The sequence below is a fragment of the Corvus hawaiiensis genome, chromosome 26 (genome assembly GCF_020740725.1).
Source record: "Corvus hawaiiensis isolate bCorHaw1 chromosome 26, bCorHaw1.pri.cur, whole genome shotgun sequence".
In the NCBI taxonomy this organism is placed as follows: Eukaryota; Metazoa; Chordata; class Aves; order Passeriformes; family Corvidae; genus Corvus; species Corvus hawaiiensis.
Window position 1 is genome coordinate 464,941 of NC_063238.1, and position 72,089 is coordinate 537,029.

Below are 72,089 nucleotides of genomic sequence, written 5' to 3' on the forward strand. Positions count from 1 at the left end.
TCTAATAAGAGAAATTCCCTTTTATTTAGGAAAAAATTCTTGTTATTAAAATGCAATGGAGAAACTGGTTCAATGTCCTTTTTCTACTTAGAAAGTTAATGTTTTATTATTTTGAAATAAAAAAAGATTTTATTTTTCTTTCCCCTCATCTTTCATTCTAAATTTTTCACTGACCCTGTGTGTCTAGTCCTACTTGTTTCACTGTACAGACAGTCTTTCCAGGACAAGCGAATGATTTCAGAAACCTGGCAGCTTTTAAACTTCAGGAAACTGTTTTTAAGTTAAGGGGACTTCAGTGGATTTTGTATTAATTGGTATCAAGCCAGGCTGTGTGACAAAGACCAGTTATCTTCAAACTTCCAAACCTGGAGCTGTAACCAGCTCCTGCAGAGAGCAGAGGTTTTCATGCATGCTGAGTATCAGGAGAATATTACCTGTCTTAAACCATGGTATGGATGGATTTCTTATATAATTTGAACTTTTAAACTTACACTTTTCTAGTAAGACAGCAATAATTAATTAAAATTACACCAACCACAAGAGTAAGTAAATGGCCACTTTGTTCACAAGTTAAGCAATTAACACTTTTTGCTACAAACTTTTAGGTATTTATTGCTAGTTAAGTCATTATTCCATTACTCAGTATTTAGACAGGATTTTAATAACGTTGTTTCAGATAGAGACAAAGTGAGTTTCTGTCATAAGTAATTTAAGTATTAAAGTTATGATAGTTTTTCCTGTTCTGAAGTACAGAAAAGTTCAGGTTACAAGATGAGGCAACAAGTTCAGAAAACTCCACAGCTTTATCAGCATAACCAATCCTTTTAGAATAAAGTACTGTCTTAGTTTCAGCCAGGACAAGTACACAATACTAAAAATCTAAGAGGAATACTCCATTTAGAACGATTTCTACTATTTTTGAGGAAGAAGATGAGGATTGCTGCCTGAGACAATAAAAGCACAAGAACTTGCTATGTTATCATAGTCATCTCCTACAGGATTCACAATGACTGACTTTGTAAAGCCTTTTATCACTCCAGATTTGCATTGCACAAAATAGCAATCTGTCAATGCAGCATTTCAGCAATTTTTGGCAAACCAGCCTACAACCACCTGAATTCCCCTAGCAAAGGATGCCATGAAGTATGGAAGGGATGGCAGAATTCACCTAATCTCAGGTTTTCCATCATCACTGGGAGTCCACAGAGTGGACACAGAGTTTCCCATGTGAGAATCCACTAAAGAGGCAGGCTTAGCTCTACCACCATGCTAGCTCCTCTCCTAAGCAATCATATAGTAAAATTTGGTTTTTTAGAACTCCCAAAGACACACTTAGAATTTCTCATGACACACCAGGAGAGACAAGAGCTTGTCTCCAGCTAACCACTGCTACTGCAATTCCAAGAAAGGAAAAGGTCCACTGTTATATTTGAAATCCACAAATGCAGGTTGCCAAGGACCCTCCTCCCCCTAACACCCACAGCTCTTGCTGGGTCTCAGACTGATGAATCACAGACTGCTCAGAGATGTGCAGGTGAGCGTCAGAGCTCACACATTTGGTCTGGAGTCCAGGAGCTGCTTTGCCCTGCATCATCTCATCTCACTGCTCCGTCACTCAGAGACTCTCAAATCTTCACCTGCCTTTTACCTGCCAGCCACTGCTCCATGGCCAGATCTCACTGTGAATCGCCATTTGTACCATCTCCAGCCTCCATCAGACACGCCCAGTTCCTTCTACAGGGTCTCTCTTCTTTTCATTCACCATGTCTGTTCTTGATAACCTGCTTTGGACAGGCTGTCTTAAAATAGACACCAACTGTGACTGAGAACATTGTGGCCTACTGTGCACAGCTGAATGGCACCAAATATGCCTTCTCTTTCCCTAAATGGGTGTGAGACAGAAAAAGCCATGATGACACAGCTTAAGGCTACAATGCTGAGAATCTTTTAGATTATTCTTTTGAGTTATACAACCTCAGAAAAGAACTCAAGCCCTGAAGCAACACATTCATTTTAGAGAATATTTCAGTAGTCTACTGATTTATCAACATGATCCACAGTCCTATTAAGTTTGACTGTGAAAGGTCATGTGCTGTGAATGGGTTCCAAGACTTTCAGGAAGTCTAAAGTCCTGGAGACAGTCATACACAGTAGTACCAAACACAAGTAAAATCGGAAATCTTACCTAGAAAGAATAAAATGCATCAGAAGGTAGATGCACTGTTTCATACACCAGTGGTGTCCTATGATAGCAGCAGCATCTGTGGATTGCTACAGCTGTAGACAAAAGGAAGCAAAAAGGCCACCAGTCCATACAGTGAATATGGTGTATGCTTTATTCTATTTACAGTACATTTGTTATAAATATAATACATTTCTTGAAAATCTTGAGTAGACTTTTTTTAAACAGATCAGTTGTTATAGTTACATAATAAAGTAAGTGACAATTTAAATGACAATCTCATGGTTGTGAAATAGTGCATTCTGTTCTGAGATGAATGAGAAAATACTCAAACTGGTTCAAGAAATTATTTTTTTAAACACCCTAGGTGGACTTCTATGTAAACCTTGAAAAGTCACCAGTTTCCATAAATATGAGAACAAAATTTTAAACCAAAGAACTGAGAATCAGAAATGGATTTGAGAGACCTTATTGAACTTCACAGTAAGGTTGGGATTTACCATGACTAATGGCTTCAGACAGGAAAAAGCCAATGAGGTTTTCTTCCTGAACCATATCCTAATACAGCCACAAATATTAACACACCATGCTGGAAGTTGTAACAGCAGTCAAGCTGCACTTTTGACAGGGCATTGGACATACAAGTATGTTCAGATCTGGAGTTAGAGTGTTTAATGTTATGAGTATCTTAATTACCAGAGAAGAAATACATTATAAAAGGATGAACGTATTTTCAGTCCAGCGTGCATTGCATCGAGAAACAAACTGACAAGTCATCTGAATATTTTGCTATTTTCTTTTCTACACGATCTTTAGTAACAAGTTAGATGTCTGAGGTGCTATTTCAAAAAAACTGCAGCAAAATGTCAACCAGCAATGTAAGAAAAGAATCCCATTTATTTTGTCTTTTAGTGCCTTTTTTTTTTTTTTTCCAGGAAGTGGTCAGATATTATTGATAATAATCAGTGCAGGCATGGAGTTCTGCTGACTTGTTTCAAACAAAGTAACTTGGTCCACGAGCTTGGCAAATACTCTGGGGGTTCCAAGGTTATAGACACCTGTATGAACGAAGCAAGCCTTGAGCTGCAAGCTATAGACCTCCTGGCCTTTAAGCTGAAGCTTGTACTGTGTTTGCCCAAGCCACGTAAAAGATCCATGTATTTCTAGTGCTTCAGAGCTGCAAAAAAAAAAAAAAGATAAAAATGTTAATTCTCTGCACTTGAAGCATGTATTACCGATTTACAAGACTCCCTCTAACTTCAAGTTCTCTCGAGATTTCAGAATGCACTGTGTATCCCTCACCAGACGCTCACAAAGATTTGTACTTTCTAAAAACTTCTTTTCAGAAGTCAGGAGCTGGGAACTTAGGTTACTTTTCTTGCTCTCTTTGGATGAGTGCCCACTGCAATTTGTCTTTGATGTCTTGGAAGCTGCTGAGTCTTTTTGACTGCTTGCCTACAATCACTGCCCTTAAATCACTGCCTTCCTCAGATGCATACTGCTGTCTTTGTTCTGCACACCCTCCTTATCTTTAAGAGTTTTAGGTTTATCTAGCAAGACAAAGCTAGACTTTGCAAGGATTAACAGTTGCCAACGTAGCTACAGACAGAACTCCACTTAACATTTTATCAAGATACTAAATGCAACTTCAAAAAAAAAAAAGGGGGGGGGGGGGAAATCACGTGTCTGTCTTCTTTCCTACTACATCCATATCCACACACACCTGTTCCCACAAATATTTGCAGATTCAGGATACATAGGATACCCTTGGGTAAGTTTAGGGATGCTTATGTCCATCCATCAGCTCAATTTAACTCTGGGTCTTACCAAATATTTTTTAATGTTCTCTGACTCACTTAAAACTCCTTAGAGTGGCTCTCCCTTAGCTCAGATGAATCATTACAAATCTTTAAAGCATTTCTTTGGTTCCTAATGTACTGTACACTACACACAGGACATTAATTACACATATATGCATAATGAAGAATTCAGTGTTTTCTCAGCTTTCTACATAAGTGGCATGTAACACTAACGCTAGATGTAGTAACAAGATCTGAACTGTCAGAATTTAAGGAATTCCTATTTAAGGCATTCTTAAGCTTATCCCATGAACTAAATTAGACTGCATGTCACACAGGAATAGACAACATGGACATACACTGCTTTAGAGACATTGCACTAATACATTAGGAGAGGGTGTGTAGGGGTTTTCTTTATTTTTAACTAGTTTCAAGGTCCATGAGTACACCATCCCTCCAAAGACACATCTCACAATGTAACAAAACATGACCATCTTGTGAAAAAAAAAAACAATCAGTGAATGGCTTCCTAATTGTACCTGAAAAGTAAACCACACTTAAATTTTCTGTCTTCCATTTCTGAGCCTGTTTATTAGGCTCTGGGCTTTTAATATCTTACTTGCCCTCCATGGACTGTTGACAAGAAGCCCATGTTCCCCCATGACTAAGCCCTCCTCAATGTATTCACAATCTCTCTCCCCTCCCTGGTGGCAAACAGACCAGGTAGTATTATATCTAAGAGGGCAGAAGGGAGGAAGGGGAGCTGTCACCTGCTTTACCCATGAGTTAAAGTTGCCTTGTTTTAACTGAAGTGGCAGAATTACAATGGTATAGATATCATGGTACTGAATTCTCTATCCCATAAAAAATCTTCAGTAAAATTTTTAGAAGCAATTCATAAACACTTCCTCAATGCTACATTTTCACACATACTACCACAGTTCTAAGCAAAAAGGCAGTCATAAGAATCAGCTGCTAAACTTAGAGGAAGTCTTAAAAATATCCAAGGTTCTACGAAATTTTACAATTAGCCAAACTGCAGGAGGAAGTTGTTGTCTACAAATTACTCTGTTTTAAAAATGAAAACCCAACAACTTATGTTTAATAAAGGTTGATGAAGCTCCTATTTCAGTAGTTGAAAAGCACTTCCCTTTTTCTAGAAAAGATCTGCAGAGTTTTAACTATTCAAGAGTCACAATTAAAGGCCCTGTCTTAGCAAAGTTGAGACTGAAGACTCGCAGTTAACTATATGAACCCCTTTATCAACTTCCATTCTTTCAAAGAAGCCACTGTTGAAAAAAATCCTATTCTAGATATTCAATATAGTTAAAACATTACAAGACTCCCCAAGCTAGGAAGGGTTCTTAAATATTGCTTGATTAACATTTGCACACTACCTTGTTGGTTTATGCCGCAAATCGATCATCACATCTACAACAGCCTGGGAACAATTGGAAAGTAGGAGAGTGACAGGTACCAGACAGAGGCTGCGAAGAGAAACAGTTCCGTATTAAAGGAAAAATAATCTTATTTTGGATAGTCTTAATTATACCCTTAAATAGTTAAAATGAATTCCAGTAACATGGAATTTTTATGTAGTTGTCAATTATGCCAGAGTCAAGACAGCGTAGGCAGCAATATAATCACTTACGCTGGCTAGAGCTATTTGTAATAAAAGTTGGCAATTAAGGCAAACAGCAGTGGCTCATTTGGGCCAAGTGAAGTTACCATCTCCTTTCATAGAGCTGAGAAAGGACAGTGAAAGCGTAAATACTACCTCAGTTTACAGGAACTCTGCTTGTGTGACAAGAGACATTTCAGAATGGGAAAACATGGTCCAGTATGCTATTTTCTGAATTTCTGGTTGGCACATTTTGACGGGATACTTTTCTTCTGCACTGCCTCCTGTAGAGGAGTTGCTGGCATTGGGCCTTAACTTACAGCCTGAGCAGTGCCCAAACAGAATAGACAGCATATGCACATCTGGATTTAATGTAGGCCTTTATCCTCAATAAAACTAATACAGTTAATTGATACTTTTTGTTCACAATTACTATTATTGTTTCTATAAATAATGCTGCAGCAAGAAAGACCCCAAGATATTGACAGGCAGGAACACAAACTACTGCAGCTGAAACAGCTGTGTGTATTCAGTAAGTGATTTGTGTCACTGGAATTCCTTGCCATTGCTTAACAGTTTAAATATCCTAAACTTGAATTGTAAAAGAAGAACAATTAGCAACTATACCCAATAAGAGGTGAATGTCTTACAGGGATAATGCATGCTTTATCACTGTCATTAATATATAGCACCTTATAAAACATTTAGATGTTAGATTTTAGCAACAAATCCCTTTCTTTGACAACTTACATTAACCTGCTATAAAAAACTGTAACACAGTAGAGTTTTCAGATAAAACAACTCAAGCCTAAATAGGTATCTTCATGTTTCAAGTACAACTCATTTAATGTTCAGAACTTAAGCCAGGGGGCTTTGTTCATATCATTCCAATTTTGAAAAACTGGTGGATTTTACAGGCTCCAACTAATTCACTCTAGCAGCGGGCTTTTTAACAGAGGTTAATTCTGATATTCTTCCAGGAGACAAGCCCCAGTGATCTGAACTGTTACCATCTTTCCTTCTGACGTAAGTCAGAACCACATGCAGCTAATCTTGGCAAGTGAGATGCTGTAGACATAACAGTTCCTTTGGCCTAAAAGTACATCTATCTTTCTGTATGGCTTCTCAAAGAAATCACAGTGTATATTCTGACAACAAAAATAAACACAAAGGGTGCAGACTATTTTTCTTTCAGTAAGTTTGATAAAGTTACTTGTTAATGTTACAACTGTGAGCTATGTTATTACAGCCTGGTTTTTCTTTTACATGAAACTTTCATTTCACCTGTAAAATTCTGAAGCAATGAGTTTAAAAATTGAACAAGATTTCACACTTGCATACCAGACTTTTATATCATAAGCCACATAGCATCTCTCAAAAGGATTTATGCCCAATTAACAATATTTCTAAAGTTTCTAAAGGTAATGTTCCACTAACCTTTTTTGATGAAAAGAATGATTGAAAGACTCTGGATAATGAAGACTTGTCTTAATAAGATTAGAAAGCTGCTCTGGTGTTGGTCTTGCAGGTACTGGTGTGTTTTCTGGTCGAAAAAACTTTAAGAGAACCGTTTCTGGTAGCTCCTGAAAGAAATTCAGAATAACATTCAAAACATAACATAAGGTACAAGAAATCCAGTTACAATTTTCCGTTATGAACTATAGCTCATAAGGGAAACAAGTCTGCAGCATCATGAAGCTCACATTTTTTTCCAATGTGGTTTGTATTTAAGCATGCTGGATGAGGAACTGACACAATTTATCTACCACCTTCTTTTGAGACAGATTTCACAGTTGCTTGTGAAAACATTATCTGTGCAAGCTTCACAAAAGCACACTATTGTTGCAGTGGTTTGCTAGTGCTTGGGCTTGGCTTCTAGGGAAAAGGGACAGCATTTACACTGTTCCCTGTTCAGCAGCTGTACCTAACAACAAAAAAACTCATCACCTGCCCCAGGAAGTTCAAAACAGGAAAGTCAATGCACAAGTTTCCCAGAACAGATCCAAAATAAAGCAAACAGAAATTTATAGGAACATGTTAACACTGACAGAAGGATTTAATAACAGAGTATCTTTGAAATTGCTTAACAAGCACTTGCAGATATGAAAGTTACCTTTGCCCCCAGCTGAAAGCCCAAGACAAGCACTGACACACTACTTGGGATTCCCCCTAACCCTTTGGATAGAATGAGTTTCTGAAGCAGAAGAAATTAAGTGATACAGGAAGCTGCAACCAGCCTGCATTTGGTGCAACATTTCTGTCCAACATCATCTAATCTGGTTTGTGAACAGGATTTTTTTAGGCAGGGGCTATTCTTTAGTATTTACTTATGAACCTATTCTGCAGAAAATCTATCTTTAAAAGAAAAAAAGAAATTGCAGCAGTAAATGTGACTGCCTACTAAAAACATGAAAAAATATTTTTAAAAAGCCACCAGTAAGTTGGTACAGTGTAATAAAGTTAATACGTTTCATTAAAAGAAGATAGATTGTACCTTCTAAGTTGAAAAGAAACACTACAGGCAATGAAACCTGACTTAAAAACCAAACACACTGGGCATTCAGAAACATGTATGAACACCTTAGTCACTGGGCTGATAATACCAGGAAGACACCAAATGTTTTAACAGGCTTGCAAGTCTTTCCTTCAAAAGGAAATGTAGTTTCCTCAAAAAGTAATTTGAGAGGAAAAAGAGATATTCCACAGTAACAATAAAATATATTTTAAGTGTTGAATGAATTTGGTGTTTCTATCCTACCCTATCTAACAATGCAAACTGACAGCATGAAACACAGCAGAGATTATTACAGGTTTTCATTTAAATTATTCTCTCCCCTCAAATAATAGTCCAACCAATTTTCAAGGCTGCCTTCAACCACACAGCAATATCCTACACACTGTAGTTTGCCCTAGAGTCAATTACCTGTTCCAAGTCCTCCCAATCAGAATTCACGAGTATTTTTTTAAAACCCTACAAAAGACAAATACGAATATTTACCTCTACAAGTAGACAAGAACATCATGAAATGCAGCAGGAACATTTACTGGTGAAAGTGCAGACTGCTGTTAATATTTCAAACCTTTAGTTCTAATATTACACCTCAGTTGAAGGACTGGAAAGCAGAAAAATTAATCATTTACCAGCAGAGCTAAATCTTAATTCCAGCCAGCCTCTGGGTGTCAGAGTCAGAAAAGATGTCTGTCTCTCCAAGTTCAGCTGCTCAAACTCTAGGCTTTATGTGACTGTGTACCTAGAACAAAGGCTAAGATATGACATTTAGCCCATGATTCTCTTACCTAATGAATGGTTCAGGAAAGAATTAAACACTTCAAAATGGTAGCCAAGATGTGCACACAGAACAGAAAGCTACCTAGAGACAGCTAATAAATGCTTAGTTTAAGGATGCATTAAACTTCTGCCCTACTCTGGAGCTTGTGAAATTGGATCAAGGCTTAAAAAAGCCCAAACCAAAAGCCCGTATCTACTTGGCACCTGTAGCCTCCCTTCAAGAATATACACCAAGCAGTAACAGCCTTATACTTAGAAACAAAGCAAAAGACAAATCAAGAACGAAACAGGTGATATTTTGTTGCTGAACTCCTAGATTATCAGCCCAAGTGGAGTATTGCCTTTTAAAAGGAAAACAGAAATTCTGACGCCTAAAATCTGCTTGCTGACCCAGAGTGGTTCTTTGCAAAGCCGCCAGAAGCATCACAAGCTCCAGTATCCAGCAAAAACTGTATACAAGAAAGCCACATCAATGGTTAGGATTGTTCCTTTAAAAAACAGTTATGGTGTAATTTGAGTGTCTCATCCATACAAACTGGTAGAGGTAGAGAGGCTTGACTGGAAGAGACTTTGTAAGGGATTGGAAGGGGGGGGGGGGTGTTTTTGTTACTGTTTTACATTTTATACCTGCATTTTAAAGCTTTTTGGGTTTTGACTAAAAATACACAACAGGCAGTAGCACCAGAATGACAATGCTCCCTCAGTTAGGTTCCAAGAGCTACAAACTGCACAACTGGTGCTTGGAAAGTTGTTTTCCATTTTTAGAAAGCTTCTTGTTGCCCAAAGCCATTTACAAAGGCCAGCTTCAAACAAATACACTCAAACACAAGATTGCTGTTTCCTGTAGAATAATCTCAACATCTTCACTTATTTGTGTTACAAAAAAGTCCCAACCTTTAGAGTCTGATATTTTGCTATTTTGAAATAGCTACAGATCATCCCTATATACACTTCTGAAATGGTTACACAGGTTTCAAATCTCTCCTGCAATTATACTTAGCTATAAGTTGAAAAGGCAACATTTAAACCACTCAAAGCATCTTTTAATAGACGTAATAGACAGATCTACCCATAATACATTCTTTAATATCTCTGAATGCATTTCCAAACTGAAAAGTTCTTCCTTTCCATCAGATGGACAGAAGTGATAGTATCTTCACATACAGTCACTTTAAAAGATTTTTATACCTAATATTACACAACTTAAAGTTTTCAGTTTCATAAACAATAATCTTAAAGGCTGGGTCAATGTGCTCTTAAGCACACCAGAAGAAGGTAAGCACCACAATTTGATTTCCAAGTGGTATGGAAAATCAGGATATTTGCACCATAAACCACAAGTCACACATAGCCAAAAGAATTACTGACATGCTCAGGCAAATAGGGGGGACCAATATGCACAGCATGGAAGAAAACCTAAACAGCAAACTCCTGAATGAAGCTAAGCAGAAGTAAAAGCAGAATATATGAAAGCAGTAGAATAAGAGTGAGACATCTAAGTGATGTGCTTTTCTCCCTTTCCCATTTTAGACCTGAGAACTTCCATTTTAAAACCTCAGTTTTAAGTTGCTTCCTTCAACATGTGACTCATCGATACTCATTCTAGCTCTCAACTACAGAAATGACAACTCCAGGAATAGTACTTTACTGACACCAAGAATAATACATTTGAAAACAGATACCATCAGCTCTGAAGTCCATAATGAGTAAAGCAGCAGATCAAAAGTTGCAACTATTTGGAATATTTAATTCATGACAACAATATAAGCCAGTCCTCCCAAACTGGTACTGTATCTGCTACCTTAACTGATACAACAGAGTGAAAAATGTTTATTTCAGCTCTTTATGTTGATTTACCCTTAAGAACTTTGCTTTTTCCCTACTGAGGTGGTTTAAGGAAAGTCTTAAATCCATTCCAACAATCTCTGTTTTATTCAAGCATCTCCCCCATGTATTCTGTAAAAAAAATCCTGAACTAGCAAAAGATGTCACTTCCAGTAATAGTTAGGAAAAGCAGTTACTTAAACCCTACCCTCTTCTACATTTCAAGAATTCCTGCTTCCAACCAAACTGTTGCTGACTCACTAGCTCCATGTATTTTAAGAAGCAGAGTTACCAAAAATTATCCTCTCTGAAGTGAAATACTGCCAGAAAGCCTGCATCCATCCTTTTCACATTTTATGGATTTTACTTTATGCTAGTGCTGGTCTAATTCACAGGACAAAGTGTGCAGCCCAGAAGAACACCAAGTGCAGTCCTGAAGCACACCTGAAAAGGATGGAAGCTACTCCCAACACGCCAACATTCAAATGACAAACCTCTAGGCTGCTTCTCACCTTCCATTGGTGTGAAATCTTGGCAAACCAGAAGTGTGGCAAATGCCCTAGGTACCACACTATTACTTCCATCCCACCATATTACACTGCACTTTTCCTTTGGAATCTTCTGGATTGAATTCACCAGATTAGAAAAACAGGGGAGAGAGCAATAAGAAATAATATTAATCAACAGCCCTGACTGTGACTGGATGTTTAATGCATTTCAAGTTTTTGTCCTTTCACTAATTTAAGGTAGAGAGGTCAAGAAGAAGAGACAGAATAGCTGTATTTCAGATGCAATCTTAAATTGACCTTCAGTTAAAACTACCTGGTTCCAGAAAGCACATTTCAGAACAGAAACAGAACCTACAGCACTATCATTGTCCAAAAAACCAGCCATGATTTACAAATACTCAGCTGATTTTTTAAGTGAGGTTTTTATTACTTGGCCTGAAATAGATCTATTCAAAGCGATTCACTTTACTAACACCTTATGTGATTTTTCTCTTCATATGGTATTGCCTGTGACTATTAACACAACTATTAACTTGTGGCACCTTCTGATTCAAGGCAACAAACTACATTTAGCATTTTTCCCCTACATTTAGCCAAAGGACTTTTTTTTCAAAAATACAAATGAAAGGAAGGATAAGATGACAAATGTTTTCCGTAATATCCAGAGAGATTCCTATATGAAACAAATAAATGCTTTGACGAAGTCAATATTTTGTAAGTGTTCCTTCAGCATACTACATGTTATGACTCCAAACCTCTAGAACATAAAGGTGTAAGTAGTTCATCACCTCTCCGGGTAGGCCTACTGTGTTTAGTAGCCTATGCTCAAAAGTAGTGCTATTTTGTTATACAGAAAAACCTCTAGTGTAAACAACAATAAGAAACATTTGTATTCAGTGACAGAAAATCAGCTTTAAAGCCACAGTTAGTGTAGTGGTTGGAATGAAAAAAGGTTAGTAATCCTACTTCTGTTTTGAACAAACGTGGGAAGAAAAGGGAGCACATGCATTTGAGCATCAAAGATCTTGTATAGAATTTTCCTATTACTCACACTTTTAATATGTGGGTTCACATAGAAATTTTACCCAGAGAAACATTTTAGCCTTTCCCCAAGCCCCACTGTAACCAGAGGTTTTATCTTGATTTTATCAAATACTACAGCAAGTTATGCTACTGCTATACAGGAATAATTGCACCCTGTTGCCTGTTGCACCTCCCTGCTGTGCATTAGATGTCCCACAAGGAACCAAGCAGAAATAACCACCCATCACAGTGGCTCAGTCAGCAGTCTAATACCTTACACACATAATTAGGATGACTTTTTATCACTTCACCCAACTACCAATCTACCAGCAACTGCTGGAACCATTTAAACATAAGAGTGCCAAAGAATATCAACCCCCTGGTCTTCACTACAATGCTTTACTGAAGCTTTGTTTCCCTGAACAGTAATAGAAGCTTCTGTAAATCCAAAGTATACCTCTAGAAGCTGGCAAAGAGTTAATCTGACTGTAACTGTAACTGACAATGCAGCAGAAGCCGACCAGTACCGAGAATTTAACTAAAATATAAATTAAACTATCTCAATTTGTTCAACAGGGTTATTTGATTAATTTGGCTAAGATTTGAGTCATTTCTCACAGGACTAAAAGAAATAAAGGGGAGGGCAGAGAGAAATTTTGTTCATGTTTCCTCCATGCCTATTGTGAGGCTCTTTGGGTTGGGGATAGCTGTCTGTCTGCCAGACACAAAAATTGGTTTGCTGGATACAACGGCACTAAGCAAAAGAAGTCAAGAAGAAAGTCACTGTACAGGAGTAACAAATAAAACTCAGCATTAAATGCAGAGTGAACTCTTGCATCCTAGGTGACACTGCAATGTCACTGCATCTGCAATTCATTTTTTTTTCCCCAGATCAGAGCAGCCCTGTATCATTTATGAACTGGTAACCCACACATGTTGGTAAGAAGCATGCACCTCCATCTCCCTCTGCTGCCGAATCCTCAGAAAACAACCAACTGCAATACTGTCAGCACAAGGCAAATCAGGAACAGTCTAGAGTAGAGTTTCCAACCCTGTTCATGACTTAAGAGAATAAATACAGACTTAAAAGATAACACTATATACCGAAAATATTAAATCAGAAGTTTGAGTTTGGGATTTTCTACCACCACTCCTCCCCAGCTTTTAACTGCTTGTGTTGCTTTGAATGCAAAAGCAAGATAATTCAAAGACAATATGCAATTCTTAAGAGATTAAATATATTATTTTCTCTATCTAATCTAATTCTATTTTAGCAATTATTTTAATTCTGAAATGTGGACTGAATAAAGTAAACTGCTGCAAAGTCTCAAATCAATTAATTTATCATACCTCACTTCCTACCTCAGAGCAGTTTATCTGCTCTCCTCACAGTGTTAAGACCCAATTAAAAAAAAATGTAGTACATGAGCTTCTCAATTCTTAGAAGTCCTGAGATTACAGGTTCTTAAAATCTATGCTAACTCTGGGCTTTGGTTATCATGAGGATACATAATTTACATGTTTGTTGAAAAAATACCCAACCACCAATTACTCTTACACCAGATTTCAACTGCATGACAACGCAGATACTTTTTTGCTTCCAACTAAGGTACAGAATGCTTCAAAGGAAGTGTGTTCCTCATGCTGAAGAAAGTGAATACAATAATCAATGTAGAATCTATATGAAGACAGTTGCAACAAAACCTGATGAGAAACAGATTTTAGACAGAGAATGCTAATATAGTAGCATATATTCCTCAAAAAAAATTGAGGGTACCTATGGATCCTCCTTGTTGCTGGTGGCAGGATTACTTTCTTTAGTTTGAAATTGCACATGGTGTAAATAAATAGAATTCCAGTCAACAAGAAATGCAAATTTCTATCCGTACCATATTCAGTGATTTATTTTAGGATGCAGATGCGATTCATTTCTATTTTCTCTTCCTACCCATTTGTGAGATACAGAACTTAGTAAGATCAGAAGTTCACAGTATTTTCTCTCCTAACCTTAGATGTCTACAGTGTGATCTACTCTTCTACATACACATTAAGACAGGAAAATCAGGGGGCAGTTGTTATTAGACTAATACAGCCTCTTGTACTGCTCAGCATAGCTAGAGCCCATGTGTGCAAATTCCCATTTATTTCATAGCACAAAGAACTAAATGGAAAAAATTATCTTAGCAATGTACAAACACTTAAAGGCTTACGAACCAAAGCCAAAGTGCACAGGTTCAGAGTAATTCACTACTTGCATTATATCATAGTATTTATAGGAAGACATTTGTCCTGTATTGTTTTCTTGACAAAATTAATACATAGTACTTTTTCCTGCAACTTTAAGAGCTCACTAAAAGCTATATATTATGTTTGCAATATTGGTAAAAACATAAGAATGGCACCAAAACAAGAACGAACAGCAATGTGCTGCTCAGGAGAAGACTAAACAAGCACAAGATTCCTCTTATTCTGCACACTAAACTGAATTTAGTATAGATGTTTTCACAGAATCTTAGCTGTAACTTCCATAGTTGTTACCAATTCATGTACCAGAAGACAGCCACCAGTTTCTTAGAGATGGTGTTTTCTTTCATCAAGCAAAACAACTATAAACTTCACCATCTTACTTTGTTATGAAATAATCATTACCTTTAATACCATTAACAAGTTTCTAGTTCTAACTGAAATACCACAGAACAGTTCACTGCAAACAACTGCTCATCAATATACTTACTTGCATATTGCTTTTCTCATGTTTCAACTGAGCATGGCTAGTTCAATACAGAAGACTAAACAAAGCTGGAGTCAGTCAGCCTGAATTATTTAGTAATAACACGTATCTGATGTTAAGATTATACAAAAGCTTCCACTTATATACTAGAGAATTTATTAAGTCCATTTAGAGAAAGAAGCAATTGTAAAAGAAAACTTCACAGTAGATTACCTGCTTCTGAGGAAATGAAAAGGCCTCCTTCCCAATTGTGTTAAGGGCAACATGATGCTGGCCCTCCAAAATAAGCTGCTTGTTGTCTTCCACAACATATGCCTACGGAATATAATACAAAGACATCTGCAGACCAGAAACTATCATAAGATTCATAATATAGAATTGCTGACTGCCCCCTAACTGAAGTGGAACATGCTGTACTTATCGAAACTTAGAGGCTAGCATGACATATTTATGCCAATTTCCACTTCATAATATCTGCACCCTGGTAAATGAGACCCTTTTCTTCAAAGCAGACTGGGTCACTCTTAAAGTTCTATAAGAGCAAGCATTAACAAACCCCTTAGTTTAAGATTTCCTAATTTTCTTTTTTAAAAGAGAACTTACAAGAACTGGGTGCATCCAGAGTAACGTAAAACCATTTAAGGACACTTATTACAGTAATAGATACTAAAACTATCTTTTCTTCTTACATCATTATAGTTCATTTGATTGTTCCCAGAAAAAAAAATTCGGATTTCATATGCATATGCCTGAAAGTTCAGGATGCCACATTAAACTGTTTTCTAGCTGTAATGTTTCATGTCCAAATTACCACAAAGGCCACAACCATACATACCTTCCACAGTACCACAATGTTCAAATCCACTTCACTGCATCTTTGTATCAACCTGACTGTTTCATCAAACGATTGTTTCACTGCCCTTTGAGATGCATGAGTATGAGATTGCACATGTGTTCTTTTAAATTCAGAGGATAAGCTTTGGAAAAAGAAGTCTCCACAAGGACTGGCTGAACTTACTATCTACAAGAGAAAAAAAGGAACAAAGTGTTCAGAACAGGATGCAAGCTGACACAAGTTGCTCTAATAGAGCTCATCACTGTAGCATTTCAGTTCCATTATCCTGCTTTGCTTCCCTTTGTAAAGCTACAGGATGCCAGACACCTTGGTTTCCATGCCTGGCCTGTTAGAGATCACCCCTATCTAAAGGGCTGTCAAAGGTAATATAGGGAAAACAAGAGCTGTAACTTGCCAGTTTAAAACTACAAATACAGACTTGGAAACAGGAGCTCTGATTATTATCACAAAGCAGCCTACTGTGATGTATCAAGTCTGTTAGAGAGAGCTGAAGCATCCAACTAAGTAATATGAAAATCATTTTTGCTTATTAATATTTTCCTCAGCTTAGCTAGAATTATTTATCTAAATTAGGAACATACACTTTGCTAGCAATAGCACAGATAGTAGACTGCACAGCACATCCCCATAGATACGCGGCACAAACAGAAGTACTGTGCTGTTTGTCATCATGTGTGCCAAGCTCCTCCAACACCAAAAGCCTGGTAAGGAAACTGGTTTTTAAGAGCGACAGCAATGATACTGTGTCCTGAAGCAACTTTAGCTTCCCAATCCCTCATTTTCAAAAACGCTAGCTTTTCCAGAATATGCTGCTGCAGAGCTGCTAATTATTGCACTAGCAGAACACTGGTAGGGAAACAATCTGCTTTTGGAGCAACTTCTCAGAAGGGAGCACCCCTCCCCATCTCCCCACTGTAATAAATTGTTCTCAAGGAAAGGTAAAGTTCCTGCAGCTCAAATTTCAACTCTAAAAATGCAAAGGACCATCTTATGCTTATGAAATAAAATGGTAGTGAATAGGTTTTCTTTGGCTTTTAAAAGCTGAATACATACAGGAAAGATGTACGTTCACCATAAAATAAGTGATCTGACATTCAGCTGACTAAATCCACTACACAGATTGCTGATCTAATGCAAGTAGCCTACTTTCCTCAGGTTTTGGAAAAGCATTTGCTGTACCAAGATCATTTGCTGAAAGGATTATTCAATACCTGTATGTTTAAAAGTATTAGAGGAGTGTGGTAGTCTAAAATCCTAAACTTGTAGAAAAATCAAACAGACTTCTTGAACTGACTGCAACCTCCTATAGTAGTTTTGAAATTCTGGGACCAACATCCATTAGTTTTCCAGTTTTTCAAGTAAGCTGTAATTAGAATTTTTAACCTGTCTTAGTACAAGTGTAATTAAGAACAAGAATCTGATATCTTCAGACCTCTACTAGAACACTAGAGGGCTGGGATATATTTAAAAATAACTACTCCAAAGAGCTGAAAAGGAGGAAAAGCATTAGGAAAAAAAGCTAGCACTGCAATGTGATCCCAAAGTAGTTCAACTGTGGAGCTGGGATCCTAATATTCCTGACTATATGCAAGCCTAGGTTACCTTACCACCTCTTTGTCCTTTCACAAGAGAGGGACACCTTGCACAAGACAAAATATGCTGCTGTACCCATTCACCTACCTGTTCATTTCCAAAGACAATATCTGCAAATGTGTAATTTTCTAAGGGATAAAAAGAGAAAGCACCATTTTAGCATCATGAGAAGTCACAACTTCAGCATACAGTATCCAAAAGAGTATTTTTCTCAAAAGTTACCACATTCAGGAAAGAACCTACCTTCTGAGTTTTTGCATCTCACTGCTTTAAAACATAACTTTGCTCTCTCTCTGCTAGCGAGTTTAGTATCTGAAAAAAAAAAAGGTGGCAAGATTTGTTTTTCACCCTCAGCATCATCAGGATCCCTTAGACAAAAGTCAGTCTTGAACATTTACAAATAGGAAACACACTGATGACACACAAGCACAGCTAATCAGTCATAGCAACTGCACACAACACAACACAACTGTATTTCTTGTGAGGAAAGCTATCAGCCACCCCAGACATGGATTTCAGTACATCACAGAAATAATGCAGCTGTTAATTAAGCTTGTTTTTAAAATTAATTAAGTCTGAATAAGTTAACTGTAAATATACGTTTCCTGAAACACGGACAAAAGAAGGGCTTTAGTATGTTTGAAATGGACCAAGTTCTTGGGTATTAATTATTCTGAAAGCCAAATTCAGCTCCTTATAAGATTCTTTAAACTGTTTTTATCAGGCAGAAGCTAGACTTGCCATCATTTTGGTCATAAAAATACACACCTTTGTCTCCAGAGATGTTAACAGATTTTTGAAGCTTCCAGTGCTTGCTATTGCTTGAAACTTGCACTATATGAAATTCCTTAACACCCGTCTCACTCTAAGGAAGAGACAAAAGTTATGTCAAAGAAAACCAATCACAATTGTGATGTGATGTGCTACATTCCACAGCAAGTGTTCACTGCAAGGTGGCACTGTTAGAATCTTAATTTAACTCATTATTCACACCATTCATAACACACAACACTTAGAGACAAGGAGAGATTGAAGACCCACTGTAAAGTAAAGCAACAGTCCCAGATCACAGCAACTTCCAGTAAACAAAGCCACACAAAGAGGAAATAAGGATCCCCCAGAAAAAGATCCACAAGCTAGTATTTTAGATTAAGAACGACTTTAACAAAAACAAGGCTTTTTAACTCCAATGCAGAACACTGTCCACAAAGCTACTTAGTTTCTAGGATTACTTCAGGAGCATTGATTGTTATGTCATAAACCCTAGAAACTCAAGATCTATTTATTTTGGGTTTACATATAGACACAATAAAAAGTTTCTTTCGGAGTTGGCTTCCTTTCTTGTAAAGAGTGAGGTAGTAGTGGAAAACTAAGCCTCATATTGTTAACTTGGTAAGTCCTTTATAAAAACATTCCTCCCTCCCTAAAGGAGTGGACAATATTCAGTAAATGAAGAAAAAAACCAGAATGTACACACCTTTAAAAGAAAATGACAAATCAGCTCAGCAGTTCCATTACCAACTAAGTGTCTATGAATTCTATGAACAGACAATTCAGTTACCTTGCTTTGTGACTGAAAAAATGGGAGCAGCTTTACCAAAAAAATAAGTAAATTTAAATTAGCATGGTATGAAAAACTGAGTATTTTCATCTGCTTTAGTAAGTCAACAGATCACAACAGACATATCTGTATTTGGATTATATTAGCAAAAATGTCTTTATAGCTTGGTGATAAATGTAAACACAGAAACTTCCTTCAAATTGGAGCTTAAATTTTGACTTTGACATTACCACTAATTCTACTAGTGTTTTCACTGAAAGGTTGCAGAGGACACAGGTAGTTCTGAATGAGACAATCTTGGAAGTTGCGATCAAGAACATTCATCGATTTGGAATAAGTCTTCCTAAAAACACTCTGAACTGTAGTCTTGCAATATGATTAATATAGGAGACTTCCAGAGAGTTGAGGTATAACTTAATACTCTTTCCAACAGCAATTGAAATGAACAAATATGCAAGGTTTATTTAGTGTTTGCAAAGTTACTGTAGAAAAACCTTTTACTTGAGTGTTGGTTCCAGTGGTGACTCACATCTGCTGAGCTTCAGGACAGTATTATCATTAATAAAAATAAGAACTTACAGTATTGATATTTTCTACATCCACAAACAGCAACATGTTGTCCCCTCTGCCTTCTTCATCCCCAAGTGCATTACTTCGGCAGACAGTAGCCCGAATGTGCAGAGACCGGCTGGTACAAATAACTGCAGTGTGCCTTAATACTCTATGACTAGGAAAGGGAGGAAGGGGGAGGAGAGAAAAGAAAAGAAAAAAAGAAAGAAAAAGACAACATTTTGAACAACCAGGACTGTCCAGACCATGACATCAAGAAATTTAGCTTTTATGTTTGTCAGTATTAGGACCATTAGACAATTTATTTGTTTCAACCACCAAAGATACACTTTTCACTGAAGATACCCTATCAAACCTACTTTATTTTTAACCATCTTGCTGCATGGGTAGGTGCTCTTCAAACACACAGTCTCTTAGCCAGTGTGAAACATTAGAGAAAAAGGGTCACGTGTTACTGTGAGGAAAAATACATCAGAACTATTTCAGATGGAAGACAACTGGCAGAGTGAAAGCAAACAGACACATACTGGCACACAGATATCATTAAGCTATTTAATGCCACGAAATGCCTTGGAAAATAGTTTTTGAGTAAATAAGCCATAGCAAGACCACTACTTAATCTCATCTCTTGCCATAAGTATTTACTAAAAAGCACTAGGATACCACCGCATTCAATAAATTCTCCTGAAAAGGTAATAAAAGAGAACCAAACCACTGCTACCCTGCCTTTTTCCAGGGGACAGCAGACCCTTTGTGAAAGTTATCTTCCTGTTTTTCTAAAGATGAGTACAATTCCATTCTTAGACACCATCAAAAGACATGAGGTTTTCCCATGTAGAAGCTTTTAGTTACTGTAACTTCCACGTGGAAACATTTTAGAAGCATGTTAAAGTTTGATATGCATTACCTACTAAATATGCTGAAACATCATGTGACACTTGTTTTTGGGAGGGAAAAATCAGTGGCTTCCTAAACTCTACTTCACAATGTCACAACTGGAGAAGAAACTTTAAAGTTTTGCAGTTAATATTCAGATATACGGATGCCCATATAGCTTTCAAGTGGCACAAATTATACCATTTTTTAAACATTTAAAAGTTATGCTCAGTCAACAAAGAGCACTGCTAAACCAGAGCAGCTCCCTTAAGTTCCCCTCAAAAGTTACATACCATAGGGAGTAAGTACATTTCTCAAACAACCCTCTTCCATCTCTCAAACACCTCCGTTTCTGAATGCTATGAGTTGTAGGGGGACAAGTTCTCTATTCCTGCAGACTAGCTTAGAGCCAAATGAAATGCTAACTTCGATATTTCAGAAGCTACGGAAAAATCTAAATCAAGAGTGCATTTGCATGACTTCAGTTTTGAGAATATGCTACTGATCCACTCTCAACCATCTTCAACTTACTCTGCTTTGGTTTACACTGCAAACCAGTCTCACGGTACATGAACTTTGTTTTTCTCTCAGAACTAGCCTGGAAAACAAGCTTCACCCACAAGAAGATATTCAGTCCATCTTACTAGAGCTTATCTGAAGTAACCCTGGTACAGACATCAAGCATGAGGGTTTAGGCTGGGACAGTCAATTTTCTTCACAGTAGCTGGTAAGTGGCCACATTCTGGATTTGTGCTAGAAATAGTATTTACACAGGAATGTTTTTGTTATTGCTGAGCAGGGCTAGCACAGGATCAAGGCCTTTTCTGCTCCTCACCGCACCCCCACCAGCAAGCAGGCTGGGGTTGCACAAAAGGGTGGGAGGGGACACACTGGGACAGCTGTGTCCCCAGCTGATCAAAGGGATATTCCATATGGTGTCATGCTCAGCAATAAAACTAGGGAGAAGGAAAAAGCAGGGCCTGATGACACATCTTCCCAAGCAATCATTACACATGGTGGAGCCCTCCTTTCCTGAAAACCTGCCTGCCCACAGGAAGCGGTGAATGAATTTCTTGGGGCTTTTTTAGCTTGTGGTGTCAAACTTGCCTGTGCACTCTCTCAAGAAACTATAGTCCAAAAAGAAACTATACAACAGCCTGCAAGTCAAACTTGGTATTTAACCCCTCCAAAGAGAACAAATTTCATCACAATACAATTACTAACCAAATTTTAACTAAGAACAAAATCTTTTATTCAAGGTAGACAAGATTTTGTTTTATAAAACGTAGAAAGAAATTAGGTTACGATTTTTCACCCTATGCCTCAGAAAGATGTGGCTCCAGATGAACTAAATATGAACTAAGTTTGTATTACACAGATATCATTAAGCTATCTGAATTCCATTAGCCCATTACTACTTCAATGAAAGCACTGAAGGCTACAAAATTTCATATGGAAATTAGATCATATAGTAGAAAAAATATTGCTTAGAATAGCAGATAACAGGCCATTTTCACATCATCACAGTGATTGAGAGAAATTCAGTAATATTTACTTCTAACATTACAATGTTTATAATGTGTCTAATAAGTATGACAGAAAAGGTAGATTAGAAAAACTTACCACATTTTTGAGTGTTTTTTAATACTTTCATAGTAAAACAAGAAGTTAATTTCATGAACACCTTCTTCGTCTGGTCCCCGTAACCACATTGGCAGCTGCACTGAAGCCCCAGGAAGAAGAACAGCATCAGGAAGCGGAACCTGTATTACTTCAGGTGAACCTCCCGTGCCAATCCCAAAGTCTGCAGAAGAAGCTGAAGACAGCAGTGCTGTTCGCACAGAGGTAGGATCTGTCACAACAGTCTTGTAAGCACTACAGTTCTCAGAGGCTGAAGGACTTAGTGGTGTTAGAACAGCAGTATTCCCACCAAAAGTGAAAAATTCTGGATGCTTGGACACGACCTTCAGTGCAGTAAGAGGACACTTGCTTACATTCACAAATTCTACGTATGCTTTTCTGATTTCTCCACAGAGAAGCCCAGTAGGAAAATTTATAAAGAACACCTATATGGGAGAGAAAAGGGAAAAATAAAAACCTCAACACTGAGCTAAGTTGGGAATGCTCAAGAAAACAACCATTAACACTAACCATACTGCTGCCTAGAGCTTCCTGAGGGGAAGTGAAGAAGGAGGTGCAGATCTCTTTGTCCTGAAATCTAGTGACCAAACACACGGGAATGGCTCAAAGCTGCACGAGGGGAGGTTTAGACTGGACATTAAGATGTGTTTCTATATGGAGAGGGTGGTCAAACAGTGGAATAGACTTCCTAGAGAGGAGGTTGATGCCCTGAGCCTGTCACTGTTCAAGAGGCATCTGGACAAAGCCATTAACATATTGTAACTGGGTGAGGCAGCTGGACTGGATGATCACTGCAGTCCCTTCTAGCTGATCTATCCCACTCTATAGGGGCCTGTCGTTAACCACTTAGCAAGACCATTTTAATAACCCTAGAAGAGAAAAGCACTATGTTTTAATTAACCAGCAGGAATAACTACTCTATATGAATGGCAAGCAAACTGAAAAAAGCTTCTTTGCGTGTTCCCTGCTCACCTTAAAATCTGGCTACCAAAGCTATTGGCAACTAAAATTCTAAAGGGAATACAGCAGTTTCAGAAGGATACTAATTTTGAGGCTTCAAGTTTCAATTGGAAAATACCCACACAAGTTTGTCACTGATCACAAATTACCTGGAAAGATTTAGGCATTAACAAAATCCAAGCCTTCATTGTTAGAATTACATTTACAAACTGCATTTAGCTATTTTCTCAAAACTGCCAACACGAAGTAGCTACACACCTCCAACAAAGGCATTTCTTCTGTAATAATGGGATCTAAACGTCGATCAGGTCCATATTTAATCGATGTTTTTTCCTCTTTTGTGTTATTAAGTCGAGGTCCTTGGATTTCTAAATCTTGTCGTCCTCGTACAGATAACCCATTGGAAACAAACTTTCCTGAAAAAAATTTTTAAAACTTTTGTTTAGTTGTGTTTTTTAATTCCTAACTTTGCCTCCAAGAAATGATCCAAAGCTCCCAATCCAATCTCAAAAGTCATTTTGATTTTTGTTACTGGGCACATGCAGTGTTCATTGGTTAAGCAGCCTCACTAACAAAGAACTATTCAAAGCTTACAGTCACATAACACACGGCTAGTTCAAGTTCCAACACCCAGTTATCCATTGCTGTGGACTTACTCTGCCCTTCCATAGTTTGACTACAACTGGAAGGGAACTGGCAGACATAGTGCATGAAGTTGATGCATTCGTTTCCTTTCCCAGTTTCTGCCAGGCTGGAAAAGTCACTTAAAGGATTATTTCCTTTAAAGACAGCAACCACTCTCCAAATCGTTTTTATTCAAAATGTTTCCAGCCTCTAGATAAACAAGCTTCTATTTCTTTCAGACACTTTCACACGTTTTAATCTCCATTTCATCCAACAACTAAAGTCTCCATGTGGGAGACAGTTTCAGATGAATGACTCAACAAAACAGATCAAGTAGCATGCAATTAATTGTCCATTTATAGATTAATGTAAAGGAAATTCAAGATGCTAAAAAAAAAACTATATCAGCCAAATTTAAATTTGGGAATCTATAAAAAGAACTTCAGTGCAACATTTAAACAAAAGTTGAAAGTTAACAAAGCAAAAGGATGCAGAAGAAAAATGAATGGCAAGAGAGTCAATGAGAGTCCTTATAGATTCATCATGGCATAGATGGAATATTTACATTTTGATTTTTTACTGGTTTCAAAATTTCAACAGATTTAAAAGGAGCAATAAAGTATGGATCGGGCATGCTTCCATGGATCCCATGCTTCATGGGATTCCTAAAAGAGACAATTTGTTCTTTTCCCGTTTCAGTTCTCTTATTTCTACGTCCCTACCTGATGGAAAGCCTTGCATCATGGTAGTCAAACACTAGAATTTAGTTCTACCCTGCAGAAGCCATGTCTCCTCCTTCCAAAAACACGCAATTTAAGATAATAATACACTTACCTGTCTGTAATCCAATAGAAGGATCTATCCCATCTAATGACACAGCACCTTGAACCGTGCCAAGATTATAAACGACTCCCAGAATATGTAGCTCCCCTGTTTGATGGGGAAAGAGCTTTAGTCTTGCCTGTGGAGATATGTTAAATTTTTGTTGTTGTTGCTACTAGAAAGAAGTACTATTACATTTAAATGTCCAATTGCTAAACACACTCACAGCTACATTTGCTTTATAGGTGTGTCAGATGTAACTGCAACAGTAAATACAGATCATTTACTAGAATCAGCATTTCATACACACAGAATTTACCAAACCAGTTCACAGCTGAGAAATGTTCATTATGTTAGGAAAAAATCCTTAAAGCTAACTTCTACTGTGATTAACAGGGGCAGGATCACAGAATGATTGAAGCTCGAATGAACTTCATGGACTTCTGGAGGTCATCGTGCCCAACTTGCCTGCTCAAGCAGGGCCATTTAGAGCCAGCTGCCCAGGACCACATCCAAAGGGCTCTTAACATCTCCAAAGATGGATACTCCACAAACTCTCTGGACAGCCTGTGCCAAGTGCTCAAACGCCATCACATTTACAAAATAAGTAAGTGTTTTAAATAAAGTTATAAATAAATGTTTCCTGATGTTCAGGTGGAGCCTCTTGTGCCCACTGCCTATGGTCCTGTCACATTTAAGCACAGTGATAAGATATATGAGGTACTGGAACCTCTGATTCAGTCATGTATTCTGTTAGTTTAGCATTAACTTCAAATCATAACAGGTTTGAAACGCACACTAAAGTTCAACACTGAAAAAACTATTTTTAAAACAAAGTATAGTACTTACCACTTTTGTCTCCTCACTATTAATTAAGAATTCTGCTATTGCTTCAGTTCCTACCATATCTTCATCACACGTACCCTGAAAAGAACAAACAGCTCTTTAGATACTATTACTCCTAAGCAGAAAAAGTGCCATAAATAATATTTCCAATACCCTTCCTAAAGTGTCCAAGGGAAAAAAATCATACAAATTTCCGAACAGTTAGAACAAGCAAGTGCTGCATGCCCAGCTTCTAAGCATTTATGAATTAAAAAAGCAGCTTGAGAGCTCAGTAAACATTTACTTTAGAGAAATTTAAGATTTAGGACTATAAATTGGAACCATTCCCAGTCAGTTTCACTGATATTCACAGAAGTATTTATCACACCATTAAAGTAGCAGTTCAGATCAGGACAGAACGAAAAGTGTAGGGTAAGCCTTGAGACTTAAACTATGTGGAACCATGTTTATAACTGGTAAATACTTGCAGCACCTTTAGAGATCACTGTGTTCCAAATGTTTTGGCCAGGGAAACAAATTATTTATGAATTTCCTGTAATATTCAGTATTAGAACATACTAAAACCTTTAAAACATACATGTGAGAACAGTCCATTAGAGCTTTCAGCAGCATTAATTGAAGCATTAAGTTAAACAGTAGTACAATAGCTCATCTAAAGTATTCAAAACATTAATTTTTAATACAATAAATTTTAATTTCTCTTCTAATCAAGATACCAGGATGTTCCTATGTTATACGAGCACCATTTCTCAGAACACACATTTCACTATGTACTCAAATGTACAGTAGCTCAAATAGAATAGAGTATTTGATAATCTACCTATTGACACTCATATTTGCAGGTCAAGTCTAGTGTGACTCAAAATAGATGTAGTACACGTACAATGAAATCTTGGAAGTATTTTGTTTTGCATTCAGCTTTACGATACACGTTACAATTTGTTTGTTAACTTGGCTGCTTTGTACCCTACAGATCCAGGGAAATCTAGCTAAAATGAAAAGAATTTCCATAGCTACTTTTTTTCTTGTCTTTTTTCTTAGTTTACACTTAAACCTTCATGTTTAATGTTTATACTTAAATGTTTTCATACTGTGGAATTTTGAAAATGAAAAGAATTTCAGTAGCTACTTCTTTTCTTGTCTTTTTCTTTCCATACCTGCAGCTGTTTGGGGTGGAAAAGGATGAAGCTTTCCTTACCCGCTCTTTTGTTTCACCGTCATGCTTTGCACCGAACTCTTTAGGTTGAAACTTCCACAGCAATGAAAGGTCAGTCAAAAGGAGTGGAACTTTCAGAGGGTTTCGGAAGGACACTTCTACAGTTATTGGTTCTATTAAAAAAGTGCAAGAAAAATAATGACAACAGGCTTTCCCCATTACAGTCTGAAGGCTCACCTATCTCAGAATATTTATGTACAAACAACTTGACAAGCATGTCAGTTCAAATCTATAATAAGGGGAAATATTATACAAATTTATCTAACTCAGTTTATTTCTGAAGTGTAAAAATTTTAACTTTACCTTCTATCACAGCAAGTGGAAATTTGGAGTTATCTGAGTAGCGATTTAAACAGAACTGTGTTGGTTGAAAGTTTGAAGGTATTGTTCCTTTATTTATCACAGACACAACCTGCTCCTCGAGTTCCTTCCACTGTTGTGATGATTCCGAGTCATACTCCTGATCCAGGCTTACATGCGTGGCTGCCTGCTTTTCACCTGGAGAGAGAAAGGCAGTCTTAGAAAGCGAGAACAGCAACGTGCAACAGCTGCACCAGAGGGCCGCACTGGCAGTTTGGTAACTATTCTTAAGATACTTTAAGTTCTAGGTCACTAGCATTCTTATGCTACAATTGATTTAGAAGAGTGAATTGCAAGACATTTTGAAATACACACATGGAAGACAACACTGAGAATAATTTGAGTATAGTTCAATTTGGATAGCATGGCATTCCAAGATTTTAGCATGCTACATGGTATACTCAGGCTACAGATCATTTTTATTTTATAACAGACTACAACCCCACAGTACAGCCCTGGTTTATATAAGAATTTCCACTCAGCCTTCTTTACATTTAGGAATCAGAGTGTTTCAAATATTTCATCCAAGAGGAAGTTAACTGTAAAGCTAATTTCTAGCACTGCCACTAGTGTCCAGTATTTGCTCCAGCAATAATAACCCCTTTCATGAAGTTCATTACAAACTTGCATTGACGCTTTCCAGGTATGAAAAACAGTGGCAGTCAGCACAACCACATACACAGATTTCATATTTACACAGGAAGTCTGAAAACATCCAGCAAGTAGATACTAAGCTCAAGCTTTTCTTTTAAAATATTTTTAAGTTACCCAGTCATTTTAGTTTTACATAACGACAGAGTTTTTTTAAATGACACCAACTCTTGCATGTATTTTGGTTCCTTAAAAAAGGGACTTGAAACTGTTTACATATCATTTTCTAACCTTCTGCTGGTCGTCGATCATGCCCAAAGAAAACACGAGTTGCTGAGCTGTTAATATATGGTAAAGGAAGCTGTGGTAAGGGACCATCAGGTGACAGCTGAGTTGCATTCTGGAGCAAAGAAAACAAGAGTGTCATGTACACTACCTACCAATGGCTGAATGATAAGGAGGCCAAGTTAAAAACACTCAATGTTTGACCAGGGAGTACTTTTAAGATGGAATAAATAATTTCAATTAACTCTTTGACATAGATTTTTTTTTTCTTCAACAGGAGTTTAAAGATAGTGAAATCTTTATGGGCAAAGGAGAATAATTATTTTAGCCCTGAAATCTAATCATTACTGTGGCTGCGTTGCTATTACAAGCCTTATTTGATGCAAAGCTTGACTCTCTAACTCAGAATTTGATAAACTATATTCACTATCCCACCACCATTAAATGAGACTCTCACCAAGCTGAGCCGTGGACTCAAATACCAGCCTTTGAGTAAGGTCTGCCATAACTTAAACACCACAGAAATTCTGCTCATAAGCTTTAAAAGACAGTTATCTACATGGCTGCATATCGTGTGGCAATATCAGCACTAAACACCCCATAACGCATATGGTATACTTCAATCCAGAATCACTCATGAACTTAAACACAACTCAGTGAGTCACTTGATTCATCAAATTTTATCCTTATTAAAGAATGAAATTCACTACATGGATGGTGACAGAGCTACCTTGTCTTTATTAAAGATGTATTATCAAAAGCCCCCCAAATCATTATAAATTCATCAAAACAGAACAGATCCATTTCCTCTAAAAAATGATAAAACTTATCACAACTACAATTCAGCCATGACCCCCAAAAAGAAGACTTCACTTTATTGTAATAAAAACACATCTATTACATTACTGTACTAATAACCCATCATAATATCCATCTGTGAAAGTACTGCACATATGAGATGCAGCATATGTGGGCTTTTGAAGTCTGAAGTAAAAAACTGAACACATCAACTAGATTAAAAAAAAAAACCAACCCTGGAACAAGGCAGATAAAACAGGAAATAATTTAATGATTTAACAGAAAATTAGTGGTAATAAAATCACTTATTACTCAAGAAACAGAGACAAGCAAGTAATTTACCTTATAGACATAGAGATATTCTCTTAAAAAAGCTCCTTGCTGAGCTGGAGGCTGTTTACTGTCATTGATCAAAATATGCCTGAAGGCAGACACAGCATTGTCCAGCTGACGAAGCGTAAAGGACTGACGACCAATGGTGAAGTTAATGTGGTCTTCTGCGAGAGACCAGCCTTTCCCTTTGTAAACCTGCATGGCTTGACAGTAGCAACGTAAGGCATGTTTCTTCTGCAAGAGAAAGGTTCATTTCTCAAATAATCCCATTATCCACTGACTGTAATTATAAATTTAGGAAGACTGAACAGTAAGTCAGAAAAGTAGTTTTTACCATCTCCCACCACTATGCAAAGTGTAATGTTTCAGAACTGTGCCTCACAGAATCTGGTCAATACTAACCTAAGCACAGAAGTGTTTGTTCCTACAGTACAGAGCCCAGCCTCTAGATGAAGTTCACATTTTCTAAAGACTAGAGTAACAGGCAGTAAGTTAAAAAAGCAAATAAAAAGAAAAGACTACTTTTAGAACAGTGAGGTTCCTTTAGGACTGACTGCTAAAGTCTACAGAGCTCTGCTGCCAAGATATGTCTGGACATAAACTAGATTTAACACGTTTCATTCCACTCAAACTGAACTTTCAGTGTGACAGTTTCAGCCAACTGTTGATCAGTAGACATAGCTGGGACAAAAATCCATGCCAAGCAAACCAACAAAACAGAGTCCTGCAGTATATACAAGAAAAACTACCAATCAGATCAGCCACTGGGAGATGGATGGTCCGATGCCAACCAGCTCCACAGTTCCTTTCCTGTACATACATCAGGACCCAGGCATTCAATCCCAAGTCTAGGTATTGAACACCTGTATAGACATTCACTGTACAGCTAAGTCTCAGCTTCTAAAAAATGGCAACAGCATTCCCTTACTTACAGCAGTAATGGGGGGGGGGAGGGAAAAACCTAATATATGTTCACACTGGTACGGTGATGACAGCAGAGTACAAGCAGTAAATCCTTAACACTGGCACATACTAGTGACACTTTAAAATATGGTATTATGGTCTGCAGCTAAACAGCCTGGCTGATTTCTCTTCAGTAGCATTTTATATTTTGGTACCTCTAAGGATGTGGAAAAAAAATAAGCTACATTGCCTATAACACTGTAAAAGTATTTATTGGAAACCAAAATCCCTACAAATATCAGACACAAACAACAAAGAGAGCTGTTACACAAAGTCAAAACTTTTCAAAATGCATTCACTTTCCCAGAGAAAGGAACAAGATATAAAAGAATAAATAAATAAAAATAGATCAATAGCTCCCTATCAGTACTATCCTGTCATAACAACAGACAAGAAAACTACTGAATGAAGAAAACCAAGGAGGGGGAGAAGTACTCCTACTATTCTTCACATCACAGAAGCCAACAATGCAAAAATACTTTTTTTAGTCCTTACCAGGACAGTGAGACTGAGATTGGGTAGGGTGGGAGAAAATCCCCAGCCAAGACCACGGGGCTTTGTTCTAAACAGAATTTTGATGCCTTGGTTCTCCTGTATTATTGTCTTGCAATAACAAGCTCAGCAGGAATCAAGCACAAGCTATCTTTACAGAATGCATCCTGCAACTAATGCAAAAAAAAAGCACAGAAGTTCTGTCCAACGAAGTTTATCTGCCACACTTAGAGCTGCCTGGAAAGGCATGTGAATGGGAGTAAAAACAATCTGATCTGTATTGGTTTAACTGTTGCTTAAGTCTAACAGCCACAGAGATGCTTTGGTTTGTTGCGCAGTAACTGTTCATGCACCTGCACCTCCAATAAAGAGCATGTATTTAAGGCGCCAGGAAAAACAAGTATCTAAATTTTGCTATTATTCTAATAAACTGAGTTTAACAAATAATTCTCTCCCACAAGTCACTCTTACCTCAAGAGTGAAAATATTCCTTTGCCCAAAAAAGCCTTGTATGTTACTGTGCATAAAATAAGACTCAGAAATGAAAACACATATCACTTTAGCTGCAAGTCAGCAATCTTCAGCATTACTTCAAAAACAGAAGTAAAAGGCTAAGGCTATCAACGCAGAAGTCATTTTCAGAAGATTACAGAACAGAATACTGCTGACTAACACAGAAGTGTTAGAAGCCAAGAATCTTCTTCCGGACTAATGACACACTTAACATGTTTTTCAAAGTATCAAATACCAGGCATATTTTCCATGTGGAAAGATAATACTTACCTGGCCTGCTTTACTAAACCTGTGGCCAGCCAATATCATATGAAACGCAAACTTTCTAACCATGGGACTTCTCATGTTTATAAAACAATGGGCTGCCTGCTCCAACAGGAGTGCACTGCGAAGATCTGAATCCTGTTTAAAAGGAAAAAAGAAGAATTAGCCTGAGTTGAATAAAAACATAAAAGGCAACAGTGGCCTTGTTTTAATGGTAAGAGGGACAGTAAGTTGTAAGAGTTCTGTGAAGCCAAAGATTCTTTTATATGCAAACATTATATACGTATGTGAGCATACAAAAATAAGACTAAAAGTATTTTTCAATAGTGTTCAATACCATCATGTTTTTAGTTCTTCTAGTGAAGAATATATGAACATGTTTCAGTATGAATAACAAAAGAAATATTTTCTGCTTTTTCAGTTACTCAAGCTACGGTTTCAAACACCAGCACCTCTGAAGCACTCTCCTACCTTTCCCCTCCCTCCCCCTGCAGATATTAAGGCTAGAATCAAAAAACAAGACCTCTAACAGGATGACAGAAAAATAAAGGGAGCAATGAAACTTGGTGAACTTTTATCACATGAGCCTTTTGAACCTATTGATTTCTTAATAATGTACAATTTCTTTCTATTACGCCCTTTTCTTCTCCTGCCAAGACTCAGCTATATTACTTTAACCAATAAGAACAGAATCTACTTGATTTTACCACAACTGGACTCCATGCTATCAGTGATGTTCAAGTATATATCTTGACTACAAATATACTCAGACACCAAAGCAGTATCCTATGAAGATTCTCCTTGCAACTACCAAAATACACCACAGGCATACTACATGCAATTTCAAGTTATAAAACGATTGTGCAGAGCTAATAGTATTTAAATCCCTTGCTTAAATATCTTAGGCTGCTCTCATAAGCACTGGTAGCAAGCTTAAGTTGAAAGGGCAAGAATGAAGCTAGAGAAACACTTGAGAAAGAAAATTACACAACTAAACAGATTTATTCCACGCTTAATCTGTCCCAGGAAAGTCTCAGAAGCACCACATTTGGTGCAGCTGGCAACTAAGTCAGAACTACCAGTTACACTTCTCTCCAAGCTACAAAGGAGATGCTATACTATTACTGGTATTACACTTTTCTTCACTCCTTTTCAAGCAAGACAATTTCTGGGTTAGAAGCTGATTCCATGTTTAATTTCCACCAATTAATATCACAGAAGTGTAGGGTTTCACTTACACAGTAAGGCTCTAATGATTCATATGAGCTGAGCTACAGTAATGCCTTAGTTGCTTAAACTATAGAGAACTTCTGATTATATATGGGATAGCATCCATTATGGTTCTGGCAAGCCATGCTAATACTTTTAACACATGAGTTCTTAAGCTACACCATCCAAGAGCTAATCAGATGTCAAAGAAAATTAGTTAAGCCAAAGATAACATATTTAGCATGGTTAAGGAAGTCAAGCAAACCATTTGACTAGAAAAATAATAACCGTACTAGTTCCTTCACTTACAGTGTAAACAGTTTTCTTCATTTCCTGCTCTATACCTGCTCATTTGCTACCTTTGGCTAGAAAATATTGTAGGAGAAGAATCAGAAGGTAACCTAGAACTGTTTGGGTAAGAAAACAAATACAGAGAGGGCAGAAATGGAGAAAGCTACTGAGTTTTACCTCACTGGTTAAACGAATCAGAAGAGCAGCTGCCTCTGAATATTTGCTTTGACTTTTTAAGATTTCAGCACTAAGCAGCACACAGCGTTCAGCCAGCACCATGTTCCTAAAGTAAAAACATACATGTATTAATAAATATTTATCAAAATAAACCTCAGAAAACTTTTCAATTCAAATCTTACTTATTTTCTACACACAGCATCAGACTGAGGTTCTGCCGCTTATCCTTCTTAAAGCAAAATACATGAAAGTTCACTCCCCACAAAACAACCACATACAGATTGACACATTAAGTGCCCTATCCCACTATAATATGAGCTTCATAAAAGCCAAAGCTGGACAGCATTTTTGAGAACAGTACTGTATTTATAAAAATACCAACTAAAATAATCTGATGAACAAGAAGTCCAAGAGTTAGAAGCAGGTTGTACTGGCAAGTTGTACCCGGGTACCAGGTGCCCACCAAGCGGCTGTATCACACCCCCTGCTCAGCAACACAGGGGAAGAAGATCAGACTAAAAACCTCACGTGCTGAGAAAGGGACAGGGAGATCACTCACCAGTTAGTTATGGGCAAAACAGACTTGTTTGAGGGAAGATTAAATTAATTTATTGGCAGTCAATAACTGAATAGCACAGTGATAAAAAAAAAAAACAGAAATAAAACACCTTCTCCTGACAAATCCTCCTTCCCAGGCTGAAGTTCACTCCCAACTCTTCTACCTTCTCCTCCCTGCAAGCAGGGCAGGGAAATGGGGAAAAGGAGTTGCGATCACTTCATAACATTTCTCCTACGCTGCTTCTTCCTCCACATCCTCCTCCCCTGTTTCAGTGTGGGGTCCCTCTCACAGATACAGTTCTTCAAGAACTACTCCAACATGTATCCTTTTTGTAGAGTCCTTCAGGAACCAGTGTGGTTTCTTCACAGGTCACAGTTCCTGACAGCAACTTGCTGCGGCATAGGCTCTATACAGCCACCTTCAGGGTATGTCCACCTGCTCTGCCATTGGGACAGGCTGCAGGGTAGATCCCTGCTTTCCCATGTATCTCTGTGGGCTGCAAGGGGAAAATCTGCTTCAGCATGGTCTTCACCACAGGCTGCAGCAAAGCACTGCCTTCTCCTGACCTTGGTATCAGCAGAGCTGTTTCTCTCATCTTCTCACTCCTTTCTCACAGCTGCTGCTGTAAATGGTATTTTTACCATTTCTTAAGTGTATTGTCTCAGAGGTAACACCAGCACCAACACACCCAGCTTGGGCAGCAGCCATGTCCATTTTGGAACTGAGTGAAAACTGATTCTGCCACAGGCAGCTCCTGCTGTCTTCTCACAGAAACCTTCCTTGCAGCCACCCCACTATCTAAAAATCCACCATGTGAATTCAGTACACAAGTCCAATAGGCATTCTGTTAAGAACAGCCCAGATCTCCTCTCATGCTATCCTAGATATGTTAGCTTATCTTACTCTTTAAAGAGTTACCATTACTCTGTGATCATCTGGCACTATCACTGTGCAGGGCAAGAAAGTTAAGCCACCAGATCTTTCATTGGATCAGTACAAAAGTAAATAACATACTTGCAGATATCTCGATAGGTCTGAATTGCTGTCTCCATATAATGAGCAGGATATGGCCTAGGAGCTCCCGGCTGAAGAAAAGCTGATACTGCTGCCATTTCCTACAAGAGAAATTCAGTACTGTCACTGTAGTTTTTTCAACAAATCATAAGCCTCAAAAGGCTGAGGAACATGTTTCAACAGCTACTAGATTAAAGATCTTCATCTAATCAGTTACTGGCATATAAAAGTATCCAACACACTATAACTGATAAAAGGTTTAATACAACAGCCGATTTATGGCTCTGCTTATAATTAGCCACACAGCAGCCAGAGAGTTACACACAGAAGTCTTTGCAGTTGACAGTACCCCCAACATCGTGCAGAAACATTGATTCAGTACTGTTTTACAAATCCAGAAGAATTTCCTACTGCAGGAGCAATCTTCCTGATAAAGTAGCACTACCATGTATTTTAAGATGAGGACTGTTTTTGAGTTTTGACTATATGAAATTACACTATCAGCTTCCAAGGAAGCTCTAGTAAACACGCAGTCTGAAATTTTACTTCTTTTTCCATGGATTGAAAACATGGTAGCAAAGTTCTTCTGCAGAAAGTAAAGACTAAGACTAGCATATTGCAACAAATTCATAATTAAGACTGCTTCTATTCATTTGGAAATTAAGATTTCTTAATATTTTTCTGATTATTCAGATTATCCAAATGCAGAGCAACTGTCTGAACTGTAAAAACACACATTTATGTAAAAGTTTTAATCAAGATGCAAAGGTGTACAATAATGCCTCCACAGCTCTGTGAAGCAGAGTTTCAAATTTTAGCAAGTTAACCAGACTAAAGTTTACAAAATGTATCTTCTAAAAATTGATCAAATTACTCATTTTCCTCCAGTACACCCATTTATCTTGTTGAAAATTACTTTAGTCATAAATAAATTCTTAGGAGGAAATAATGAATGAGTATGTGTTTAGAGTGGAATTCAGTTGTAATATACTCAAAGTATAGCCTTCAAGTCTTAAGTCCCCTCAAAATAGGTACAATACAATATTTATAGTGACAGTGTCTTGACTTTCTAGCAAGTAAGTATTCTGCCAAAGCCTAGAAGAGATACTATAAAGCTATTTTATATCTGGCTTTGAGTTATCAGTTTAAAGATCCATTTTTCTGGAAGTTGCATTCCAGGTTTTCTCCTTTCCATACTTTAAGAATTAACTCTCCAGTTTTTAGTCACACCTTTATTGCCTTCATATAACAGCAGAAAACAGATTTTACAACACTTTAGAGTTTCTTAAAGATATGCAGCAAATTTGGGGAGATCCTTACAAACTTGGAGGTGGAGGAGGGAGATTGCATTTTGTTACCTTCAGACAAATATTAGAGATTATTAGAAAAAGTTCACAGAATGTTCATGTTATGTGAAGTACCAACCAGTGCTCCAGCTGCATAAAGCATTGCCTGATCATTTAAGAAGTCTTTCTTTGCTGTATGGTAACAGCTATATGCAAGTTCATAGTGCTGCACCAAAAAGCACAAGTCTGCCATTTTCCGGATTTGAAGCTCCGGTGCTTCTGGTGGATACCTATAAATACAAATATTTAAATTCAAAGTCATCCTCTCTCACCTTAATATCTATTCACAAAGTAGTAATAAAACCTGCATTGCTTCAGCCTTGCCCAAAAACAGCTAAGGAAAGTGAAGCTGCTTCCTTTCTGCCACTGGTAGCTTGGTTTCACATCCTACTTTCTGATTAACAAGATTCACTGTTCCAGTAACACTCAAAGCAAGCATTCCTCTTAGCCAAGAAATACTGAATAGAGTTTATAACTACCACTGAAACTGCTCAGTCAGATTAACCATTAGAGCTAAGCACAGCTGTATGAGAAGGGAAAAAAAAAAAGACTTTGACTGTTCACTTGGCTGTAAGTTATTTCTCCCCATTTTTTTGAAAGAAGTAAGTCCACTAAAAAACTATGCTTTATGCCAAAACACTGTGCAAGTTCCTGTCCTCTGCAAGCATCAATCCAACTTTTAGTTAATCCAATATATATATGAATCACTTCAGTAATAATCAAATACATTTTCACAAACACTTGTGTTTCAAATGTTGTAGGAAGTAAATTACACTTACGAGTTCAAAACAAAAAGCTGGAATTAGCAACATTCTGATCATGAATCCAAAGACACACAACACAGACATTTGAAGCTGCAGGTGCATGTCAAGGGCATTTCCCTTGACTAGATAATGACCAAAAATTATTTAGACTTCTGTGGTAAAGACAGTTGGAGAGTGATTTTCATGATTATACATCCTAATTCACAGAGGGAAACTACCAAAAGCATACAGAATTAGTATTTTGGTAACACTTAGAACCTGGTTTTAGTGTATACTAAGATGCAGGTGCACTAAGTATGAAATTCCCCTTACTTTAGCTCTTGAACATATTACAAAAGCAATACACTCAACACTCTACTGGAGTAAATTGCATAGTTACATAAGCAAAAACACCTAAAGATGGGGTTTGGCTGCAATGACAAGTGAAAAAACTTGTACAAACTTGTACTTGTATAAATCTCAAAAGAATCCCTCGTGGCAAACCATAGCTTCTTTTTATTACTATTACTGTTAAAAACATGTGCTCTTATTAACTTAGAAAGCTTCACTGAAAATAGAGCAGGCAGATGACTCCACAAACAGTTTATTTTATCCCCTTTTTCTTTAAGTTCTGCTTCTCCTTTATTGCGCATATTTAGGCAAAGTACTTTTCATGACTTTTTCTAATTAAAGTCATTCACAACACTCTGGTTTAGTTCACACTACAGAACACCACCATCAAATAAACACAGGCTTTCCCTCCCCACCTAAAAAAGGTACATTTACAGTTTAGATCTAAAAATAAGGACTGAGATTACTTACAGCAAACCAGAAGTGTTCTTGAGTTCATTTATACTTTTCTCTGGAACCTTGCTGCCACTAAACCATTTTTTAGTAGCAGAAAACAGAGATCGGCTCAAGCCTTTCCTGGATATTAACTGGAGAAAGACATTGAATTAGAGCACTACATTGCAAAAGATCTAAGTTAAACTAATATAAAAAGCCAAGCTTCATTATGGCTTTGTAAATTGTTTTTTCCTCCATAAAACAGAAATAAATAAAAGGAGTAAGATAACTAAGATCACACTTCTTTAGAATTAATCTCTGACACTGAGATAGAAGTTGCAATTCACGTATCTATTTCATCTCAGACAGTTGAGGTTCATATTCTTTCTGTAAACTGGAGAAATATCCATCTTAAGAACTTGAACATTTGATACATCTGTTTGAAAACTAAATTCTAAATAATTAGAATATCTAATTTGCGGTAGCAGTCCAACTTAAAATCTAGACTAAGTGCATACTACAAGAAAGAACCTTCTGTCACCATCCACATAAAGCATTATCACACCATGAACATCAATTTCAAGTGTCAAAGGTATGAGCCACACCTCCAAGCAAAGTTACACAACTTTATTCTTTCAGATAACTTCCACTTAGAAGGAAACTTCTGCAGGGAACTACCACTCCCATTCTATAAGGCAAACTATATCACTCTTAAAAGGCAATTTTAAAAAGCGGAACATCTCCATTTTCCTACCAGAACTAGGAGCTTATCCTACATTCCTGTTTGCTACACTTTATGTAACCACTTCTTTTTAATGTTTCTTCATAAAACTTACTAAATGTAAATATGGTCAGCACATACAAACTCCCAGAAGTAAATTCAAGGAGTGAGCATTCCTTACAGGGCATGATCCTTAGTATGAAAAGCCCTCATACTTAAAACTACAACTTGAATAGACAATCCAATCAAAATAAAATCAGAAGTCAGATAATAGACTGATATTTGAGTCCAAGACTTAATGCTAAATACAGTAATTTGATTGCACTAATGTAAGTCAATCCATCTCTGCAGTTGTTTAAGGGCATATAAGAGTGAAACACTTGTAAAAGAACTGCGATGCAAATAACTTTAATGTATGCACTTGACTTAACATGGACGTGATATTAATCACACTTCCAAAAAATCCTAGTTTGAGAGAAGCATATTCCCTGCAAAAACTGCTAAGATCAGAGTTACACGATTCAGGGTGTCCCTGCATTTTTTTCCCTGTCAAGTAGCAACTGAAGGATGCAGCTTTTTTTGCAGATGATTATCGATTAAATGCATTTCTTAAATTTAGCTGTGTATTCTGATGTTGAAACACAAAGTCCATTTTGTTCCCCATGCCAGAATCGTCCAAGAGAACAGAATAGTAAGATTTTAGGGTCAAGAACAGATTTTCCTGGAAACAGTTCAGACAGGCTTTCACCAAGAAGCCACCTTGCACTGGAGCTGTTGATACAAATTAGTACTCATTTTTTTAGATGACAAATTGAGCAATAATGAGAACTTCAGTTATTTCTCTTAAATCTACTTACAGTTTTCAGCAAGAGCGTTGAATCATTAGAAACAGAAGGAAGTAATACTGTCAAAACAGATGTTTGGATAACTGGATTTATACCCCAACCGTTTTTCCTTATAGCACAAAGTATTTTTAAGAGTAAACCGACCTGATCATTGAGCTGTCGAATTGTTTTCTCTATGTGTGGCAAAAGTCCCCGAAATGTGAATTCCTGTATGAACTGCCTAATTCGATCATGATCTGTGAGAGTTAAACAAGCACCATGAGGTGTCCCAGAATTTGACTTCTTCGAGTCTTGCAGCGATGTAGAAGCTTTCATGTAATCAGTGCTATCCAAACTGCCACTGGGATGATCCAGTTGAAGGGGGTGAGTCTTAAAGTTATTTGACAAGCCATCTGTTGAAAGATTGAAACAAAAACTCCAGTAAGTATAAAGTCACTTAAACATTTTGGGTTTTAAAGATCATTTTTACTAACCTACTTCAAAGCTTTCCTTACTCAGAACTCTGTAAAGCAAAGCAATTCACCAACTGTTCTACACTATAGATCAATGCTGAGCAGGCAGCAGCACAGCACTGAGTATTGCATCATTCCTGAAATTCGCAGAAAGTTCAAGGAATCTCAAGAATTACAACATGGCTAAATATGTACGGTTTTGGTTCTCAACTACAGTGCAAAAAAAATCTTCCAGTATGCTGACTAATATCAACACTGAAGGAAAACTATAGAAACATTAAAATCAAAATAAAGCATTCATGAAAGTTGGAAATGCAGCAATTACTACAATGGATCCATTGGGTCCATTATCTTTTTTCCTGCTTATGTTTTAAGGTTAAAAAAAAACCTAAACAAAACAAACATAATTTTCCATGTCCTTCCAAGCAATCAACATGTAAAACAATTTCCTCCGAACTCCATTCAGTGAGAAGGGCTGCTGACTACTATTGCATTTAGCTCTCTGAAATAGACTGAGACACTGCTTCATTCTAAGACTTAAGCAGTTCTCTTATTTATAAGAAAATCAGCTTGCCCTATCTGGCACCAAGCAAAGCTGAATTGTGAAAGCAAATCCTTAACGGATTTTACTCATGAAAAGTAAAGCTGAGTTTGTAAAGTTCAATTAGCAGCTCCCAGACTACATCTGGTCTGCAAGGCCTTAGAAAGATGGCAACTGTAGGCTGTCCTACACATGCTAGGTCTCCAAATGCATTTCAGGTGGGATATGAAGGATCCGGGCTGAGGCAGGCCAGACAATGCAGGGTACCTCACTTTTTCCCTATTTGATAATGCCTCTCATCTGAATCCTACACTGTTATCTGAATTATTTTTTAAGGGTGCATTAATTTCCACTCAATTTCATTTACTATCCTCTCCCATCCACAAGCTGAGTTCCAAGGCAAGTGCTTCCAAACAGCCTACAAACTAAGCACTTCCCTGACGTTTACAGATTTAATACTAAAACCAAGGACCAAAAAAGCTCCAAAACCTCAGCTTCCAAGTTATAGCAGAGGATACAAACCAAAACTTTCATTATTATGAAAATTGACCATTTAATCATATGTAATTTTTACTAATTACCAGAGTTTGCAGACAGTACGTTCAATCTTACAAAATATGAGCCCAGTACATCATTAGCCATCTCATTAAGGAGATGCCACCAATCCAGTAGGGTCAGTACCACAGCATTTTACTTTGAGGACACCTAGAGCATTCAGAAAACTATTACTCTGAGTTCCCTAACAAATCATCTAATTAATTACTGTCCAAGACACAAGACAACCGGTTGTGTAAATGCTATAACATCGAGGTTTTCATAAAGTTACAAAGATACCTTTAATTTCACTGTCTATGCCGTCTGATATCAAGTGATCAGTATTCTTGTTTGAAACAACAGTATAATCTTCATAGCAATCCTGCCAGAAAAAGGGGGAAAAGAAGTCAGAACTTTAAGACTACTCAACCACATACAAAAGTCAGTAAACAGTAGCTGTCAACTTCAGTAAGTTAACTGAATTACTACAGCAGCATGTTTGTTCATATATATTAACTTCTCAAAGTAGTTTCTGAGGCTTTAAGAAACTGTCTTATTTAAAAGACGAAAGTTATATTCACCAAATGAAGCAAATACTTTCTGACTTGCTCAACTAGCTCCCCTGTCAACCAAAGCAACTCCAACTCTTACACAGCAATGCCTACAGCAGCAAAAATATATTCCCTAAAGCAGATCCTGAGTAAGCTCACACACACACAAAAATCTATATTGCACAGTTGACGTGGGCCAGAGAAAGAGAAAAATGTATTTTTAGTTTATGGTGGGCTATAACTCACTGGTCCTCTTAGCTTATAGAATATGAAATGTTTTGACTTTCCAGTACCAGCTACATTTGGTAAAGAAATACGATTCCACAAACCTTTTAATCATAAGGAGCTATAACTGCAGGTCAGTCAAAAACAAACTCAAAAAAAAGTATTTTTGGTTCTAAAGCCAAAAATACAGACATTTATGGCAAACTCAAAACACACTATCACTTGCAATCTTAGCAGATGACAGACCAGACTAGACACAAAAAGTTATCATAAAAACCACACATACTCCCAACAAAGCAACACACCCACACTATCTAGTGAAGTACAGAAGACCCAGGGAAAAAAAAAATTAAGAGTGAAGAAGACAAAAATGAAGGTTGAAAGTTACTATGAACAGGACACTTTTGAGGTTACCTCTTACAGCTCTTAAGGCATAAGTATTATTTCTGTGCAACAGTCAGTCTATTTCAGACAGTCCAGTATTTCAGTGCTCCTTACTGTCAACTTAAGTACCATAGAGGACAGTTCCTACTGAGGACTCATCTTATGCCCTCACAAAAAGTCATAGCTGCGTCAGAAGTATCCTGACTGCCTATTAGCTCATTCTGTAGAAACACATACATAACACTAAGGCAAAACTTAATGCAACCAAAAAATATGGACCTTAAAAACTGTTTTTAGAATACTGTAATACCTGGTTCTGGATCGTGTTTTTCTGAAGGTACTGACTCCAAGGATCTGGTATCTGTTCATCTGCTCCTCTATTAGACACTCGAGAATTTATTTTCAGCAAATAGCAACCCTGAGTTCCATACCTCTGTTTCATCTCTTCATAAATGGAGTCAGCTCTGAAACAGTACAACAACATTTATCCTGTCTTGATATCAAACTAACTTTAAAGTGTGTAGCGCAACAAGCTATTTTAGACTATTATTCATAGTGCTTAAAAGGAAAATTCTCCTATTTTTAAAGCAATCTGTTATGCAAGAGTAAAACTGAGAATCTTTGACAATTAGTTTAGCAAGCTAGCAAAGAAAGCATCTACCCCAAAAGCCAGGACTGATTCATTTCATTTTACATGAACACAAGAAGATGATCTAAAAATAATACTTTCAAATATCTGCCTTGATAATAGCATACTGGCTAATGGATCCTGTTGCATGTCTAATCTCAACAGAATTTATCAATGCAAACATTTTGGTCAAAGAGCTCGCTCATCTGTAAGCTCACTGAAGACAAATGACCCACCTCTGCTCTTCTCCTGTGCTTACATCATGCAGTAACACATAATATTTGAGCGTGTTTGGTATAAACCATTTAGGATACGAGTATTCACTACTGTGCTGAATCCGATGTTGTTCTTGCGACAGCTTCAGAAACTGCTCCACAGGGTCAGGTTCACTAGAAGAAACTACCAGCATACCTGAATTCATTACTAAGGACATATACCCAAAGAACACAGGGACAACCACTGTTCACAGAATAAAATAGGAAGTCTATAAAATAGAATGGATGAGTACAATACTTAAGCACATAAAACGTGCTATCACAAAAGTATGTGCAATCAGAATTCGGCCTTAGTCTCAATAAAAAACAATCAGTTAACTAACATCTGTAAAATGAGATGCAACAGGAGTTTGCTCCAATTCTGACAGTGAATCCAAGTTTAAGCTGCTATGTGATAGCTCATTTAAGATTTCAGACAGAGACGAGACGTTCACATAGCAAACACGTAGCTGAAATTCATCCCCACTGTATTTTAGCTTTCAACTTCCAAGGAGACTTGGGGCTTTATCACCTGAACAACAGTGATAACCAGCGTTCATAAACACAGAAACATCACAGCACCTGAGTAAAAAGCCGAAGTGTTCAGATTTTTACCTCAATGCAACTACACAGTCATTAATAAGGAACATTCTGCTCTGCTACATCTACTCACCAAATCAAAAGACATTAACTCAGAGAAGCCAGAAAGCAAAGTTATACTTTAAACATTAGTAAATTCAGAAGTCAGAATCAGTATTTTGCAAAGTTAATTCTGCACAAGTACGGCCATTAACATACTTTTCCATCATACTGAAATTATAAGGTTCAGTAAAGAACTAGGAACAGTGTCATGAAACCTGCAGCATCATAATTACTGTAAAGCTAAACACCAGCTACATCATGAAACAGTGATTATTTTCAATTTCCCTGTAGACAAGCAAATTGGGCCTAAGCTTTGGTTAAAAAAAAAAAAAAAAGTGAAAGCATTCAGGCATTGTTCCAGTCTTTCCAGACTTCTTTTTGTCCAGCACAGCTCGAAGTTTACCAAATTTCCAAAACATCCTCTCCCCAACCTCCACCACTCCACCACTCCATCTGCTTACAAAAAGCTATTAAAAAGCAGCAGATGCATCCCAAACATACATTCCTCCGTTGCAGATAAGGGACAGTCAAGAGATACATAAAGAGCTACAGCAGAAAGTGTCTTAGGATGATGGAGTTTTGTTTACAGGTATTGGCTTTGAGCTCACTTTGACACCAAAGGAGTGTGTGGAGAAGGGGGAAAAACCCCAATACCAACAGCACAAAAAAACTCAGGCCAAACAACCACAAAGAAAACCCTGATGCCCTTATGAAATCAGTCTGTGTAGTCAGACAGTGAAAAAATATACAGGCTTCCAATCATAATTGAGAAAGAGTTACTGCAAAATTTTCAGTGTCTCCTACATTACATTTTGTAACAGCCTTCCCCGGAGCTGTCTGTAACACTCAAAGGATACATGCAACATAGTGGTTTAAGAATTCATGATCTGATGCAGGCATGGACTGAAGAAAGCACTCTCTGTAAGACTCAAACCACGGAGTAGTAGCTGAAATACACAATAAAATAGGAAAAATTAGACTATTAAGTGAAACTTGTTTACCCATTAATGAAAAGGAAGTATGAATGACTACACCTAAAAGTAAAGCCTGCAAACTCTGACAAGGTTTGCATGGCAAGGGAAAGAAGGGGAAACAGTCCAAGGTGAAAGTGTTTTAGTATTTACTACACAAGTAAGAGAAACAGTAACACTTGAATCAAATCCTGTGAAACTGAATAGCATCTTAAGCATCACATTCGTAGGCTCACATGTATTCAGTCCTTGTTAAACCAACTACTCTTTACCACTCCTTTAAACACCCACACACTTGGCAAAGAAAGAAAGAAATTCTTCTAACAGTCATTGAATTTCCAGGCTAGGGATGTAGGAATTAACCAAGAAACAAAATTCATTTTTGAGTATGTAGAGGAGCTAAGGACTACCAAAACTCTATCCTGCCTGTTTTCTCTAAGTGTTGACTTGGCTTGACAGCAGTTGCTTTCCCATGGCTGGCTAAAATAAACAGCTCAGCCGGCAAAGATCCAAGAAGGTAAAACCTCAGATCCAAGCTGTGCCATTAATGCCTTAAAATTTTAACCTGCCATGTTCAACACCCTTTTACAATAGGGATTTCATTTTCCTAACCATAACAAATCAAGGGAAACAAAGGATGTCTGGGACATCAAAAAAAATATGTGAACCTAATATTGCCCATTTCTTTCCACTCCAACTATGGGTCAAACAGTGAATTACTATTTCTTCTTTTAAGCCTGTTTTATGCCATCTTAATTCTCCAACTCCTTTCCCTTGAGTGGGAAACGGACTCCAGAGCAAAATCAATCCACTTTCAATAACCTGATTTCACATTGAAGTAACTGGAATCCACAGTCAACTCACCTGCAAACTAGCGAACAGTAACTAGTAGAGAAAAAAAAATAGTAAGAAAACCTGAAGGTAATTTCCTTATATGGCCCCAAAAAATCCACATTGGGACTTTAGTCCCATAAAAATTTCTAATACTTTGTAAAGCTCTCATGCACCCCCTCAAAAAAACCAAGCCAAGCCACCACCTTGGTTTCTTAAGCTAACTTTAGGAAACAGGTTCAATTTTATGAATTTTATGTTAGAACTACCTTCTAGGGCATTCATTTAATGCATTTTGCTTAATCATACATTGTCAAGACATCTTAAATAGGCTTCAGACACACAGAAGTCAGATATAGTCACACAAACTCAGTCTAGCAGTCTGCACATCTCACATAAAAAAAAAAGCCTAACAGGAGACAAAACTTTGAGCTTTTGATTACAGCCTTTCTAGAAACTGCTCTCTGAGTACTCATCTAGGATATAAAAAGCTCTTGGCTTTACTGAGTCCTGCATGTAAACATGCCAACTATTTAAATTAAGGAAAACACAGCTTGTTATTATTAAAAACAAGCCATAAGAAAGTGACTCACACATTTTTCACAAATATAACAAGCCATGCAGTAACTCAAGTTCAAAGTAAACACTGTTTAACAACCTAAGGCAGAATTTTCAACCACATTGTAGTTTCAAGCACTGTCTTCAAATTTTCACTTCTGTTTTACAGCTGAATCACAGCAAAAGGAAAAAAATCATGTGTTTTTTAAAATCTGACAATTACAAACAGGGAAGTACTACTTTGTTTTGTGGATTGGTTCCCCCACCCTTTTTTTTCATTAGGCCTATTAAGAACCCTGGAAGTGGCCTCAAAGGCAACTAGATTCCCTCTACACAACCACAACATTAACAGGATTCACTTGAGCATTTACAGGGCTGTAATCACTTATCATAGATACTTGATAAACACACACCATATTCAAAATAAAAGCAGTATTTGAAAACCATTTCACAACTGTAACATCTCATAACATGTTACAGCAGTGCATACCAACACTGTCATTTAGGTACCCAGATCTGTGTTTTGCATTTTTCCAGTAAAACATTTCCAGTATGATGGAACAGAACTGAAGTTTTGGCAAACTTGTTAACGTGTTCAGAACTTGTTAAGGAAAAAAAAAAATTTAAGTAATATTTGTACGTAACAGCTTAAAAATGGAAAGTCTACTTCATGAAGTTTTGTGCTCTTTAGACATTTAGTAGGATCTGAACAGATCCTACTGAAAGGACAGCTATTATTAACCAAAGGCATAAACTATTTAAAATATATAAAACTGAAAAACATCAAAACCTGGCTCTTACAGACGACGACACAGAGCCTTGAGAGGTCAATAACCAACATGGTTTGGTAGCAGTAAGTCTCATAAACTACATAAAAATGCATGAGAAATCTTTTTCTTTTTTTTAAGGGTCATACTCCAGAAAGAATGTCAATATAGCAGAGACACTGTGCTCTAAGTACAGTCAGCACTTGAGTTCCAACTTAAAAAGTGTTACTATCCCCTGAGAAGGAAGTTCTCTAGAGAAACAGAAAGGACATTTGAAATACAGCATAGTGACAGTATACAGTTCCATGGGATCAAACAATCCAGGGTTTTTACAGCATCAAGTAATTTACCACCACCACCCTTATTGATTGTATGGAAAGATCAAATGATTTTGATTAACAAGAGTAGAAATGTGATTAAAAGAAAAATTAAAATCACCACCACCACCGATTTTTCAGTTAGGGGGAAAAAATGAAGGAACACACATCTACGTCCAGAAAAGTGCTAAACAGTTGTAGCAGATGGTAAGGAAAGGTGGATGGGGCACATGGAAAAGGAGTAAAGGGCAATTTGGCAAATCGGCACCAACCACAAAAAAATACCTGAATAAAACGTGGATGTGTTCAGTTCCATCAGTGTCTCTTTCCAATTACTGTACCAAGGAACACTAGCTTTAACTGAGCGATCTGATAGAAAAAACATGATATAATTATACTAAAAAGGGTCAGATACAAACACACTCTTGGCTTTTACACTCTGGTAGTGTGAAGTAGAAAAAATCTACACCATGCAGGCCCATGAGGAGCATTGAAGAGATTTGACTCCAGCCAACCTTAATCAGGAATATTTCAGGCTCCTTAACATTTGACAGTGTACTTTAATGGAAATCAATATTAATTTCTAGTTCAGCCCCAATGCTAGGCTCAAACAAAAATGGAAATTCTACCAAGTAGCAACGATTTAACTTGTATCTAGATGTTATCTCTATTTTACTAGTTGAAAGATACTCGAAACCTAAGGCAGTAACTTGTGAGATTTCCCAGCCTACAGTACTAGTTAAAAGTAGCTGAATACATTAGCTGCTGAAAGTGTTGCCCCAACATTCTCCTTCATCTCAATCATATTCCTCCAATGCCACATGCCAGCATTTATATCACGTAGCCCCGAATAAACACAGCCAGGGAACTGATCTGGCTGAAAAATTTTTTTCTTCTCTCAAATAATTTAATTCTTTAGTGGGATCATTTTTCTTCACTTTCTACATACACCAGTACATGGGAGAAGCAGGCATGGCTGAACATAAGCAGCTATTCAGCAACCAAACAAATCTCTCAGCACTAGACCACGGAACTATAAGAATATTAAACAACACTTGTAACAAAGAAGGATTACAAACAATTAAATCAATACAACACAGCAGTTCCAAAACTTCTCAAAAAAAGAGCAGGATCATGACCCCAGAGCCAGAAACAGTCACACCTCAGCTTCTTAAACAATGTTGGTGTCTTTCTTCAAAACAGATTGCACTTGATCATCATTAAAGATTAAGGAAATATAATTTAATATCATTATCCTATAAAACTAATTCAGTCCCAAAAAAGAACAAATTAAAGAACTGATGAGAGTATTTCACATTTACATAACAAATGATTATGTTCTGCTGTCAGGAATGAATGCATCCATTGGTTTGAATAAAATGCTCTAAGAAAGTTGGAAAAAAACCCCTAAATGTCTCAGTAAATACTCATAGTTGTCTAAGCATAACGGAACCCCACTTGGTACTTCCTCATATCCTCTTACACTGTAAGGGGACACAAGTTCCTTCATCAAGAACACCGTCACTGTTTTGTGCTAAACCCCTGAAACGGGGTTCCATTGAACAACAAAGTTACGACATGAATTTGTCTTTCTGTGTGATCTTAAACAGCTTATACATCTCTCCTCCTGTCAAATAAGCATATAGCCAGTCTGAATGGAAATGAGAACCTAATCACCGAGAGACAGAAGATAGTTACATATGGTAATTTGTACATCCGAGGCTCCAGCAGCAAATATGGAAAACAAAAGGAGAGATATTTGCTTCTGTAACTACAAAGCAAGGCCTAGTATAGCCACTATTTTTCTTCCCTTCTTTCAATACCTCACTTCTAAACTGAGGTCATTAGAAACCTTACGGAAAAGCCTCTTCACTGAAACCATTCTGCTTGCTTTTTTTTATTTTCTAGAACTGAAGTAAACTTTCCATCAGAAAAAAATTCCATAACAAAATGGCAATTCACCGATATGATGTATAAACAAGGGCAAAGAAATTGAAAAAGATGTGGAGTTTTCAACAGATCTTAAAAACAAGAGGTTCCCAGGCTCAGGTCTTTTCCTTTATTACCAACACTTGACACCAAGTTGAAGATGTACCTCGTAAATTAGGTATCAAAGATGTAAGAATTATGCCATTTTTCCATCATCAACATAAAAAAAAAATCTACTACAGCAACATCAGTTAGTAGTCCTCATGAAGTTTTATCAGTCTCTTGCTATAGCAGAGCCAAACTCTTCACTGCAGGCTGAACTTTAAATACAATAAATTACGCATGTTTAAATAGGGCAGTGCATACATGCTTTGAACTAAGTATGTGCTCAAAGGCTTTAATGGATTAGGGTCTTAATTGGGAGGAGTTTCATCTTCTCAGCTCCTAAGATGAGGTCTCATTTAGCAGTATTCACAATGCCTCATCCCTTGGAGATCTGAGAAAAAAACATTTTTAGAATACTCTAGTCATTTTGACAGTGAAATATGAAGGACAAGTTTCATACAAGAAAGAAAAAAAAAAAAAGATAACAAATCAAAGGAGTCACACACCTTTCCTCATAATCTTTTCCTTAAACGTTTTATGACTTTATCATAAAAAATAAAGGAAGCCAGAATAACTAACTTGATAAAGCTGTACCTTAGTACCAACACTATAAATAAGCTCTGATATTTATTCAGCCAAGTGCAACAAGTCGCTATATCAGTTTTGTAACACAAAAATAACACAACCAAAGCATTGGTAATTGCTACATTAAAATAATGATTTAACACAAGTTCAGAAGAATTTCAACATTAGGAAAACTGAAATTATTAATGAAGCTCAACTACTCTTTCAGCATTATGTAAAACCAAAACTATTCAATAAATCCAAAGTTTCAGTAAAAGCAATGATTCAAAACTGATCAACTCTGAATAATTTTAGTACATGCCATGAAGCTGAAATGAAGATTAGAAACCTTACAGCTGATTCCAGTTTACATTATGAAAAATACAATATCATTACATACCACTGATGTTGAGATCATAATCTCCAGCTGTGATCACATTAGCTACCAGTCCTTCAGCAGGCTGACTGACAGACACAACATCATGCAAAAGTTTCCGAATGGCACCGGGCTGAGGTGGGTGAGTGATGATGTTGTTGACAGCAATCTTCAAATTTTTAATGATGTGAAGCTGATTATTAGGATCTCTCATGTGAACTAAAAAGGAAAAAAAAAGAGGATTTGTTGAGGAGTGTAACAGACAGTTAAAACAGTTGTCATAAATTAGTCTTTTTCCAACACGTTTTTTCTTTAAAGATTGCTCCACTAAACTTCTCCATCATCAATTTTAGATCACAGACCGTAATGCCTGACTACCAAAAATGGAGGGGGGGAGGGTGATAACTAAAAATTACTTGATGCTCAACATTAGGCTCATCTAGGCATTAAACAACAGCGTAAGAGCTTGCAAGAATATCCACTCCATCTAACACAGTACGTGCACGTCCTACACTGATGCACTCCCTTCCTTGTGGAACATACCAACTTTTGTGGAAAAGCTATAGGAACCATGTATGGATTTCACACAACACATCATGTTTCAAGGAATCACCCATTTCCGAGAAACCCCCGGCACACAAATAAACAGCATTTAAGAAACTTGACAGGGATAACCTAGTACTCATTCATCCAAAATGAACGTATCCTAAAAGACAGGATGAGAGAGTTGTGGTTACTCATCCTGGAGAAGAGAAGGCTTGGGGAGACCTTAGAGCAGCCTTCCAGTACCTAAAGGGTGCTTGCAAGAGAGCTGAAGAGGTACAAGGGCATGTAGTGACAGGACAAAGGGGAAGGGTTTAAAACTGAAAGAGGGCAGATTTAGATCAAGAAGAAGTTCTTTACTGTGAGGATGGTGAGGCATTGGAACAGGTTGCCCAAGAAAGCTGAGGATGTCCCAACACTGGAACAGTTCAAGGCCTGGCTGGATGGGGATGTGAGCAACCTGGTCTAGTGGAAGGCGACCCCGACCATGGCAGGGTGAAGTTAGAACCAGATGTTCTTCAAGGTCCCTTTAAACTTAAACCATTTTATGATTTTTAGTACTATAGCTTCCTTTGTAGTATCTTTGTGAAAATTGCTCCCTCAAGCCATCTGTTTTTAAAAAACTACTCACGACATTTTCAACACTCATTACAATTCTGGTCCTGCTGTGATTTTTTCAAGTAATTTTACCCTATTTCAAACCACAACCACCACCAAGCAAGCCAGGTTGTGAATGCAGGCAGGACACACTGACTTACGGCTGCCTAAGCCACCTGATGCTACCACGTGCCCCACAGTACAGCCCTTGACTCCTCTGCATTTTATTTTCACAAACTCCTGTACAGCACATAAAAGGCAGCACAAAGGAATAATCTTGTTTTCCTCATCTTTTAACTAACCACAGAATTCACACCGTAAAGGTCTGAAACTGAGTATTCAATTTGCTCCAGCCTGGAAAGCACTCCACACCTTTTCTACAAGGCTCTTCAGAAGTAACAAGTACACAGCTAAAGTCAGATCACACTAGATGTGCTTACAATCCATCTTAAATGTTAAAACAGATTTCTAATGTGGTTCAAATCTTGACTGGCATAGTTCTGCCTTCCTCAATCACATATTCACCCAGCGCTCAAGCTTATGGGAAAACAGTAAAGCAAGTTAGAAAACTCGTCCTGCCAAAAACAACCTAAAAATGTGCAGGTTTTTTCAGCTCTAAGTTTCAGACTGAACTTGTACATCATAAGGCTATATCAACACAGGGAAGGGCAATTGTGCTGGCTAAACTTATTTCAGTTCAGCATTTCTATCAGAAACCTGAAAAGTTGTTTTGGGTGGGGTTTTTTTCATCTTATTACATAGGTAAATTATTGACCCTACTGCCATATAATTACTGAAATTACCAAATGTAAAGGAAGTGGCAGGAACAAACAACTACGAAACGAGTTTGCCTTCACCAGTGCAGCTGTAACACTACAGCTCATCCTTGCTGTCTGTCCTAAAATATAACAGCCTTAATAATGAAGAGCAACCACACTTCCATACAGAACGCAGATGACATCTCTGGTATATGTTTATTGTGAAGGACTGAAAAAACAGACATACTTGGAACCCCAAAAAGTGCTTAATACCCAATAAAAAATACCTACTGTTACACATTTCCTACAAGTGTTTGTAAGATCATTTTAGAAAGCACTTTGCTGAAAATGGCAGCAGTAGCATATATTAGAACAAAAGCTTTCTCATCAGAAATTGAAAATGATCAGATGCTAAGATACACATGAACAAGGAATTCCTAACATCACACTAAGCTCGAATAAGCACAGTGTTCCCATTATATTTCCTTACATCTTGCACATATTTAAGGCTTAGAATCAGATAAAGTTATCAGAAGGTCTCCCTCCTTATTTTTTTTTCTGTTTTTTAAGGTCAAACACTTTGGTTTAAGAGTAACCAATGCTTAAAGTGACAGTTGCTAATTGACGTGTATGCTGTAATTCTCCCTCGCACAAAGACAGTATTAGTTCACAGAATGTTTTTAAAGTTTCTTAAAAACAGGATCCTATTTTAAAGAAAACCAACCTATACATATGTATATTTGTTATATTAGGCATCAATTGCTACTAACAAACAGCCACAAGACAGCCACTTTGAGAATAAATATGAAGGTATAAAATCCTCCATATACTTTTGATTTCCTTTATTAAAGGAAGTTCAAAGTTTGAAGAGGATTTTGGTTTTGCTTTCCTCTAAAGTCAAGATTTATGGGGATAGTAAAGCTGTCCTTTCACTTTTTTAAATATTTCCCCTTCACAAACAGGAGGTGATTTACTTACAGAAGTCAACAGGCTAAAAATTACAGAACAGAGCACTCTGCATCTGTGCTCAGGAGGTTCTACCATCGTAGTGTGCTATACTGCAAGGGTATTTTTGGCTACAGCAACATTAGCAAGCCACTGATAGGCCAAAGTGATGAGTAGATTAAATACTGATTTGTGCAGAGGGTGGTCCCCCCAACATCTACATTACATATCTTTGTGGGGTTCTACTTGAAATTAGATAGAATCTGGCCTCCTTGGATTGAGCAACCTCAGCAGTGTGTGGTTTTACACTGCCTGAAGAATCAAACAATGTTCTGGTCCTTCACATCTCTTAACACATGTAGGACAACTGATATGTGCACAGTAGAGAGCTCAGTTCCTGTTTATCAGAACTGTTTTGAACATTTATCAGAAGACTAACTTCAGAACTGCACTGCTTCTCTAAGCAAGAAGGCTGATGAACACGCAGCCTTCAGCTGGTTCATAAGCCGTGTAATTCCTAATTGCCAACAAAAATATGTATTGTAACAGGACTCTAAAAATACAGTAGCAGATCCATGACTGAGCTTTTCAGGTTATAGAAGAATTTAGGAAGCAATGCATGTACTTAAAAGTTTTGCATAAGTAAGGCTTCTAAAGAGATGAAATACCAATCAATCCAATTTTATGTTACAAATCCAATGAAATAGCCACTAAGTAAAGAGAGATGGATTAATTTAAAATGAACAGCATTTCACACTCCCGTAAGAAAAACTGTGCTTAGAAATGAAGACACCAAAACAGAACTAGAAAATCACAGAATTGTTATGATTGGAAGGGACCACTGGAGATCATCTACTCCAACCCTCCCTGCCAAGGCAGGGTCACTCCAAGCAGGTAACACAGGAACCATCCAGGTGGGTTTGGAATGTCTCCAGAGAGGGAAACTCCACAACCTTCCTGGGCAGCCTGTTCCAGAGCTCTGCCACCCACAACAGAAAGAAGTTCTTCATCATGTTGAAGCAGAACTTCTTCTATTTCAGCTTATGGCCGCTGCTCCTCACAGAATCCCAGAACAGTTATCACCATAATATCACAATCATACATAATATGAGAATAATAATCATAATACAACCATAAGCAGTACAACACACAGTTGTGGAGGTATGTCATGCACACACATTCTGCTGGACCACGATTGGATCATTTAATCATGCCTTTCTTGCTCTCTGTCCTTACCCTCACACATGCTGCTTCCAACACAAGAACTTACAGACAGCATGCAGTAACATTTCTTCCACGGAGCAGGAAGAGGAAGTCACACTTGAAGTGAGGAACTGGAGTCAGGCCCGTGGCCTGCTGGATCAGAATACACACAGAGCAGTGCAGTAAGAAAAACCCACTGTAGAAGTTTCACTTAGGGAACACTGAGGATAATTCAGGTTTGCAAGTTCCTTAAGTGTCACAATAATTGGACCAAAACAGTTGCAACTAAGTAACACAAGCATTAAGTATCCTTCAAAGTGAATGCTTCACTTTGAATAGTCTGCCTGGTTTTGTTTGCTAGATGCATTTTGAGAGCCTTTCACTAAAAGAAAGAGATAATTAACTTCAGAACTCTAAGGATGTGAGCATCTGCATTATTTTGATCTCTGCTGCATTCTCACTCATGAGTGTTGCTATACAAAATGAAAAACACTTATAAACAAGTTACAGTTGATAAGTTACTAAGATTCACCACAGAATTATGGCAGATTTTTAACACAAAGTAGCTTTTAAGCTGTTGCCATTTTTCAAAAGAGAAATGCAAAAATCTGCCGAGAATGACAGTACGAGCTTCTTTTTCTTTCCTCAGCACATGACATGCAGAGGCTGAAGTCTGAGCTACATGTCTGTCAGAAACTAAATCGGACAAATGTCATTGCATCACTGTTCTGACAAGCAGTTCTTTGCAAACTGCTGTCCTGTACACTAGTGTAATGAGCAGCAGCTTGAAACGCATAGCTTACTTAAATTAAAAACAAAAAAACCCTCAATTCCGGATAGTAAGTTAAAGCACCATAGCTAAAAAATCCTATTGTTTCTCTTAAGTGGTCAATCTCCAGTTTTCCTGATGCTTCACGTGGTCATTTTACCGATGCCACATAAGCAGCTCGATTCCTATTCACAGAAACATCAGCAAAAAAAGTATACCGGATAAAGCTACATGCGAGTGAAAGGAAAGCCCTGCAACTGAAATTACAATTAATGTTTCTGAAAGACTGGCCGTACTTTCAATGCCTGGGTACCGCAAGTGTGAAATCCAGTAGAGTCTGCAGCAAGAGTCAGGCACGAGTACTACGGAGGTTAACAGCAAAGTGGTTTTAAAGGAAGACAAAAATCCGTCTGGAAGAGCTGAATTTACAGACCCCTTCCTCTTCAGCCATGGGATGTCTCCAGGAGAAGCCAAACTTCCCAGGTTCCGCAGACCGAGTGAAACTAAGCTGACTTAACAGCTGTCACCTGCGACAACCCCGGCAAACGCGTGTCTCCGCCAAGCCTGTCAGGGCTCCAGGTGACACCCACCCGGGCGGCCGCCGCCGCGGGGCGTCGGGCCCGTCCGCCGGCGCAGCCCCGGCGGGCACAGCCGTCAGGGACCCCCGGCCCCCGGAGGCCGCGGGCGGAAGGGAGCGGCGGCGCCGCCTCCCCCGCCCCGTGTAAACAACGCGCTCCGCTCCCGGCACCGACCTTCCGAAGTGAGGCGGCAGAAGGGCCTGACCAGCTCGGCGAAGCTGAGGTTGTTCCTGCGGGTGAGCCGCTCCGCCTCCTCGCTGCACAGCGCGGCCACCAAGGGCACGAACGAATCCTGGATGAACTCCTGCACCGACTGCACGCACTGGGCCATTGCTGCTGTTGCTGCCGCCGCCGCCGCTCGGGGCCGCCCGAGACGGCCCCGCTACCTTTGTCCGCAATTCTCCGGATTATTCCCTCCCTCCCTCCTCCCTTGGCCGGTGTCTGCCCGCGGCTCCCGCCCCGGCCCCGCTCAGCGCCCGCCAAGCGCCGCCATGTTGCGCCTCAGCCGAACACCTCGGGGAGCGCCCGCTCCCGGCGGCCCTCGCGCCCGCTCATGTGATTGGGCGAAAGGGGCGGCGCCGTGCCGGGGAGGGGGAGGCGACGGTGGCCGGCCGGGGGGGGGAGGAGCGTTGTGTGCTTCCCCCCCCCCCCCCCCCCCGCAGCGGGCAGTTGGTGCGGCCCGGGAGCGGGCGGCGGGCCCGTGGGATGCTCCGGGGCATTCCTGGCGGCGGGAAGCTGGTGTGGCGGCCAAAGCTGACCCCCGCAAAAACAGTGCTGGCGGTTTTGCTTTAAAAAAAAACCCAAACAAAAAGACCAAAAACAGCAACAAAAAGCGCCAAAATGACCACAAAACAGGAAAAAAGAAAAAGAAGAGCCCCAAAACAACAAAAAAGCGCGCCAAAGGAACCACAAAACAAATCAAAACTAGAAAATTTAAAACAAAACAAAACAAAATCCCCCCAAAAAATCGCCAAAATTACCCCAAAACAAAACGGAGGGGGGGGAACAAAACAACAACAACAAAAGGGTGGAGAGAGATAAAAAAAAGGGGGGGAGAATAAAGCATGCCAAAATAACCCCAAAACAAAGCAAAACAAAACCCCACACACGTGAATAAAACTACACACATAGACCCCCAGAATGGTTAGCCATAAAGTAAAACACAGGTTCCACTTTGATACAAGGAGAAGCTTCTTTACTCTGACGGTGGCAGAGCCCTGGAACAGGTGCCCAGGGAGGCCATGGAGTCTCCCTCTCTGGAGATATTCACACACCTGGACGCATTCCAGTGTTACCTGCTCTAGGGGACACTGCCTTGGCAAGGCGCTTGGACTGGATCATCTCCAAAGGTCCCTTCCAACCCTAACAATTCTGAGATTCTGTTAGAAAGAGTTGCTGGGGTGTTCTCTGGCAGATCTGTCAGTGCTCAGTTGTAGGCAAGACATTCAAGCTGGGCAAAATAACTTTGCTTTTTGAGATTTGCCCATTAAAAGCATGATATTAAACAAAATCCTTTTGCACAGTGTGGTGGTGGCTGCCCTGGCAGACTCCCTGGCACCAAGAAGCTGGTTTGTGGCGGCACAAGGGCCGGCATTTGGCCCCAAAACCTCCCCCAAAGGAAAGCAGTTCTGTCAGTTTTATTTAAAAAAAAAAAAAAGGAAAGAAAGAAATAAAACACCACAAGAACAACAACACAACAACAATAAACAATAAAAGCAGAAAAAAATACCCCAAAACCCCAAATAAAACCGCAAAAAACCCACACAAAACCCCCCAGAATGGTTAAGTGATGCATGGGAGACTGCACTTGAACATGAGGAAGAACTTCATTACTTTGTGGGTGAATCTGGTGTGCTTTTCCAGAGAGGCTTGGAGTCTCCCTCACTGGAGATATTCAAGAACTGTCTGGATGCAATCCTGTGCCATGTGCTCTGGGATGACCCTGCTTGAGCAGGGAGGTTGGACCACATGAACCACTGTGGTCCCTTCCAATCCCTTCTGTGATTCTGTAATTCTGTTAAAAAATAAGGAGTTGTTTGGGTGTTCTCTGGCAGACCTGTCACTACTCAGTTGTATGCATGAAATTCAAATGGGGTGAAATAGCTCCATGTATTTTTTTAGATTTGCGTGTTAAAGCATGATTATCATCCAGAATCCTTTTGCACTTGTCACCTGAGTAAGGAAGTGATGTGGAAGCAAGACAACTGTGATTATCCATGATGAAATAAGTAATTTTGAACATGTTCTTTACAAAAAAGGAGTGTGGTAGTAGGGCTGATTTTTAACACCCTGCCAGGGACAGTCCTTGGGACAGGACTTGTAAACATCACAAAAAAAAGCCCATCCTCTGAGAATGAAAAAATAGTTTTTAATGAAGACAGTAAGAAAACAAAATCTAGTAGGCCATACAAGTTGCCATTGTTCAGAACTGGGTCCTGGGAATGTTATCGAAAAGTTATTAAATATTGCAGAAAAAAGTTTTTTGGTTTTGATAGATTATTAGAGGAAAGGGAAGGCCAACTTCCACAAATATTTATCGCTTATCCACATTTGGAAATTCCCCAGAGCTATTCCAAAGTCATGTTTTCACAGATACTTTAAGCTAGGACCTCCACATGGACGCTTTGGGAGAATGGTGCTTCTCTCCCATTCCTTTTAATCCATTACTTCTAAACACTACACAAGTAGACTATATACAGATACAGTAGTCTACTATATCTAGTAGACTGAAGTGGATCAGAAGTCCCAATCCTGTGCACACATGACTTGAGATTGAAAATTCTGACCATCAACAGAGATGATTCTGGCCTTCTGGCAGAGATTCAATTTTTGATTCAGGTTTCTGGCAAAGATTCAAATTTCATGTGGCTATCATCAATTTTCAGTAGCCACTACAAAATGACAAGTCATTTTTTTTAATTGTCATTGTGTTGGAGGTTTTTTTTTATCGTAGCAATTCTAAACTTATATTTGTGTGCTCAGAATTCATTCTCTGTGAATGAAAACATGTTGTATGCCTTTACTTTCTACCCAGTAATAAAAATTTTGTGCTTAGAATTTCTCTGTTCTGATTATCTCTCCCAGTATGACACTGTCCCAAGGACTGGTTTTGTCATGCTAGTTTAATGTTGCTCTGTCATCTCATGGACTGCTCTCCCAAGACAAGGCCAGAGAATCACAGAACCATTTAGGTTGGGAAAGACCTCTGAGATCATCAAGTCCAGCCTTTGACAGAAAACCATCTTGTCAACTAAACCATAGCACCAAGTGCCATGTCCAGTCATTTCTTGAACACCTCCAGGGGTGGTGACTGAGAACCTTTTGATGCAACCTTGGACTTGCCTGGAGTACTGAGGAGGGATGAATAACCCCATCTTCAATGAACACAGCAGCTCAGGGTGTTGTATACCAGATCTTTTACTAACAAATGGGGAAGTCAATTAGGATTTAAATATCTTTATTTACAAGGCAGAAGATTCATTGGAAGGAATATAACATATCATTGCTAATAACTTGTAGCATCCTAAGTCTGCCAATGTGTGCCAATTTTGCTTTCAAATTCTGACCGTGTACAAATAGATAGGACAGACAGTGGACAGAAGTACAAAGGGATAATACAACGCTATTAATCCATGTTTTAACCATCTGAATTATTTAACTGAAAATACTGGTAATTACAGAGAAAGCAGTGGATCAAAGGAAACAGTATCTAAACAGAAGTCAGAGCATGTAGGATGGAAAGGGACAGGGGAGGCCTAATCAGGGAATAGAAAAAGGGAACAAATAGTAAGAAAGAGTCATGAATAGATCAGAGCATAAACATCACTGAGACAGAAAAATATGTTCACTGCTTCAATTTTAAGAATAACCAGAACATGACTGTAAAATTTGGAGTTGAAACTGCTTAGCCTCCACCCTTTGCTGTTTCTGTGCTGCTGCCAGTCCTGCTTTTTTACTCCTTCGGGCTGGAAGCTTCCTGAACTTGTAAGTTTTGTGATTCCTTTATGCAGATAACCAAACTAGATCTTTCTGCTGAAGTCAGCTACTGCTGAGGAAGTTTATTTGAAAGTTTTTTTTCCATCTGTTAATAAAATAATATTTGTACTACCGTGTAGGTTTAAAACAGAGGAAAAAGAATATAGAATTACAAGAGCTGCAATCTCAGGTTGAATCCAATGCTTTCATTTGCAATCATTTAAATATGCGATGTAGTTGTTTCCCTATGGTGGTTACAGGCTAAACTATATCTTTGAAAGCTTACAACATGGACTCCCAGCTCCTTGCAAACTTCAACTGTACATTTCAGTTTATGGTCAGTTCAGATTTCCGAGTTACAGAATTAATGTCTTTCACAGTAATCCTCTGCAGCATAACTTGAAATGAAATTTTTAAGATTTAGCTGAAATCACACAAGAAGCTATCTATTGGAGGGGTGGAGTTGGTTGGTTGAGGGTTTTTTTTAACAAACCATAGCAATAAACAAATTATTTCAAGTTAGGTACCAATGTAGATTTACAACCAGTTAGCTGTTGTGTGGTAACTCCTCAAGGTTAATCTGGGACCCTGATTTCTCAGCTTTTCGATTTGCTTATGATCTTCACAAGCCTCCTGAACGATGTGGTCATCTGTGTCAGCAGTCACTGGTACGGAAGATGAATTGCTGCCAGAGTGAGGCTGTGGTGTCTGAGGCTGTGGTTCCTGCAGTCTGCCATGTATCAGTAGCCCTCTGAGTTTCACTGCCTTCCACAGATCAGGAAAAGATCTTGAAATGCCCTTCTGCAGCTTGCAAAACAAAGGAAAAACAACAGGGGCACAGAAGAAAGAGGAACTCATCCTGTGCTGAATCAACACGTGTTTTCCCAAAAGACAATGAAAAAAAACAATTCTGAAAGAAGATTTTAGACAGCAAGGCAGTAGGAACTGTTCCAGGGGCCTCAAGTGTGTACCAAGGCCAGAGTGCCTGGAACATGGTCCAGTCAATCCTCAGGACAGAGTCTGCTGGCTGAAGCAGAAGGTCAGATCTGAAGCTGCAAGGATTAATGGGAAAGGTTTGCCCAGCCATGCTTCAAGGTGGTAGCAGAGGTCAACCTCCAGCTCTTCTGAATCAATGGTACAGTCTCCCTGACAACTCAGGATCCCAATGCCCTTGATGGCATGGGATGGGAATGGGTTGTCATGCAGTTCTCCTTCCAGAAATTGTAAGACAGCTCTTCCAGTGAACAGCTCCTGGTATTTAGAGCGAGCTAGGAAGAGCTGGTAGCTCCTGATGATCCTGCTCTGGCTGGGAACTCCAAGGTAATAAGTCTCTATAACCTCTCGTTTGTTCCCCATAGCTGTCTACCACTCCCGTGACTTAGCCCAGGATTAGCAGCAATCTTCTATTCTTTGCCGGTATTGCCCCAAGGCTTTGAAATTACCAGCCTCTTTTTATGAAGAGATGTAAATCTAAGAAAACTCAATGTAAGTTTTTCATATGAATATAGGGCCTGGCTGTAACAAAAGAGAGAGACAAGTAGAAAAAAAGAAGAAATTAAGTAAAACAAGTGGATCAAAACTCAGCAACAAAGCCCTTGGTTGCATTCACCACAAAACTTTGGACACATACAGATATTCTCACTCTCCTTGTAAGAAAAAGTGAAGCTCTCATGCTCACTCTCTCACACACTCTCATACTTCCTTTTTCCTAATTATCTCAGAGGTTTCTACCTTAAATCAGTCATCCTTGCTGCTAATTTTTTTTAAAACTGTAGTCAGATAATCTTCCTGATTCTGGGAGTCCCTTTGTCAGGGAAATTCCTGGGGTTGTTGCCCCCCACTTGCTGAAACTGAGTCACTACACTAACAAAGGACTAACAGACTGGTTCTTCATTTGTCGACAACATTTGTACTGATTTCCCCAAAACAGTTTCATCTTTGCACGTGCCAAAGCCCTACACGTAATGTCTCCCTATAACAAGGTGTATACTGCAGTATTTACGACTTAGTATGTGTGTATAGTGTGCAGCTTTGATTTGGTTGGGATCCAAAGCAAGCAGGTACATTTCAGTGGATGGAAGGCAAGCACTGGTTACAGTATACATACACAAAAATGTAGACAAATAATTGAAAGTATTAATTAAAACTGATTAATTAAATCTGGTTCCTCATATTCCACTCTGCTTTCACTGAACTTAGCTATCAGAGTGATGTTAAATTTAAGCAATATAAAGATAAAGGGAAAAAACCATCACTGGAGCAATAATAGAGAAATGACAGCCAGGGATGTGAAAATGCATTGTCAAATGGATATGTGATTTAAGAACTTTTCATGAGGTAATCATGAATGTACTACATCTGTTCACCTGAGGTGAATCAACACAAAAAGTCCCTAAATTAAATTACTATTCAATTATGTATATTTTAAGTCAAATGGCAATGTGCTTTATGCAGAAGAATTTGCCAAAACATCTTAATACTACATTTTTTTCATCTTCTTCCTTAAACAGAGTTGTGGCACATTATTTCTGTATTCAACCAAATTGTCTCTTCTGCTTTTCAACATCTTTAAGTAATTACTCTTGGAGACAGAAGAAGATGAAAATGAACCAAACAGTAGATTCTCACTCAGAAATCAGTATTTTCCTGGTTTACAAAGAGTATTTTTGCTGAGGTTTTAGTTATGTAAATAAAGTACTACATAGTGCAAAGTAATACAATAATAATAATAACAAAATGCTGTGAGTTGATCATATCAGTTTTCCATTGTTCACCAGATATTACTCCAGGGGATAAAATCAATTTGAGATTTCCTGTCTTTCCTATATTTAGAATCACCTCTCTGTCTTTCCACAAACATACTCCTTTTACCACATTTAAGAGACCAAACAAATAAAAAAGTCTAAATAAACTTTTCCTTGTCATTTAAAGAAATTTCATCTTTGAATCAGCAGTTCAGATTTTCACTGCAAAATGTATTTCAATGCATTAGAAACAATAGGTAGGCATAGAAAGGCCATTTTGAGCTTGCCAGAGTTTACTAGTTGCAATAGTGAAGTAGATGCAATTAATCTATCACACCACAGAAGAGACAGAAATTTTTAAAACTGTCTTTACTGTGTGCTTTAAGGTGTGAGAAGTAGTGTTTCCAAACAAATATTTTGTTATTTGGGTTCTAATTAATAGAATTCACTGTATTCCTAGAAAGTGCCTGGTTTAGACTCTCTGTCACTGTAAATTACTACTTTTGGCAAAAAAAAATAAAAGTCATTGAAGAGGAGCAGAAAAGCAAATGAGAAATGCTACTCAAGAGATTTATTCTTTTTTTACTAATGGCATTATCAAAAATTCTCTTGGGAAAGGTTAAAGTTACATATTCCTTTTATTCTCTGTGCCTGGAAAGTTTAGGGAAATATGAAACTGGCCAAACAGCATGTAAAATCTATAAGTTTTACTCATTTTAACATATCTTTCAATCATAGTGCTCACTGAATAAAATCAGCATTAAAAATAACTACTGGGCATTTCTGTTTATCTTAGGAGCCATCATTTGTATTTTAGTTTATGATATTATTCAACATCTCAATTGCTGCATTATAATTTGAAGCACAAAGGAATTAATTCTGATCTGAATTATACCAGGAGTCACTGGATTTAGTGTGCAGGACATGATTGCTCCTGTATTTTTTGTAGAGATATAGACCTCAGCTTGGGAGGAGATGGGGGTGAAAGAGAATAAAGAATCAGAGCACTCCACTCCAGCAGCTTCCAGATACCACAGTGCAAACACATGAGAGAACCATCCTGCCTGCTAAGAACTAGCACTGAATGGATAATTATATTTTTGCTGTTTGGGGAAGAAAGGAAATGGAGGAAGGAAAGGAGTGTGATAGATTCAGCATGACAATACTGACTTCCAAATTAGAAAGCCCTGATCAGAGGACATAATCTCTTTTTCTTCTATGTCTTGTGTCCTGTACCAGACATGGCAAGGTAAAGTCCAAACCACTTCTAAAAAGCCTGCTTAAATTCTTGCATTTAGTAATTCCATTTAATTCAGAAAGGTATTTCACATTCCAGCTGACTTTTTCTACCCCCAAAATGCCAGCTGGTAGGAGATTTCAAAATTTCAATTCCTGTTCCAGTTTAAGGGGAAAAAAATTAATTAGGTCATTTCTTGAGAAACGGAAATTAACTGTTAGATCTATACCTACTGTACTTCATCAAAGTCATCATATGCTCCTGAGCTGAGACTGGCAAAGAGGTGTAATGCCACCAATCTGAGTGTGATCCCTGTGGCTATGCCCTTGTAAGGCAATTTAAAGTTTTTGTGATAGCTTGCTTCCCCTTCCCCTCCTATTCATGATTCCCCAGGGCCTCTTTTCACTCTGGTTCACTTTCCAAAAGCCCAGCCTGGTGGATCAATCAAACTGTCTGGATCCCTCAGCTAGGCAACAACTCAGGCCTGCTGGTTCCTTCCCAGGAGAAGTTTCTTTAGAGAAAATTGCAGAGTAGATACAGAAAAAAAATTGAACATTCACACAAACATGCATTCTCACATGGAGAAAAATAATTTATTAATTGCAAATAACTTCTACTTCAGATTGATCAGGAAAGCAGTGAGTGCTACTGGTCAGGCAATATTACATGACCAAACAATAGACAAATCTAGAAAGCTAAGCCAGCAGACATGGGTTGCTGACTTGCAAAGAAACATGGGTGGGGGAAGAATACACACAGATGAACAGAGCTGGACTTGGAAGGACACTACTGCAAGGAAAAAGCATTGGACTCAAATCTCAGTTAGAGGAGGATGACAGAGCAATACTCTGGGGGTAGGTGAAGGACAGGCAGGAGGGAAGGTTCTTGGGACTGCAGTGGGATGGTCAATGAATCTTTATGGAAACCACAGCTACAGATAGGATCAGAGCTGCAGGCAAATTTGAGGAATGGGGAAATCAAAATACCAAAGGAAGATTCAAAAGTTTTCCTATATGTTGATACCAAAAAGTAAATTTTGGGCACTGTACTGCCACTTGGACATGAAAGAAGTAATTTTATAAATTAACAAAAGGATTTTAAACCTTCTCTTAAAATCCTAGTCTTTGAAGATACCGGTATTTACGTGGCTTATCTTTTCAGCCATATTTTCTTTCAAGGGTTTTCCCTAGGGGAACTATAGTTTCTTGTCTCAAGGTACAAGCAGAAGTTAGAAATTACACCATGATTTTGTAAAACCAGCTTCATGTCAACGCATGCTTTCACCAGGCACCATGTGTCTACTTCAATTGACCTTACCCAATTACTTAATTTTATGACTCACTCTAACAAAGGTTAAGACATTAAGGTTTTAGAAAGTTACACCAAACAATATAATTGTCAGAGATTACTTTCTCATATAATAGTGTCATTAAAATCAGTTAAATAGATGAAGGGTCATGATGCAAATAAGCTCACTGAAATTAAAATTCATGTTTCAAGGCAACAGCACTGCTGCCTGACATACGTGCATGCTGTAATGTCTCTTTTTAGGGAGTAGGAAATCCTTGCCTCTTTCTGACTTGCATAAATGACAGGAAACTCATACAAGGAAATCCTCTACAAGCTTAGCATTTTCAACTAGGACAAGGGAACAAAGAGGAAAGGCAACTTGGTGTGCTCTTTTTAGGTCGATCAACAAACAGCCCTTGTTGTGCTTCAACATGTATCCTCAACTGTAAAACCACAGCTTCTGCGTGGGTGGGAAAATGCCCTGTGGTTCAACAGCAGTGTTCATTATATGCACGCTCAGGTTACACCAGAAGAATGTATCCCAGATCCTCTGCTTGGGAACCATTGCCCTGTTTCTCATCCCCTTCGAGTAACCCCTTGTCCTTGTGCAGATTATCTGTGGGCACAGGTTATCTGATATATGCTATGCCTTGAATAAAAAAAAAAAATTCACTCAAGTTGCAGTAGCAGAATTTCTTTCACTTGCTCTGCATTTAAGAGCAGTGAATCTAATGCAACAAATTTCCTATTTTTCAGTTTTTCCTGTTGTTATTCCCATCAGAAGTCATTTGCCTTCGTTGATAGCAGTGCTACCCGGGAAGTGCATGCTGCTTCTCCGCCCTGCTGCCAGGTTGTGTTCAGCCACTAGTTAATCTTCCAGAAGTACAGCACACATTTTTTTCCCCTGCATATATGAGATTGCACTTGACATTTTAGGATCTGCTTTCTCTGAATGGGTCCAATTTATCCTGGAATCCAGATTGTGCTGTGCAATGTCCGTTGCCATTGTGATTTATCCCTTCATCTCTGCTTTCAGCATCTGCAAATGCAGTCGCTTGGTGGTTGTATATTTGTTTCCAGAATGTTCATTAAACTATTACCTACAGTAAGGTCAGGTATGTATGTTTCTGATGCTACTTTGTAAGATCTGTCATACAGCATTCATTATTTCCCGAGTATCTTATTTATATTATATAATGTTAATTTATCTTAGTTTGAAGGCCATGAAAGACTAAGTTAAATACCCTACAGAAGTGTATTACATCAGCAGTTACAAAACCCAATTATAATTGAAGCTCATCAGAGTACAACCTGAATTCAGCTTGCCAAGTCCTGTTTCTAAAACCAAATTAGTGAGCATCAATATACTTCTATTGATGGTACTTCATCTTTTACATTTTATAACTGATGGGGTCAACCATGTTGTTTGAGTCCAGCATTGGAGGACTTTCCATTGCATGCTCAGAATTATTAACAATGATTAACAGCAAGACAGAAAACTCTTCAGCCAGTTCATCTGGGGTTATTGCATGAAAGTCCTCTCTTCCTTCCATTTAGAATATGTATTTATTTTTAGAGTTTTTATTAATGCAGTTTAAAACTTACATTTCCATTTTGGCCTGGCAAATTATTCAGTACCCTGATCAGATGTAAATACATCCTTTTGCTCCTTACCAAATACTGTAGCTAACATTAGCACTCTCCTATCAATCTAGCACCAAATCTTACCTGCAGTTTTACCTTCTTTTGTTTTTATTTTAGATTTCCTTCTGTTGTCCCTCATTTTACTAGGCTTGAATTTTCTTTGGATTTGTGTGATAATTTTTATTGACATATTTATGTTTGCTATCTATTTCTAACTATTGTCTTTCCTTCCTTTTCCAGAAAAAGTTTTAAATAAAATAGTTCATTTTAATATGTAAAATATTGCTTAACACCATGTAATGAAGTCTTCTGATATACACCCTAATTTTCATTAATATTGTTAATTTTCTCCTTCTAATATAGTCTCAGTTTTTCTTACTTCTTAGCTTTTTTTTTCTAGGAAACTTAAAATCAGGCATATGTAGACAATTTATTTTGTATGTGTGTATCTCAGTAAATGCAAACATTTCTGTAAATGCCTACTCAGCCATAAACATGTGCACATGTAACAGAGCTTGGCTGAGCCTGTTCTCTGTGTGACCTCATTTGGTGTAATTGGTTGTGAGCATTGTGTCTTCAGGCCGCCACAGTCTTCCAGCTGTGTGATCATCCCAGCCATTCCCAGCACAATCAGGTTTCCATGTGTGCCATCTATTGAGTACTGGAAAAACATCATCAGTAAACCCTGAAATCCCTAATGCAGTTTTACCACTGTCTTCATGAGACTTCCTTTCTCCACATCAACAATAACAATGCCACTTCTACTTTCACGTATTACTGACAGGCACCCAAAGGCTTATTTGCTGGGCATTTTAATGGGGTTTTTTGTATTTTTTTTTAGCTCTTTACTTTTAACCTTCCTGATTTAATGTTTTCCATATATTATTCATTCTTACATTAAGTCAGATTTTAAATGCGTGTGTGAGTTACCAGAAGAAAAACTCTACAGATTTAGTCCCTGATTGATTTTTTTAATAATCTTTGCACTTAATTATTTTAGAGTGGCTAATGACCTTTTATCACATTTTATTATTAATGCAATCATATGCAAAGAAATTGAATTTGGGTGTAATTCAGATCTAAATCTTAACCAAGTGACACCAAATGTAATGCACTAATAGACAAAATTAGAATTCAACCAGTGGCATGGTATTAGTATTTTCCTCATGATTTATTGGATACTAAAGAAAACCAGTAGCTGTCAGAGGAAATTCATTGATTTGATTCTGACTGACAAGACTTCACATGTGCTGGAACATACTTTGTTGCAGTTTCTATAACAATGCATGCTGCTATCCTGATTTTTTCGGGTTTTACCTAAGATGACATACAATTCTTCTTAGATCTGCTTTTATTATTCATCAGTGGGGTAGCATAGGAGTAAATAGCAAGCACAGGGAATATTGCTGTCCTTCTGCTGTCATTACATGTTTGATTTAGCAAGTTAATAACATGACTGTAAAGGCTGTTTATATGAGATAATAATCATGGCAGCGTTTGGGCCCAGAAAATGCTGATAACTTCTCCAAAACCAAATCTGTGATGGAAATTTCCAAGAAAATCACTTTGACAGGAGATTAGTAGTTTTACTGCAGGCCAGATGCAAACTGAAAGATAACTGAATGTGTTGATGCTTTCATCTTGGAGGTGCCAAGTCTACTGCATTTCCCATTTTATTTCTTACTCAAAAGTGGGTCATACTGACTTTGCTTCTGTAAAAATATCAAGCTGCAGAAAATACATTGGATACTGGAAAATATATTAATAAATAACCAGATATTAGTTTTTTATGATTCTATATTCAAATTTTCTCTATAATAAGGAATAATATTCTGTCATGATAAAAAATACACTGCCCAAAAGATATTGAAACCTACTGCAACTGTATTTAATGGAGCAACTTTTAGCCAAATGAGAAGAACGTAGACAGATCCCAAATCACTTAGGTGCATTACTGAATGTATCATATATATTCCAGTATTTGCAGAAATAAGTAGGAACACTATCTTTGTTCTTCGAGTGTTCACATGCCTGAGGACGCCTAGAAGAATCTGCTTTTCTTTTTCTTCATCACAGGCAAAACCAACCCAACAGTTGCTTTTGGTAGATTGCTTTGACAGATGCATTAAGATCACCATGTGATGTTTGTAAATGTTCAACTCCTTCCATGATTTTCGCTTGGCTTCAGCACTCATTTCCACTGTGGGTAGAGAAGCTCCATGCACAGGGATGCATGATGTGAGAGAATATGACAAGAAAAATCACAGCTTTGTTTCCATGGCTCAACACTCCTTGGGCACCTTAACTTCCACTAAAATTAACCTATATTTGTGCCTGTTTGTCAACACAAGGACATGTCTCATGTCTTCTGTTGCCCTGTCTTGTCATTTGCCACAGACATCCCCATCACAGTTATCATCTGGGTAAAGAAAAAACAGGCTGAAAACAGATAAAAATTAGAATCCTTCATAACCTTTACAAATAGAGCAAAATAAATTTCTCTGAAATATCTATTGTCATTGTTCATAATTTTTAGCCATTAAGTCTTTCCCTATTTCCTCTGACAGCGGTAGGTGATGGTCCATCATGCTGGCACAAGGAATGTGGGCCACAGCTGCCCACAGCTGAGAAAATGCCATCTCCTGATGCCATGATGATTTTTTGCCTTTTCTTTTATACCCCTTTTATACCTTTTTACAACTTCTGTATTCTTTGTGCTTTTTGCCTACATTCTTGGACTTGTTTGTCAAGCTAGGAGATGAAACATTTTAGAAGCTTTGTAGTTAGGGGATCCCAGTTAGTGTGCCCCAGACCCCAAGTCTCTCCAGAACACATTCTGTAAACCAAGATACAACCATCCAAGGGAAGGAGCCTCTCATTGGGGAATTTTTGATAGATATGCTAATTAGTAAGACCTATAATGTTATACCAGATCTTTTGGGGGTGTGCATTGTGGTGTGCATTTGGGTGCATTCCACCTGGACACGGTGCACCTAAGGATCCTTAAAATAAATACCAGGGTAAAATCCCTTTTTCCCTTCTAACCGTGTTTGACTCTTGATTTTAAGACCAGGAAGAGGCATCATCCAGTGCTAATGAAAATATGTTTTAAAAGTAATCGATGACTGAATCATCAGTTTTGAGATAACCTACCTCTGCCTACCAATATTTTAAATGCCTTGTCAGTTACATCTGTGCTCCACAGTTACTCCCTTTCCAAGCCTGGCACTTGGCACAGGCCTCCTCCTGCTGCTAATGGCAGGCAGAAGTGTCACTTAAGCCAGTGTTCAGGAATAATTTGGGGGGGGGTGGGGGGGTGGGGGGAAGAAAAATGAGAAAAAAGAATGAAAGGTTTCCTTGCATGTTTCTGAGCTCCTTTGTTTCCAGGATCATTCGTTGGCCTCAGAAGCTTAGTCAGCTTTGCAGTGTTCCATCCCAACAGTGACCTGGCTAAGCAGTTGCGTCTTTTCCGCTATTCATCTGGTTGGGCTTGTTTTCGCTATTTATGCCAGGTCACAGACTATGGAAAATTAGGTGCTCCTGAGCTGAGACACACATATATATGCATGCATGTCTAAAAATGCAACTGTTTAGAGCAGCCTCAGTATCTCCTAGATGAACTAATGTATTAGCTTTTGTTGGATTTGGGAAGTGTTAGGCAGCCCCTGGCTAGAGACTCGTGGCAATTGTTTGGAGGCTAGACAGGAAGGGAAAAAATTGTAGGGCTTTAGCAGTGTTCAGAGTCAATATCCTGAGGTACTTAGGTTTTATTTAATCTAGCTGCACTGTGTTAAGTTTTGTTTGTTTATTTGTTTTATGGGTTTAGGTTCGGTCTGAGCAAACAAAGTGATAAATTGGGTAAAGGGTGGAGGAGTTTTTGTGGTTGAAACTGAAATTTTTTGCAAAATGTTTTTATAGTCAAGTGAAGAAATCACTGGCTAACATCAAAAGACAATTTGCATATAATGCATGAGTGCAGTCGTTCTTCACCAATCCTTCTATCCTTTATCCTTTTTCCTGCTACTGACAGTTTTAGAGGGAGAGTGACCAAACTGGCAAAAGGTAATCTGATTTTATATTCTGTTATATTAAAAGGGGAAAGCTCTCAGACAGCATTTGTGAACCTTGTACAGGGTTATTTATAGAAGACTCATCTGTTCCTCAGGGAAACAAAGAAACCTTTTCAACCCTGTCTAAAGTACAGGAATGATCTAAGTTAAAACCTGCCTGAGGGCAAACAGCGTGTAACAATTCAGAGTTTATCCTTGGACCGGGAGCATGTTGGGTCTCTGCTGTACTCTCTTTGCACCTTGTGCAATCATTTATACCTCTGTGAAATAACTGCAAAATACCACCTTTTGTCTGACTAAGGCTTTGATTGTATTTTATAGGGCTCCGTGGAGCAATAGATGATGATGGCTTCCAAAGAAGAGATTATATCTGAAATCCTCCTATAGATCGATCACAGACTGTTAAGTATGTTAGAAATGCTGTTGCAGAGTGTTCTGGCAAGCTTGGCAGGTTGTTTTACAGTGGTTTGACGTTTTGCCTCAGGATCCAACCCCACTCTCTGCCGGAGCTGCCTTCTACTTAGCAGAGCTGGTGGGGGCAATGCGGACTCCCGCCTTAGCAGTTCTGGTGCAAAGATTAGCATTTTAGCAACGGGCAAAACAGGTGGATTTGTTCTAAAATGGCCAACTGAGTAGAAGTATCTGAGGAAAAGCCTGTGATACACTGCAGGTTGCAGTCTGGTACAACAGCTTCTTCTAGCTCTTCCAAAGCCAGAGGGGCTGTCAGTGAGTCAGTCAGTGTGCATCCTTTCTTTTGTCCTTCCATTCAGCCTCCCAGGCTGTCATTTTGAGTTTCAGATCCCTATCTCGACACGAGGAAAGCAGTAAGCAAATGAGAAGAAAGGCTCTTTCCTCTCCCATTAGCACCAGGAGTTTTCAATGGGCAGCATGGAGTTTTTAAAGGGCAGCAATGTTTTTTCTGTATCTCTGCAAGAAAATTCACCAAATTCATCCGTTGATTCTTACAAATTTGACAAAACCTGACAAAAAGCTTTCAAAAGCAGCTGCAGTGACCACTAATTCAATCTGTGGTTATTCCTAAAACCAGAGAAGTGGCTAAAATACTCCCAGAGGTAGGTATGCCCATACCCAAGCCAGACCCCAGATGGCTAAATCAAGGAACAACTTGCCACACAACAGCCTAACACTTCCCCTGCAACGGCTGCCTAAAACCTCTGAATGTAATTTTCCAGCTCCTGACTTCATCACCTGTTGGAGAAATTGCCTTGTCTCAACAACCTGGATGGTTTATAGAATCACAGAATATCCTGAGTTGGAAGGGACCCACAAGGTTCATGAAGTCCAGCTCCTGGCCCTGCACAGGACAATCCCCAAATGGTTGTCCCTTATAAGAGCAGCATGAAGTATTCTTCTGTTTCTGGGCTCAGGAAGACTTTCAGTAGTCTGTTCGTGTGCATATTTGTGACATTGTCCAGCAGCAACACTACAAAAATGAAATAATCTTTGCTGTGTTGTCAGGCTTTGAAATAATTGACTGCAGGCTTTGCCTGGCCCATGGGGGATGAGTTCCTCACTTCTGCTCTCAGTGAATCCTCACACTCACATGCGTTTTGGTGCTACCAGGAGGCTCAGCTTGTCTGTTTTCAGTGCTCTGCTTGATGCAAGCAGGGCTGCAGGACCAATATGTGCAATCTTAACAACATATTCTAAGAAAAAATATCCTGCATATTACGCCAGGGATGTCATGTGGTGCAAAATGTTTATTCTTTTTTATATACCCTGCCTTATTGAAAGCCTATTTTGAAGCATTTGGTTTTGTTTCTTTCTATGGATAGATTCTGTTATTTCTGTATTTCTGCAGGTTTAAAGAGTATGGCATGGATGTGTCCTTACTGCTGCACTTATCTTCCTTCTGAAGGAATTCCAGCCACTGATATTGCCAAGACAGAAAGTACACACTGAAAGTGAACAGAATGCAAAACATGGGTTTGCAGCCTTGAAAACTAACTGCTAAATAATTCCAGAGATGTATCCATGCATGAGAACTAACACTACTAAGATCCCTTTTTAATGACAGGTATAAACAGAAATTCCACCAGCATAATGATGGAAGAATAAATTTTTGTAATTCATCAAGCTCATATCTAAAAGAGCTCTACAACACTCTGTCAGTGCCGTTGCAAATATTAAGCTCAGATCTAAACCTATGGGAGCTGAATCTTCTTGACCCCCTACATTGCCTTTGACTGGATAAAGGACATAGAAAATACTGTGATGACTGTGCTTCATCAGAAGTACAGTACTTCACTGTTA

General features: G+C 38.2%; 1 protein-coding gene across 4 annotated transcripts; it reads right to left on the bottom strand.

The window, feature by feature from the left end:
- Positions 1-2,313: 2,313 nt before the first annotated feature.
- On the bottom strand, positions 2,314-55,370 carry TRAPPC8 (trafficking protein particle complex subunit 8). Of its 4 annotated transcripts, XM_048286468.1 has the most exons (31): positions 55,030-55,370; positions 49,487-49,681; positions 46,774-46,857; positions 43,902-43,991; positions 42,385-42,559; positions 41,831-41,984; positions 40,661-40,742; positions 38,978-39,225; positions 37,304-37,419; positions 35,818-35,968; positions 34,393-34,493; positions 32,820-32,925; positions 31,149-31,280; positions 28,920-29,144; positions 27,786-27,894; positions 26,847-27,041; positions 26,526-26,656; positions 25,331-25,405; positions 24,494-24,620; positions 23,294-23,451; positions 22,058-22,500; positions 19,568-19,715; positions 18,196-18,292; positions 17,671-17,739; positions 17,515-17,555; positions 15,814-15,999; positions 15,192-15,293; positions 8,526-8,573; positions 7,040-7,185; positions 5,379-5,468; positions 2,314-3,359 (listed from the first exon to the last, which is right to left on the bottom strand). In XM_048286468.1, exons 1-31 carry the CDS (start codon positions 55,184-55,186, stop codon positions 3,125-3,127), a joined length of 4,416 nt encoding a protein of 1,471 aa, XP_048142425.1. In that variant the 5' UTR covers positions 55,187-55,370; the 3' UTR covers positions 2,314-3,124. The 4 variants fall into 4 exon arrangements, with proteins under 4 accessions (XP_048142425.1, XP_048142427.1, XP_048142426.1 ...); XM_048286470.1 differs by lacking the exon at positions 46,774-46,857 and having other exon boundaries at positions 55,030-55,369; XM_048286469.1 differs by lacking the exon at positions 8,526-8,573 and having other exon boundaries at positions 55,030-55,369.
- Between the last annotated feature and the right edge of the window lie 16,719 nt (positions 55,371-72,089).

Excerpts from the sequence above, each read along its gene's own strand:
- TRAPPC8 (XM_048286468.1), bottom strand. The coding sequence starts at position 55,186 with ATGGCCCAGTGCGTGCAGTCGGTGCAGGAGTTCATCCAGGATTCGTTC. Across the intron at positions 42,560-43,901 it reads CTTAAACCACTATGTTGCAT|GTATGCTGGTAGTTTCTTCT; the intron begins GTATCCTTTGAG and ends TAATGAATTCAG. Across the intron at positions 27,042-27,785 it reads TGATCGACGACCAGCAGAAG|GTGAAAAGCAGGCAGCCACG; the intron begins GTTAGAAAATGA and ends TTCTCTCTCCAG.